We start from the raw sequence: 62,745 nt of genomic DNA on the forward strand, positions 1-62,745 counted from the left end.
TCTATAGGAAATACAGTCTCTGTTGGCCATTCTTTAAAAAAGTGCCAGTACACTGATCCCAGGACAGCTTGTTGTGAATGACTAGCCCAAGGTATTTGTACTCCTCAACTCTTTCAATGGGCTCACCTTTTATCAGTGATGGTGTGTGAATGGTAGTGTTCCTTACAAAGCTAATCACCATGTCCTTTGTTTTTGGTGTATTCAATTTTAGATGGGATGACTCACAGCATACAGTAAAGTCATTCAGAGCTGGTCCATGCTCCGTCTCAACCCTTTCGAGAAGACTGAACACAGCAGTATCGTCAGCATATTTGATCAGGTGGCACCCTGGGAACCGGCTCCGGTAGCTGTCTGTATACAGTATGTATAGTACTGGTGAAAGAACACTGCCCTGTGGCGTTCCAACTGAAGAAGTGTGTTGCCAACTCGTACCTGCTGAGACCTATCAGGAAGTGATAAGCATCTAGTCCGAAATCTCCTCTCAACCTGTCCGCGAGGACCACAGATCGATTGTGTTAAACGCTGAGGAGATATCTGCGAACATGATACCTACATGGGTTTTACTGCCGTCCAAATGCATGTACACCAGTTGTAAGAGCGAAAGGATGGCATCATCTGTCCCTCTTTCTGACCTGTATGTAAATTGGTGGGGGTCAGGAAGGTGTCTGATGGTGTTGATTATGTATGCCTTTTCTTGAGATTTCGTCAAGAGAGAGGTCAGAGCGACAGGTCTGTAATCATTTGATGCAGATGGATGAGAGGTTTTTCGGACAGGTAAAACAATACATGTTTTCCATAGAGATGGAATTTCCAATGTATCCAGGGACCGCTAGAAGAGAGAGCAGAAGACACCGCTCAGCTGAGTGGAACAGTGTTTCAAGACATGATCACTTATGTTATCAGGCCCCAGGCACTTTCGTGCTCCAGTGCTTTTGAACACTCGTTATACAACTTCCTCATTGATGACAAGCTCACTCTCGGTTGCCATGACACCTCCTTAAGACAGGCCGGGGGAGCAGGGGCCTCCCCTGTTTCAAAGCGGGTGAAAAACGTGTTTAGTTCATTGGCTGTAGAGAGGCACACCCTCTCCTCCAGGCAGGGATCGATAAGTTGCCTCCCTTTGAAGGGGGCGTTTGCCATATTCTTAATGCCCAACCAGGCAGACAGAGTCTCCTTGTGACATTATCTACTGGCATCTCACCTTTTTTATCTCTTTGTTCACCTCTCTCTGTACCTCTTTTCTCTCGAGTGGATTCCCGGAGGCAAATACTTGTTTCTTCTTGTTAAGCACCACTTTCAATTATTTGGTCACCCATGGTTTGTTGTTAAGAAATATCTTACATGTTTTTTGGGGGATCACCAAATCAACACAGAATTCAATATAGCCAGATATTATGTTAATCAACTCGTTCCGGTCAGCTGATGATTCTTCAAATACACTCCAGGTGGTACAATTTGTAAGTCGCTCTGGATAAGAGCGTCTGCTAAATGACTTAAATGTAAATGTAAATGTACAATCAAAGCATCCCTGCAATTAATCAATACTGTCATTGTCCCACACCTGTATTAGTTTTTTCACCACCTTCTCCCTTTTGAGCAACTGTTTATGTTGGTCGTAGAAATACAGTGTTATGTTCTGATCCACCCAGTGGAGGTCTGGCCAAGGATGAATACGCTTTGGGGAACGAGCCGTAACCTAAGTCAATTATCTTATTTTTCCTCGTTAGACAAGTCACATACTGGGTGTAAGTACTCAGTGTGCTTGAGAGTGCAGCAATTGAAATCCCCCATGATGAATTTGGGCGCATCAAGGGAAATCACATCAAGCTCTTGAGTGAGGTTAAAAATGATGTCAGCTGCATTGACACTGTTTGCTCTTGAATGGATATAAACAACAGTCAGAAAAAGCATGGTGGATTCCGGGGGAGGGAGAAGGGGTGCAGTGACACTAACAGTAGCTCTGTATCGGGAGTGCAGATTTATTTCCTGACAATTGTAGTTTTACACCATCTATCATTTATCAGAACACAGACTTCGCCTCCGTGCTCCGTACCAGTAGTTTCACTGTCTCTGTCCATCTGAGTAATAGTGAATCCGTCAGGGGTGACTTGAGATTCGGGGACCGCCTCCGACAGCCAAGTTTCAGAATAGGCCATCACACAGGCCTCCCTGTATTCATATAGATATCATGAGTGTGTCTGCAATGTGTCCATTTTCCCCTTAAGCGATTGGACATGAGAGAGCAGGATAGTTGGAAGCGGGATCTTTTTTTTGTTCCTCCTCAACCTCTGGCCACACATCTTTTCCATCTTAGTAGTCCTTCACCTGGGTTGTGTTGTCTCACCATCTCTGCAGGTCTTTATTTAACCTTTATTTAACTAGACAAGTTAGTTACCAACAAATTCTTATTTTACAATGACACCCTACCCCGGCCAAACCCTGCCCTAACCCGGATGACGCAATTGTGCGCCGCCCTATGGACTCCCGATCACGGCCGGTTGTGATACAGCCCGGGATCAAACCAGGGTCTGTAGTGACGCCTCTAGCACTGAGACGCAGTGCCTTAGACCACTGCGCCACTCGGGAGCCCCTTTGATCCATTCTCCCAAACGTGAGTTATGACAATGTAAAAGATAGTCTCTGCTATAGCGGATTTGTGGTGGCACCGACTTTCTCAGAAATTCGCACAATGTTTTAGGTTACCAGCAAAAGTAATCCAAGTAGGAGAATAATCCACTGTACACACTTCATGTCACTCTACGGTAATCCGATGCAACACTATTAAACTACTATAAACAAAGAAACAAAAACGGACTAGTTTAACGAACAAACGAACAAACACTGCAGGGCACCACTACGCAGCGCCCCGGTACAGTATGATAACAGTATTCTACAGTAAAGTGTGATAACAGTATAGTACAGTACAGTATGATAACAGTATATTGCAGTATGATAACACTATAGTAAAGCACAGTGCAGTATGATAACAGTATAGTACAGTACAGTATGATAACAGTATAGTACGGTATGATACCAGTATAATACAGTCAAGTGTGATAGCATTATAGTATAGTACAGTACAGTATGATAACAGTATATTGCAGTACAATACAGTATGATAACAGTATAGTATAGTACAGTACATTGTGATAACAGTATAGTACAGTATGATAACACTATAGTAAAGCACAGTGCAGTATGATAACAGTATAGTACGGTATGATACCAGTATAATACAGTCAAGTGTGATAGCATTATAGTATAGTACAGTACAGTATGATAACAGTATAGTACAGTACAGTATGATAACACTATAGTAAAGCACAGTGCAGTATGATAACAGTATAGTACAGTACAGTATGATAACAGTATAGTACGGTATGATACCAGTATAATACAGTCAAGTGTGATAGCATTATAGTATAGTACAGTACAGTATGATAACAGTATATTGCAGTACAATACAGTATGATAACAGTATAGTATAGTACAGTACAGTATGATAACAGTATATTGCAGTATGATAACACTATAGTAAAGCACAGTGCAGTATGATAACAGTATAGTACAGTACAGTATGATAACAGTATAGTACGGTATGATACCAGTATAATACAGTAAAGTATGATAGCATTATAGTATAGTACAGTATGATAACAGTATAGTACAGTATGATAACAGTATAGTACAGTACAGTATGATAACAGTATAGTTGATTGTAGCTTGCAGGGCGTGTTGTCCTCATCCTCTCCTGTTAGCTTGGAGGCTAATGGATTGATTGTATCTTGCAGGGCCTGTTGTCCTCCTCCTCCCCTGTTAGCTTGGAGGCTAATGGATTGATTGTATCTTGCAGGGCCTGTTGTCCTCCTCCTCCCCTGTTAGCTTGGAGGCTAATGGATTGATTGTAGTTGGCAGGGCCTGTTGTCCTCCTCCTCTCCTGTTAGCTTGGAGGCTAATGGATTGATTGTACCTTGCAGGGCCTGTTGTCCTCCTCCTCTCCTGTTAGCTTGGAGGCTAATGGATTGATTGTACCTTGCAGGGCCTGTTGTCCTCCTCCTCTCCTGTTAGCTTGGAGGCTAATGGATTGAATGTACCTTGCAGGGCCTGTTGTCCTCCTCCTCTCCTGTTAGCTTGGAGGCTAATGGATTGATTGTACCTTGCAGGGCCTGTTGTCCTCCTCCTCTCCTGTTAGCTTGGAGGCTAATGGATTGATTGTAGCATTCAGCACGTACATCTTTCTTGTTTGTTTATTGTCTATGTGGAGTTGACGAGAGACCTACAGGGCACAGCGTTGCGTCAATAAGGGGACCAATGACAGTGGTCCATTACAGTGCTACAGTAAACTGTCATTATTTTAGAATTTGTTTACATTAAACACAAGCATCCAAAATAGGCTGCACAACATGTTCCTATGGGTATGGGCTGGGGTCGATTTTGGACTTGCGGTCTGTCTTGACTTGCAGGCCTGGAGGTGAGTGTTGTTGAGGAGAGGCAGATCTACAATACTGCGTTGTGTGTGTGTGTGTCTGTTCTATGTGTCTGTGAAAGCTACAGGGACACCAGTGTTTACTCATCACTATGAAAGTGACAGTCCCGGATCCTCCTTACATAGGCAAGCATAACCCGGGAAGCTCTCTCCACACGCACGCACGCACGCACGCACGCACGCACGCACACACACACACACACACACAGAAACACTGATCCCCACACTTTTTAAGTATGTAGCACACTCCACCTGTTTATGTAAATGTTAGCATGTCTCTCTCTTTCGCTCTCTCTCTCTCTCTCTCTCTCTCTCTCTCTCTCTCTCTCTCTCTCTCTCTCTCTCTCTCTCTCTCTCTCTCTCTCTCTCTCTCTTTGTCTCTCTCTCTCTCTTTCTCTTTTTTAATATGGGAGAGTAGCACACTCCACCTGTTTATGTAAACGTGTCAGCCAGCTCTGGACCAGACCGACACTAGCACATGTCTATTAGCATTTCTCTCTTCTCTTCCCTCTCTTTTTCTCTCTTTCTTTCTTCTCTCTCTCTCTCTCTCTCTTCTCTCTCTCCCTCTCTGTTCCTCTCTCTTTCTCTCTCTTCTCTCTCTCTCCCCCTCTCTCTCTTTTCTCTCTCATGGGAAACATATGGTTACATTGCCAAAGCAAGTGAAATAGATCATTTTATTAACTGTAAACATTACACTCACAAAAGTTCCAAAAGAATAAAGACATTTCAAACATCATATTATGTATAGATACAGTGTTGTAATGATATGCAAAAAAGTTAAAGTACAAAAGGGACAATAAATAAACAAAAATATGAGTTGTATTTACAATGAACTTTGTTCTTCATTGGTTGCCCTTTTCTTGTAGCAACAGGTCACAAATCTTGCTGCTGTGATGGCGCACTGTGGTATATCACCCAGTAGATATGGGAGTTTATCAAAATTGGATTTGTTTTTGAATTCTTTGTGGGTCTGTGTAATCTGAGGGAAATATGTGTCTCTAATATGGTCATACATTTGACAGGAGGTTAGGAAGTGCAGCTCAGTTTCCACCTCATTTTGTGGGCAGTGTGCACATAGCCTGTCTTCTCTTGAGAGCTTGGTCTGCCTTCGGTAGCATTTCTCAATAGCAAGGCTATGCTCACTGAGTCTGTACATAGTCAAAGATTTCCTTAATTTTGGGTCAGTCGCTGTGTACTCTCTGTTTAGGGCCAAATAGCATTCTAGTTTGCTCTGTTTTTTTGTTAATTCTTTCCAATGTGTCAAGTGATTATCTTTTTGTTTTCTCATTATTTGGTTGGGTCTAATTGTGTTGCTGTCCTGGGGCTCTGTGGGGTCTGATTGTGTTTGTGAACAGAGCCCCAGAACCAGCTTGCTTAGGGGACTCTTCTCCATGTACATCTTTCTGTAGGTGATGGCTTTGTTATGGCTTGGGAATCGCTTCCTTTTAGGTGGCTGTAGAATTTAACATCTCTTTTCTGGATTTTGATTATTAGCGGGTATCGGCCTAATTCTGCTCTGCATGCATTATTTGGTGTTTTACGTTGTACACGGTGGATATTTTTGCAGAATTCTGCATGCAGTGTCTCAATTTGGTATTTGTCCCATTTTGTGAATTCTTGGTTGGTGAGAGGACCCCAGACCTCACAACCGTAAAGGGCAATGGGTTCTATAACTCAATCAAGTATTTTTAGCCAGATCCTTATTGGTAATATCGAATGTTATGTTCCTTTTGATGGTATAGAAGGCCCTTCTTGCCTTGTCTCAGCTCTTTCACAGCTTTGTGGAAGTTACCTGTGGCGCTGATGTTTAGGCCAAGGTATATATAGTTTTTTGTGTGCTCTAGGGCAACAGTGTCTAGATAGAATTTGTATTTGTGGTCCTGGCGACTGGACCTTTTTGGAACAGCATTATTCTCTCAATCTCTCTCTCTCTCTCTCTTCTCTCTCTTCTCTCTCTTCTCTCTCTTCTCTCATTTCAAGGGGCTTCATTTGCATGGGAAACATATGTTAACATTGCCAAAGCAAGTGAAGTAGATAATATACAAAAGTGAAATAAACAATAAAATGAACAGTAAACATTACACTCACAGAAGTTCCAAAAGAATAAAGACATTACAAATGTCATATTATGTATATATACAGTGTTGTAGCGATGTGCAAATGGTTAAAGTACAAAACGGAAAATAACTAAACATAAATATTGGTTGTATATACAATGGTGTTTGTTCTTCACTGGTTGACCTTTTCTTGTGGCAACAGGTCACAAATCTTGCTGCTGCGATGGCACACTGTGGTATTTCACCCAGTAGATATGAGAGGTTATGAAAATTGTGTTTGTTTTCAAATTCTTTGTGGATCTGTGTAATCTGAGGGAAATATGTGTCTCTAATATGGTCATACATTTGGCAGCAGGTTAGGAAGTGCAGCTCAGTTTCCACCTCATTTTGTGGGGAGTGTGCACATAGCCTGTCTTCTCTTGAGAGCCAGGTCTGCCTACGGCGGCCTTTCTCAACTGCAAGGCTATGCTCACTGAGTCTGTACATAGTCAAAGCTTTCCTTAATTCTGGGTCAGTCACAGTGGTCAGGTATTCTGCCACTGTGTACTCTCTGTTCAGGGCCAAATAGCATTCTAGTTTGCTCTGTTTTTTTGTTAATTCTTTCCAATATGTCAAGTAATTCTCTTTTTGTTTTCTCATGATTTGGTTGGATCTAATTGTGTTGCTGTCCTGGGGCTCTGTGGGGTCTGTTTGTGTTTGTGAACAGAGCCCCAGGACCAGCTTGCTTAGGAGGCTCTTCTCCAGGTACATCTCTCTGTAGGTGATGGCGTTGCTATGGTTTGGGAATCGCTTCCTTTTCGGTGGTTGTAGAATTTAACAGCTCTTTTCTGGATTTTGATAAATTAGCGTTTATCGGCTTAATTCTGCTCTGCATGCATTATTTGGTGTTTTACGTTGTACACGGGGGATATTTTTGCAGAATTCTGCATGAAGTGTCTCAATTTAGTGTTTGTCCCATTTTGTGAATTCTTGGTTGGTGAGCGGACCCCAGACCTCACAACCATAAAGGGCAATGGGTTCTATAACTGATTCAAGTATTTTTAGACAGATCCTAATTGGTATGTCAAATTTTATGTTCCTTTTGATGGTATAGAAGGCCCTTCTTGCCTTGTCTCTCAGATAGTTCACAGCTTTGTGGAAGTTACCTGTGGTGCTGATGTTTAGGCCGAGGTATGTCAAGTTTTTTGTGTGCTTTTGGGCAATGGTGTCTAGATGGAATTTGTATTTGTGGTCCTGGTGACTGGACCTTTTTTGGAACACCATTATTTTGGTCTTACTGAGATTTACTGTCAGGGCCCAGGTCTGGCAGAATCTGTGCAGAAGATCTAGGTGGTGCTGTACAGTGCCTTGCAAAAGTATTCATCCCCCTTGGCGCATTTCCTATTTGGTTGCATTACAACCTGTAATTTAAATTGAATTTTATTTGGATTTCATGTAATGGACATACACAAAATAGTTCAAATTGGTGAAGTGAAATGAAAAAAATTACTTGTTAATAAAAAATAAAAAATGAAACAAAAAATGTAAATGTATTATAAATGTAATGTATTCACCCTCTTTGCTATGAAGCCCCTAAATAAGATATGGTGCAACCAATTACCTTCAGAAGTTACATAATTAGTTAAATAAAGTCACCTGTGTGCAATCTAAGTGTCACATGATCTGTCACATGATCTCAGTATATATAAACCTGTTCTGAAAGGCCCCAGTCTGCAACACCACTAAACAAGGGGCACCACCAAGCAAGCGGCACCATATAGACCAAGGAGCTCCCCAAACAGGTCAGAGTTGGGTTCTAAAAAAATATCTGAAACTTTGAACATCCCACAGAGCACCATTAAATCCATTATAAAAAAATGGAAAGAATATGGCACCACAACAAACCTGCCAAGAGAGGGCCACCCACCAAAACTCACGGACCATGCAAGGAGGGCATTAATCAGAGAGGCAACAAAGAGCCCAAAGATAACCCTGAAGGAGCTGCAAAGCTCCACAGCGGAAATTGGAGTATGTGTCCATAGGACAGCTTTTAGCGGCACACTCCACAGAGCTGGGCTTTATGGAATAGTGACCAGAAAAATGCATTGCTTAAAGAAAAAAATAAGCAAACACGTTTGGTGTTCGCCAAAAGGCATGTGGGAGACTCCCTAAACATATGGAAGAAGGTACTCTGGTCAGATGAGACTAAAATGTTGCTTTTTGGCCATCAAGGAAAACGCTATATCTAGTGCAAACCCAAAACCTCTCATCACCCCTAGAACACCATCCTCACAGTGAAGCATGGTGGTGGCAGCATCATGCTATGGGAATGTTTTTCATCGGCAGGGACTGGGAAACTGGTCAGAATTGAAGGAATGATGGATGGCGCTAAATACAGGGAAATTCTTGAGGGAAACCTGTTTCAGTCTTCCAGAGATTTGAGACTTGGACAGAGGTTCACCTTCCAGCAGGACAATGACCCTAAGCATACTGCTAAAGCAACACTCAAGTGGTTTAAGGGAAAACATTTAAATGTCTTGGAATGACCTATTCAAAGCCCAGACCTCAACCCAATTGAGAATCTGTGGTATGACTTAAAGATTGCTGTACACCAGTGGAACCCATCCAACTTGAAGCAGTTTTTCCTTGAGAAATGGGCAAAAAACCCATTGGCTAAATATACCAAGCTTATAGAGACAAGCCCCAAGAGAATTGCAGCTGTAAGTGCTGCAAAAGGTGGCTCTACAAAGTATTGACTTTGGGGGGGGGGGTGAATAGTTATGCACGCTTACGTTCCCTGTTTTTTTGTCTTATTTCTTGTTTGTTTCACAAAATAAAATATTTTTCATCTTCAAAGTGTATTGTAAATCAAATGATACAAACCCCCCAAAAATCTATTTTTATTCCAGGTTGTAAGGCAACAAAATATGAAAAATGCTAAGGGGGGTAAAAACGTTCACATGCCACTGTAGGCCCTCCTGTCATCATATCATCATATGCACCATATCATCTGCAAACAGTCGACATTTGACTTCGAGTAGGGTGAGGCCGGGTGCTGCAGACTTTTCAACTGTAGTGCCCTCGCCAATTCTTCTCTTCAGAAGTTTACATACTCCTTAGGCAAATATATTTGAACTCAGTTTTTCACAATTCCTGACATTGAATCCTAGTAAAAATTCCCTGTCGTAGGTGAGTTAGGATCACCACTTTATTGTAAGAATGTGAAATGTCAGAATAATAGTAGAGATAATGATTTATTTCAGCTTTTATTTCTTTCATCACATTCCCAGTGGGTCAGAAGTTTACATACACTCAATTAGTATTTGGTAGCATTGCCTTTAAATTGTTTAACTTGGGTCAAACGTTTCGGGAAGCCTTCCACAAGCTTCCCACAATAAGTTGGGTGAATGTTGGCCCATTCCTCCTAACAGAGCTGGTGTAACTGAGTCAGATTTGTAGGCCTCCTTGCTCGCACATGATTTTTAAGTTCTGCCCCAAATGTTCTATAGGATTGAGGTCAGGGCTTTGTGATGGCCACTCCAATACCTTGACTTTGTTTTCCTTAAGCCATTTTGCCACAACTTTGGAAGTACGCTTGGGGTCATTGTCCATTTGGAAGACCCATTTGCGACCAAGCTTTAACTTTCTGACTGATGTCTTGAGATGTTGCTTCAATCTATCCACATAATTTCTTCCCTCATGATGCCATCTATTTTGAGAAGTGCACCAGTCCCTCCTGCAGCAAAGCACCCCCACAACATGATGCTGCCACCCCCGTGCTTCACGGTTGGGATGATGTTCTTTGGCTTGCAAGCCTGCCCCTTTTTCCTCCAAACTTAACGATGGTCATTATGGCCAAACAGTTCTATTTTTGTTTCATCAGACCAGAAGACATTTCTCCATAAAGTACGATCTTTGTCCCCATGTGCAGTTGCAAACCGTAGTCTGGCTTTTTATGGCGGTTTTGGAGCAGTGGCTTCTTCCTTGCTGAGCGGCCTTTCAAGTTTTGCCGATATAGGACTCGTTTTACTGTGGATATAGATACTTTTGTAGCTGTTTCCTCCAGCATCTTAACAAGGTCCTTTGCTGTTGTTTTGGGATTGATTTGCACTTGTCGCACCAAAGTACGTTCATCTCTAGGAGTCAGAACGCGTCCCCTTCCTGACCGGTATGACGGCAGCGTGCTCCCATGGTGTTTATACTTGCGTACTATTGTTTGTACAGATGAACGTGGTACCTTAAAGGCGTTTGGAAATTGCTCCCAAGGATGAACCAGACTTGTGGAGGTCTACAATTTTTTCTCTGAGGTCTTGGCTGATTTCTTTTGATTTTCCCATTATGTCAAGCAAAGAGGCACTGAGTTTGAAGTTAGGCCTTGAAATACATCCACAGGTACACCTCCAATTGACTCAAATGATGTAAATTAGCCTATCAGAAGCTTCTAAAGCCATGACATAATTTTCTGAAATGTTCCAAGCTGTTTAAATGCACAGTCCACTTAGTGTATGTAAACTTCTGACCCACTGGAATTGTGATACAGTGAATTATAAGTGAAATAATCTGTCTGTAAACAATTATTGGAAAAATGACTTTTGTCATGCACAAATTAGATGTCCTAACCGACTTGCCAAAACTATAGTTTGTTAACAAGAAATTTGTGGAGTGGTTGAAAAACAAGTTTTAATGACTCCAACCTAAGTGTTTGTAAACTTCCGAATTCAACTGTATGTTGAAGAGGGTGGGGCTTAAGCTGCATCCCTGTCTCACCCCACGGCCCTGTGGGAAGGAATGTGTCTGTTTTTGCCTATTTTAACCGCACCCTTTTTGTTAGTGTACATAGATTTTATAATATTGTATGTTTTTCCCCCATAGCAGACCCTCATGCCAAATTGAGTCGAAGGCTTTTTTTTTATCAACAAAGCATGAGAAGAATTTGCCTTTGTTTTGGTTTGTTTGTTTGTCAATTAAGGTGTACAGTGTGAATACGTGGTCTGTCGTACAATAATTTGGTAAAAAGCCAATTTGTCATTTGCTCAGTAGATTGTTTTCACTGAGGAAATGTACGAGTCTGCTGATAATGATAATGCTGCTGTTGACACATATCCCACGGTAGTTATTGGGGTTATATTTGTCTCCATTGGGGAGACAAATTTATTTGTCTCCCCTCTTATTGGGGAGAGTGTCTCGCTGGTCTGGGAGGGTGTCTCGCTGGTCTGGGAGAGTGTCTCGCTGGTCTGGGAGGGTGTCTCGTTGGTCTGGGAGAGTGTCTCGCTGGTCTGGGAGAGTGTCTCGCTGGTCTGGGAGAGTGTCTCGCCGGTCTGGGAGAGTGTCTCGCCGGTCTGGGAGAGTGTCTCACCGGTCTGGGAGAGTGTCTCGCTGGTCTGGGAGAGTGTCTTGCTGGTCTGGGAGAGTGTCTTGCTGGTCTGGGAGAGTGTCTCGCAGGTCTGGGTGGGGTGTCTATTGAACTGTTGCTCCTGTGTGAAGTGTTGGGGTTGCGTTTGAGAGCGATGTCCTTTAGAGTCCAGGCGAAGTATAGGTGGACCTGGTCATAAAGGCTGTTCAAGTCCAGGGTGGAGTGGTGGGCCAGGTAAACATTTGGTTTTGAGGCACATTCACGGGAAATACTTGGTTTACCCATTGTATGGTAGCAGGGTAGAAGTATTTTTGTGGTAGCAGGGTGGATATCTTCTTATGGCTGCAGCCCGACGTCGGTACACTTATGACAACAGCCAGCTCAAAGTGCAGGGCGCGAAATTCAAAAGATATTTTTTTTAAATATTTAACTTTCACACATTAACAAGTCCAAGACACCAGATGAAAGGTACACATCTTGTGAATCAAGCCAACATGTCCGATTTTTAAAATGTTTTACAGGGAAGACACAATATGTAAATCTATTAGCAAAAGACACCATTTTTCATTACTCCACCAGTTATTTACTCCATCAGTAGCTATCACAAATTCGACCAAATAAAGATATAAATAGCCACTAACCAAGAAACAAATTCATCAGATGACAGTCTGATAACATATTTATTGTATAGCATATGTTTTGTTCGAAGAATGTGCATATTTCAGGTATAAATCATAGTTTACATTGCAGCTACAGTCATAAATTGCACCGAAAGCAGACAGAAAAATTACAGACACCAACGCCAAATAACTAAATACTCATCATAAAACATTTCTGAAAAATACATAGTCTACAGCAATTGAAAGACAGGCATCTTGTGATTCCAGACAATATTTCCGATTTATCAAGTGTTTTACAGCGAAAACAAAATGTAGCGTTATATTAGCTTAGCACAATAGCCAGAAACACTTGGGCGCCGGCGACTACGGCAGATATATGAAATAACATCATAAAATGGGTCTTACTTTTGCTGATCTTTCATCAGAATGTTGGACAAGGTGTCCTTTGTCCAGAACAGTCGTTGTTTGGATTCAGAACGGACACTTTCCCTCTTCATTTAGCAAGCGCGCTAGCCGGGTGCCACGACACTCTCCATGTCAACAAACGGAAGAGAACGGAACACAGCAAAACAACCGAAAAAATTTCAATAATCTGATGAAACCATATTGAAAAAACATACTTTACGATGATATGGTGACATGTATCAAATAAAATCAAAGCCGGAGATTGTAGTCGCCTATAACGGAAGCTAAACAAAAGGCAATCACACTGTCCAGCTTGCGCTATTCAGAGTACCGAAAATGGTGGACACGAGATTCCAAGATGATGTGTTCCAACTCAGATCGAGATAATCACCTCATTTCTTCTCTCACAGCCTCTTGACAACCAGAGGAAGGTGTATGACGTGTATGTATACTAATAGGTCTTGTGCCCATTTATAGGCATGAAGAAGAACAGAGCATCGATTTCAGACGTTCCACTTCCTGGTCAGGAAAAGTGCTGCAGAATGAGTTCTGTTTCACTCAGAGAAATAATTCAAACGGTTTTAGAAACTAGAGAGTGTTTTCTATCCAATAGTAATAATAATATGCATATTGTACGAGCAAGAATTGAATACGAGGCCGTTTGAAATGGGCACATTTTATCAGGCTACTCAATACTGCCCCTTGCAGCCCAAACAGGATATAACCACTTGTGAGTTGGGGAACGTAGAATAAGCTTTTTCAATCACTCCCTTGAGTGCTGTGGCCACCCTTTCCTGCTGTGCTCTCACGTTGGTTGTGCCTGCGTGTATTATTATGTGGCTGGGTGAACCTAGTTGGTCCTCAGACAAAAGGTCTAGGGCGTGCTGGGTGTTTGGACACCAGAGTTTAGACACACTGTGTTTGAGAAAAATGTTTTTTTCTTGTATATATTTCCCATTTGAGTCCATAAGGAGTACAATCTGTGTCTTGTGTATGTCCTCAGTGGGTGTGGGGGGGTTGTCAGGCGGGCTATCAGAGTGGCTGACAGGGGGGTGCTCAGAGCGAGTGAGATCCCCTGGGCTTGGGGTTCTTCATTTGTCTGTCCCGCTGTGATGTCGAAGTGGTCAGGGTCTGGGGTGGACTGTTCTGCTGTGGTGTCGAGACTTTTGTCGGGAGCGGAGGTGGGCTGTTCTGCTGGCTTCTCTGTGGGGGTGGCCACCTCTCTAGTGGGTTGTTCTCTGTCACAAGCCATTCCCCTCACCCTCTCCTCCAGCAGTCTGATCCTCTCCTCTAGTGCACTGTTCTTTTCCTGCTCCTGCTTTTTCTCCTGGTGAAGTTATCTTACCACATTGCAGAGTGCAGATATGTCTCTCTCCACCTCCAGCTCTACGTGTCTGGTTAAGGGGGTGTTGTTGTGCTGGACCGTTGTCTGGGTCTGTGCTGACTGGAGTGTAATCACCGGCTGTTCCAGCTCCACCTGCCTTACCTCCAGCTGGGTAAATGTATCCTTCATTTCAATGAATGAGTAGTACTCTGTGCTGGGAGGTTGACTTTCCACTTGGGGTTGCTCGTCTGCGGGGTTATATAATGAAGAGGTCTGATCTGACCCGCTCGGGGTGGGGGTATCTTTCTCAAGGGAGAGCTTCTCTTGCTGAGCTAATTCTTTGATTAGGTGAAAGTCCAGCTGAAACTGTTTGGGGTTTCCCTGTACCAACACTGTTCCAGACTTATAGAGATTTATATTAGCTGACTCAGAGTCCTCGTTGTCTAGTATCCTGAGTTTCCACCCCTCTGTAACACCCCCCTCTTAATAGAGGGGTAGTGTGTTAATATAGCACTGTGCCATGCTAGTGGATGGTCTGTGTGGAAGATGAGGTTGCTTATGTTCCCATTTTTATAATAGTCAGCAAAAAGTGTCTCTTGATTTTCCATAAGGAGCTTCATTTTGTGCTCTTCTGTGTCTTTTTGCATACACAGGGTACTGTATTTTAATTACCTCTGAGCAGCAGGAGGCAGCTTCTAAGGCCTCTCCATTTGGTTGGAGTAGACTGTGTGACTCTCCTGCCATTGTTGGGATAAAGGGCTTTGACACCTCTCACTTGACATGTCAGTGCTAATTGAAGTTCTATCAAGCTTGTCAGCCTTAATTTAGCATTTAGTCCTTATAAAGTAATGTAATGTATTTTTCTTCTTGGCTTTTGGAAATAAAATATAGCTTCAGACTGAACATTACTCACTCAGTTCCAGGTTGTATGGTGTTTTCAGGTTTCTGTTGTTTTCCAGAGCATTTGCTGTATAGCAAATAATAATCTTTGGTAGTTGTAAGCCTTCCAGGTGATTCCGTAATTCCGTCCAAAATCAGGTTGTAGGTTTTGAGTTTTGATTTAGGGTTTTGAGTTTTGATTTAGAGTGATGATTATGTTGTAGAGGGTAGCATCCTGTATATGTCCCTGACAAAAAAATCCAAGTATATCTAATTCTAAATCTATCTTTTTTTAAGAACATGCTGAAAAAGGCAGGAGCTCATCTGCTCATGACCTCTCTCTCTCTCTCTCTTTCTCTCTTCTCTCCCTCTCTGACACACTTTCTTCTTTTTGATGTTTCTCCTTGGGTCTTTAGACTGTGTATATCCTGTCACTTTCTCATTGTCTGTATCTCTGTCTATGTTGTTGTTTCAGCCGGCTGCTGCTCTAGGATACCATCCTTAAAGTGCTGTTGTTTTAGATAGTGTTTGAGAAAGGGAGAGTACAGCTACTCCAGTGGCACTGCTCAGAGAGAGAGACACAGAGGGTGAAACAGGAAGAGCCCTATGCTGAGGAGGTCACGTGACCAGAGAGCTCGAGAGCTCATGTGACCAATAGGGCTCCATGGTTGTGTCCCAATCGCCTGGTGAAGCTTCCTCTCCTCATCTCCTTTCCTTCAGAGCTACCACTGAAACCTTGACAGATGATGGAGACCTTTTCTTACACATTTTGATCTTTGTCCCTCTGTGGATTAATACAATGAATTGTGTTTGCATGTTTTATGAATATCAATAAGGAGAAACAGCAGTAGAATATATAATGGCATAGTTAGATTTGATTTTTTTAAGATTACAAATGGTACAATTTGGACATTACAGTCATTGTGTGAAAAATAGAAAAGTTATGATAGACCATAGGAGCCACTTAATACAGTGAATTGAATATTGTGTATTGGCAGCCATGAAGGGAAGGAGATGAGGAAAGGACACCCTGTAACCAGTATGTAGACTCAGCTGATGTTTTCCTGGGTGTGGCAGTGTAATGATTTCTGAATGGCTTAGTAGGCAGCTCTGTGATGTCCCACTCTAGTTAAACTGTCATTAGCTGCTATAGCCCCGTCCAGGGTGAATAGTAACGAACACAGAGAAATCAGTGGAGGTTGTGTACTGATGACTCTTGAGATGATGAGGACAGCAGCAGCAGCAAGGTTAGATCAGCCGCCAGATCTTTTCCAGCTCACATGAGGACCAGCTGTGCAACCTGTCTACCTGGCAAGGCATCACCTGAAAATTACTCACTTTAGCTGGGCTTGTTTAGCACCCCACACCACCTGCCCTGAAGGCTCACACCATCTGCCCTGAAGGCTAACACCATCTGCCCTGAAGGCTAACACCACCTGCCCTGAAGGCTAACACCATCTGCCCTGAAGGCTCACACCATCTGCCCTGAAGGCTCACACCATCTGCCCTGAAGGCTAACACCATCTGCCCTGAAGGCTAACACCATCTGCCCTGAAGGCTCACACCATCTGCCCTGAAGGCTAACATCATATGCCCTGAAGGCTCACACCATCTGCCCTGAAGGCTAACACCATATGCCCTGAAGGCTCACACCATATGCCCTGAAGGCTCACACCATCTGCCCTGAAGGCTAACACCATCTGCCCTGAAGGCTCACACCATCTGCCCTGAAGGCTAACACCACCTGCCCTGAAGGCTAACACCATCTGCCCTGAAGGCTAACACCACCTGCCCTGAAGGCTAACACCATCTGCCCTGAAGGCTAACACCATCTGCCCTGAAGGCTCACACCATCTGCCCTGAAGGCTAACACCATCTGCCCTGAAGGCTCACACCATCTGCCCTGAAGGCTAACATCATATGTCCTGAAGGCTAACACCACCTGCCCTGAAGGCTCACACCATCTGCCCTGAAGGCTCACACCATCTGCCCTGAAGGCTCACACCATCTGCCCTGAAGGCTCACACCATCTGCCCTGAAGGCTAACATCATATGCCCTGAAGGCTCACACCATCTGCCCTGAAGGCTAACACCATCTGCCCTGAAGGCTAACACCATCTGCCCTGAAGGCTAACACCATTTGCCCTGAAGGCTAACACAATCTGCCCTGAACTTCCAAGACTGTGTGGTCCAGATGGCTGGTTAGATAACTGAGTGCTGGGCTGCCGGCCCAGACGGCATCCCTAGCCGCGTCTTCAGAGTATGCGCAGACCAGCTGGCTGGTGTGTTAACGGACATATTCAATCAATCCCTATCCCAGTCTGCTGTTCCCACATGCTTTAAGAGGGCCACCATTGCTCCTGTTCCCAAGAAAGCTAAGGTAACTGTGCTAAACGACTATCTTCCTGTAGCACTCACTTCCGTCATCATGAAGTGCTTTGAGAGACTAGTCAAGGATCATATCACCTCCACCCTACCTGACACCCTAGACCCACTCCAATTTGCTTACCGCCCCAATAGGTCCACAGACGACGCAATCGCAATCGCACTGCACACTGCCGTAACCCATCTGGACAAGAGGAATACCTATACAAGAATGCTGTTCATCGATTACAGCTCAGCATTCAACACCATAGTACCCTCCAAACTCGTCCTGGACTTTCTGGCGGGCCGCCCCCAGGTGGTGAGGGTAGGAAACAACATCTCCACCCCGCTGATCCTCAACACTGCGGCCCCACAAGGGTGCATTCTCAGCCCTCTCCTGTACTCTCTGTTCACCCATGACTGCGTGGCCATGCACGCTTCCAACTCAATCATCAAGTTTGCAGACGACACTACAGTGGTAGGCTTGATTGTCAACAATGACGAGACGGCCTACAGGGAGGAGGTGAGGGCCCTCAGAGTGTGGTGTCAGGAAAATAACTTCCCACTCAACGTCAACAAAACAAAGGAGATGATTGTGGACTTCAGGAAACAGCAGAGGGAGCACCCCCCTATCCACATCGACGGGACAGTAATGGAGAGGGTGGAAAGTTTTAAGTTCCTCGGCGTACACATCACGGACAAACTGAAATGGTCCACCCACACAGACAGCGTGGTGTAAAAGGCGCAACAGCGCCTCTTCAACCTCAGGAGGCTGAAGAAATTTGGCTTGTCACCAAAATAACTCACAAACTTTTACAGATGCACAATCGAGAGTATCCTGTCAGGCTGTATCACCACCTGGTACGGCAACTGCTCCGCCCACAACCGTAAGGCTCTCCAGAGGGTAGTGAGGTCTGCACAACGCATCACCAGGGGCAAACTACCTGCCCTCCAGGACACCTACACCACCCGATGTCACAGGAAGGCCAAAAAGATCATCAAGGACAACAACCACCCGAGCCACTGCCTGTTCACCCCGCTATCATCCAGAAGGCGAGGTCAGTACAGGTGCATCAAAGCTGGGACCGAGAGACTGAAAAACAGCTTCTATCTCAAGGCCATCCGACTGTTAAACAGCCGTCACTAACACTGAGTGGCTGCAGCCAACATACAGACTCAAATCTCTAGCCACTTTAATAATGAATAATTGGGATGTCATAAATGTATCACTAGTCACTTAAACTATGCCACTTTATATACTGTTTACATACCCTACATTACTCATCTCATATGTATATACTGTACTTTATACCATCTACTGCATCTTGCCTATGCCGTTCGGCCATCGCTCATCCATATATTTATTTGTACATATTCTTAATCATTCCTTTACACTTGTGTGTATAAGGTAGTTGTTGTGAAATTGTTAGATATTACTGCATGGTCGGAACTAGAAGAACAAGCATTTCTCTACACTCGCATTAACATCTGCTAACCATGTGTATGTGACCAATAACATTTGATTTGATTGATTTGATTTGTTGTCTTTGACTGTGATCCTCATTAGATCTCTCCCTCACTCACAAGGCCCAACCTCACACCCTGACACACAGGATGTGTTTGATTTTCACAGAGAGCTGTCCGTCCAGGCCTTGTTGTGCTTTCTCTGTGACCTGCTTCCACTGTCCTTCACATACCTGTGTTCACCATCTCACGTAGAGTGAGTGTTCTACATCCTTGACTCACATAGGGCTGAGACTGAAAGACTTGCTGTCATTGACTTGCTGTTGGTGACCTTTACAGAGGCATACTCTCACTAGAGATCACACACATGGTCCAAAGACAGTGATGCACTAGTATGACCCTACATGAACACCTGTGGTCCTATGTAAACTCAGCAAAAAAAGAAACGTCCCTTTTTCAGGACCCTGTCTTTCAAAGATATTTCGTAAATATACAAATAACTACACATATCTTCATTGTAAAGGGTTTAAACACTGTTCCTATGCTTGTTCAATGAAACATAAACAATTAATGAACATGCACCTGTGAAACGGTCGTTAAGACACTAACAGCTTACAGACGGAAGGCAATTAAGGTCACAGTTATGAAAACTTAGGACACTAAAGAGGCCTTTCTACTGACTCTGAAAAACACCAAAAGAAAAATGCCCAGGGTCCCTGCTCATCTGCGTGAACGTGCCTTAGGCATGCTGCAAGGAGGCATGAGGACTGCAGATGTGGCCAGGGCAATAAATTGCAATGTCCGTACTGTGAGACACCTAAGACAGTGCTACAGGGAGACAGGACGAATAGCTGATCGTCCTCGCAGTGACAGACCACATGTAACAACACCTGCACAGGATCGGTACATCCGAACATCACACCTGCAGGACAGATACAGGATGGCAACAACAACTGCCCGAGTTACAACAGGAACGCACAATCCCTCCATCAGTGCTCAGACTGTCCGCAATAGGCTGAGAGAGGCTGGACTGAGGGCTTGTAGGTCTGTTGTAAGGCAGGTCCTCACCAGACATCAACAACGTCGCCTATGGGCACACACCCACCGTCGCTGGACCAGACAGTACTAGCAAAAAGTGCTCTTCACTGACGACTCGCTGTTTAGTCTCACCAGGGGTGATGGTCGGATTCGCGTTTATCGTCGAAGGAATGAGCGTTACACGGAGGCCTGTATTCTGGAGCGGGATCAATTTGGAGGTAGAGGGTCCGTCATGGTCTGGGGCGGTGTGTCACAGCATCATCAGATTGAGCTTGTTGTCATTGGAGGCAATCTCAACGCTGTGCGTTACAGGGAAGACATCCTCCTCCCTCATGTGGTACCCTTCCTGCAGGCTCATCCTGACATGACCCTCCAGCATGACAATGCCACCAGCCAATACTGCTCGTTCTGTGTGTGATTTGCTGCAAGACAGGAATGTCAGTGTTCTGCCATGGCCAGCGAAGACCCGGATCTCAATCCCATTGAGCACATCTGGGACCTGTTGGACCAGAGGGTGAGGGCTAGGGCCATTCCCCCCAGAAATGTCTGGGAACTTGCAGGTGCCTTGGTGGAAGAGTGGGGTAACATCTCCCAGCAAGAACTGGCAAATCTGGTGCAGTCCATGAAGTGGAGATGCACTGCAGTACTTATTGCAGCTGGTGGCCACACCAGATACTGACTGTTACTTGTTCAGGGACACATTATTCAATTTCTGTTAGTCACATGTCTGTGGAACTTGTTCAGTTTATGTTTAGTTTTTGAATCTTGTTATGTTGATACAAATATTTACATATGTTAAGTTTGCTGAAAATAAACGCAGTTGACAGTGATAGGACGTTTCTTTTTTTGCTGAGTTTAGTTGTGTTGTTACACTGTGTGTAATATCTATATTATTGTGTGGGTGGTGTTATGCTGCGACTGGGCTGGGTCAAGTGTCTGTCTGTCTGCTGCCAGTGGGTTGTGATTCATGCAGCTTTAATTGGGCCAGTGGATGGCTCCTGTGTGGAGAGCTGTGGGCCTTGGGATGTGGAGTGGACCATATTGCCCACAAGGAGGACCAGGGAGTGCCTCTCATCCCTCCTCCTCTCCTCCTCCTCTTTCTCTCTCTCTTTACATACATAGTGTATTTTTGTCTCTGTGTGTTTGCATGCTCGATCATGTACATGTACATGCATTTACCTGTCTTTCCACTCGCTTGTGTACTCATGCATGAATGCAGTGCTCAATCTCAGTGATATGTAACTGGGATTGCTAGCAAGGTACGTCAATCACATTTCTGCATGCCTAATGCTGTGAGAACATGTTGTCTAATGCTGTGAGCACACGTTGTCTAATGCAGTGATTACGTGTTGTCTAATGCAGTGAACACATGTTGTCTAATGCAGTGAACACATGTTGTCTAATGCAGTGAACACATGTTGTCTAATGCAGTGAGCACATGTTGTCTAATGCAGTGAACACATGTTGTCTAATGGAGTGAGCACATGTTGTCTAATGCAGTGATCACATATTGTCTAATGCAGTGAGCACATGTTGTCTAATGCAGTGAACACATGTTGTCTAATGCAGTGAACACATGTTGTCTAATGGAGTGAACACATGCTGTCTAATATATGTTGTCTAATGCTGTGAACACATGTTGTCTAATATATGTTGTCTAATGCTGTGAGCACATCTTGTCTAATATATGTTGTTTAATGCAGTGAACACACATTGCCTAATGCTGTGAGCACATGTTGTCTAATATATGTTGTCTAATGCAGTGAACACATGTTGTCTAATATATGTTGTCTAATGCTGTGAGCACATGTTGTCTAATATATGTCTAATATATGTTGTCTAATGCAGTGAACACATGTTGTCTAATATATGTTGTCTAATGCTGTGAGCACATGTTGTCTAATATATGTTGTCTAATGCAGTGAACACATGTTGTCTAATATATGTTGTCTAATGCTGTGAGCACATGTTGTCTAATATATGTTGTCTAATGCAGTGAACACATGTTGTCTGATGCAGTGAACACATGTTGTCTAATATATGTTGTCTAATGCAGTGAACACATGTTGTCTAATGCAGTGAACACATGTTGTCTAATGCTGTGAGCACATGTTGTCTGATGCAGTGAACACATGTTGTCTGATGCAGTGAACACACGTTGCCATATGCAGTGAACACATGTTGTCTTGTGCAGTCAGCACACGTTGTCTAATGCAGTGAACACATGTCGCCTAATGCAGTGAACACAAATTGCCTAATGCAGTGAGCACATGTTGTCTAATGCAGTGAGCACATGTGGTGTAATGCAGTGAACACATATTGTCTAATGCAGTGAGCACATGTTGTCAAATGCAGTGAACACATGTTGTCTAATGCAGTGAACACATGTTGTCTAATGTAGTGAGCACATGTTGTCAAATGCAGTGAACACATGTTGTCTAATGCAGTAAACACATGTTGTCTAATGCAGTGAGTGCATGCTGTCTTATGCAGTGAGCACATGTTGTCAAATGAAATGAATGCACGTTGCCTGTTGCAGTGAACACATGTTGTTTAATGCAGTGAACACATCTTGTCTCTTGCAGTGAACACATCTTGTCTATTGCAGTGAGCACATGTTGTCTAATGCAGTAAACACACATTGCCTAATTCAGTGAACACATGTTGTCTAATGCAGTGAACACACATTGTCTAATGCAGTGAACACACATTGTCTAATCCAGTGAGCACATGTTGTCTAATGCAGTGAACGCATGTTGTTTAATGCATGTTGTCTAATGCATTGAACACCTGTTGTTTCATGCATGTTGTCTAATGCATTGAACACATGTTGTCTAATGCAGTGAACACACATTGCCTAATGCAGTGAACATATGTTTTCTGATGCAGTAAACACATGTTGTCTAATTATGTGAGCACATGTTGTCTAATGCAGTGAACACATGTTGTCTAATGCAGTGAACACGTTGTTTAATGCAGTGAACACATGTTTTCTAATGCAGTGAACACATGTTGTTTAATGCAGTGAACACATGTTGTCTAATGCAGTGAACACATGCTGTCTAATGATGTGAACACATGTTGTCTAATGTAGGGAACACGCTGTCTAATGCAGTTGTCTATTGCAGTGAACAGATGTTGTATAATGCAGTGAACACATGTTGTTTAATGCTGTGAGCACATTGTGTAATGCATTTAACACATTGTTTAATGCAGTGAACAAATGTTGTCTAATGCAGTGAACACACATTGTCTAATGCCATGAACAAATGGTGTCTAATGCAGTGAACGAATGTTGTCTAATGCTGTCATCACATTGTCTAATGCAGTTAACACATTGTTTAATGTGGTGAACACATGTTATCTAATGCTATGAGCACATGTTGTCTAATGCCGTGAAAATATGTTGTCTAGCACCCCTTGTGTAGAGAGATCCTCACCAAGAGGGATGGTCACATCGGTAACAGTGGACCGATGACCTCACACATGAGTAGCCATATCCCCTCCTACAGGGATATGGCTACAGCTGTTGCTAGGCAGCCAGTGCCAGTTGCTAGGCGATGGTGACGGCGTAGGGGCTGGAGGGGTATGACTGAGGACCCATTGGAGGTGATGGGTTTTGAGAAGGGGACAAGGAGAGAGGATGCGAGGAGAGAGGGCGCTAGGAGAGAGGTCAGAGGTCATGTGGAGTCTTCCCACAGAGTGCATGATGAAGAGGAAGGTCCAATGCATTGTGGGAACAGCCCTTATAGAATGGTCTAGTCTGTGTGGATTGTCACATCTCTCCATAGATGATGTGATATATTGTTAATTACCCCTCTGTATAAGGTGTGATGTCATCAATCCCTACCCGCTAACTCTCCACTAAGTCATCCCCTAAGTCATCCCCTAAGTCATCTACTAACTTATCCACTAAGTCCTCCCCAAAGTCATCCACTAAGTCATCCACTAAGTCATCCCCTAAGTCATCCACTAATTCTTCCTCTCCACAGCCTCCCTGGCCATCCTTCTGTCTGGCCAAGGGCTACAGATGGGACAACTGTCACAGATAGGCCGGGCTGGGTATTTATCAGGTCAACACACACAAACACACACACAGTCAGTGACACACACACAGTCCGTGACACACACACACACACACACACCACACACACACACACACACACACACATTCACACACTCACACACACATCCTGACACCCACGGTGACAGTGACACACACACACAGCCTGACACATGCCCACGGTGACGGTGACACACACACACACATACACACACTGAGTGACAGAAACACACAAGTACGTGCACGGTGACACAGATACACGCATGCACACACACAGGCAGACAAATTCACACCGTGGGGGTGAGAATGAGAGCAGGGATATGAGGTGCAATCAAATCAAATCAAATTGATTTATATAGCCCTTCGTACATCAGCTGATATCTCAAAGTGCTGTACAGAAACCCAGCCTAAAACCCCAAACAGCAAGCAATGCAGGTGTAGAAGCACGGTGGCTAGGAAAAACTCCCTAGAAAGGCCAAAACCTAGGAAGAAACCTAGAGAGGAACCAGGCTATGAGGGGTGGCCAGTCCTCTTCTGGCTGTGGAGATTATAACAGAACATGGCCAAGATGTTCAAATTGTATGTCAGTGTTCTGAAAGAAAAGTTTGGTATACCTCAACTGGTATGCCATCCAGCCCTGGAGTTTGCCCGGGACTTAAAGGCTTTAATTGCATCAATAAGTTCCTCCTATGTAATTTCACCTTCACATGAGGCTTTCTGTACAGCTGTTCATTTTACATTATTAATAAACAAAAATCCATACAAATACCTTCGGTTATTAGAGGAGATGGAGGAGACTAAAACGAAAACATATGTTTAAAGTACTTTGCTTCCTCTTTCAAAATATAATTTGGTGAATCATAGATGACTTTGTCATTTGTAACAAGTTTCAGTAAATTATTTTTGGTAACATTTCTCTGTTGAAGATTAACAAAAATTTGGTGCATTTTTACCCATATTCCATTAAGTTTGCTTTATTTTTATAATATATTCCCCCATTTCTTTTTGTTTTTCCTCTAACATATTCTGAGCCTCGATAGTACAGTTTTTATTGTGATCTATCTGTTCTGTTAGACCTTCTATTTCCTTTGATAAAATATGGACTCTTTTGACCTAAATTGCTTTTGTTTTAGAGCTAAGTACTGAATTGCAAGGCCTCTAAAGGCACATTTAAAAGTGTCCCATACAATAAGGGGATCTGCAGTACCTATATTATGTTGGAAAAAGTCAGTTATAAATTCCTCTGTCCTAGTTAAAAAAGTTATCATCCAATATGCTTTGATTCAATTTCCAATATCTTCGCCCACGTGGAAATTCAGTAAGAGTATTGTATATGCCAATTATCTGATGGTCCGACCGCATTCTGTCCTCTATCAACACTTTTTAAACTTTTGGTGCCAACGAGAATGACATAAGAAAGTAGTCAAGATGACTAGCTTGATTGAGCCTCCGCCATGTACAGTTGAAGTCGAAAGTTTACATACACTAGGTTGGAGTCATTAAAACTTGTTTCCCAACCACTCCACAAATTTCTTGTTAACAAACTATAGTTTTGGCAAGTCGGTTATGACATCAACTTTATGCATTATACAAGTAATTTTTCCAACAATTGATTACAGACATATTATTTCACTTATAATTGACTCTATCACAATTCCAGTGGGTCAGAAGTTTACATACACTAAGTTGACTGTGGCTTTAAACAGCTTGGAAAATTCCAGACAATTATGTCATGGCTTTAGAAGCTTCTACCTGTGGATGTATTTCAAGGCCTACCTTCAAACTCAGTGCCTCTTTGCTTGACATAATGGGAAAATCAAAAGAAATCAGCCAAGACCTCAGAAAAAAAATTGTAGACCTCCACAAGCCTGGTTCATCCTTGGGAGCAATTTCCAAACGCCTGAAGGTACTGCGTTCATCTGTTCAAATAATAGTACGCAAGTATAAACACCATGGGACCATGCAGCCGTCATACCGCTCAGGAAGGAGACGCTTTCTGTCTCCTAGAGATGAACGTACTTTGGTGCGAAAAGTGCAAATCAATCCCAGAATAACAGCAAAGGACCTTCTGAAGATGCTGGAGGAACCAGGTACAAAAGTATCTATATCCACAGTAAAACAAGTCTTATATCGACATAACCTGAACGGTCTCAGCAAGGAAGAAGCCACTGCTCCAAAACCGGAAGTGCTGGAAGTGCACATGGTGACAAAGATCATACATTTTGGAGAAATGTCCTCTGGTCTGATGAAACAAAAATATAACTGTTTGGCCATCGTTATGTTTGGAGGAAAAAGGGGCAGGCTTGCAAGCCGAAGAACACCATCCCAACCGTGAAGCACGGGGGTGGCAGCATCATGTTGTGGGGGTGCTTTGCTGCAGGAGGGACTGGTGCACTTCACAAAATAGATGGCATCACGAGGAGGAAAATTATGTGGATATATTGAAGCAACATCTCAAGACATCAGTCAGGAAGTTAAAGCTTGATCGCAAATGGGTCTACCAAATGGACAATGAGCCTAAGCATACTGCCAAAGTTGTGGCAAAATGTCTTAAGGACAACAAAGTTAAGGTATTGGAGTGGCCATCACAAAGCCCTGACCTCAAACCCATAGAAAATTTGTGGGCAGAACTGAAAAAGCGTGTGCGAGCAAGGAGGCCTACAAATCTGACTCAGTTACACCAGCTCTGTCAGGAGGAATGGGCCAAAATTCACCCAACTTATTGTGGGAAGCTTGTGGAAGGCTTCCCGAAACGTTTGACCCAAGTTAAACAATTTTAAGGCAATGCTACCGAATACTAATTGAGTGTATGTAAACTTCTGACCCACTGGGAATGTGATGAAAGAAATTAAAGCTAAAATAAATAATTCTCTCTGCTATTATTCTGACATTTCAAATTCTTAAAGTAAAGTGGTGATCCTAAATGACCTAAGACAGGGAATTATTTTCTAGGATTAAATGTCAGGAATTGTGAAAAACTGAGTTTAAATGTATTTGGTTAAGGTGTATGTAAACTGTATATCTCACTAGGTCAGGATATTTTAGCCTCCATATATCCACTAGTTCCAATATATCCATGATATTCGTGATTCTCTTACGTGCATGAGGGTGATAGTGTGTAGTCTGATTTCCTTGAGGTATTTAAAACAGTATTATAATCTCCCACCATAATAATAGAGGGTTGTATTGCTTGCAGGGTTGATCATTTATTAAATATATTTCCAAAGAAACGTGGATCATCATTATTTTGTCCGTAAAGGTTATTTCTGTTTATGGTCCAATAACATATTTAATATCATACATCTATCTTGGGGATCTGTTTGGACAATTTGCACATTCGGATCAAAATTACAGTTAATTAATGTCATCACCCCTTTTGAGTTTCTTTTCCCATGGGAGAAGTATATTTCACCCCCCAGTCCTTTTTCCACACAGCTTCTTCTAAAATTGTTGAATGAGTTTCCTGTAAAAAATATATATTATATTCCTTCTCTTTAAGCCAGGTAAATATTGTTGATATTTTCTTATTATCTGCTAAGCCATTACAATTACATCTGGCTATGCATATTTCATCAATTACCATAATGAGATACAAGTTTCAAATCTATTTATCATAATATATGTGTTTCAATTGTGCAGCTGTTGCTCCTGGTTACAGGTAAATTGCACACAGCCTTAGTTGACACCAGAAACCAAACTGTGTCAGTCAGTGTATTGTGTTGAGGCAGGAAGACAGGCAGGGACTTTACTACAGTGCAAGCACACCTGTGGTCTTACTCAACAGTAATACGGCCAGCACTGTGCTAATCAGGGGAGGCTGCTGAGGGGAGGACCGCTCATAATAATGTCTGGATCGGAGCAAATGGAATGGCATAGAACACATGGAAACCATGTTGAAACCATGTGTTTGATGTATTTGATACCGTTACACTGATTCCGCTCCAGCCATTACCACAACCCCATCCTCCCCAATTAAGGTGACACCAGCCTCCTGTGGTGCTAATACCTTGGGGGAACTGGAGTTGTGTCTGTCTACCTGTCTGTCTGAATCCCTCGTATAGACCTAGATCACATTGGCTAACCGGGCTATCTGCATTGTGTCCCGCCACCCACCACCCGCCAACCCCTATTTTACGCTAATGCTACTCTCTGTTCATTATATATGCATAGTCACTTTAACCATATCTACATGTACATACTATCTCAATCAGCCCGACTAACCGGTGTCTGTATGTAGCCTCGCTACTTTTATAGCCTCGCTACTGTATATAGCCTGTCTTTTTACTGTTGTTTTATTTCTTTACCTACCTATTGTTCACCTAACACCTTTTTTGCACTATTGGTTAGAGCCTGTAAGTAAGCATTTCACTCTAAGGTTGTATACCTGTTGTATTCGGCGCATGTGACAAATACACTTTGATTTGATTTGAGATCCCACCACTTCTACAGTTTGTCTCACACAAGTCAGTGAACCACTACACCATTTGGTGATCAGAAAATAGCAATGTGGCAGGAGGCTGTGACCTACCAGACCATGTGGCAGGAGGCTGTGAACTACCAGACCATGTGGCAGGAGGCTGTGAACTACCAGACCATGTGGCAGGAGACTGTGACCTACCAGACCATGTGGCAGGGGGCTGTGACCTACCAGACCATGTGGCAGGGGGCTGTGACCTACCAGACCATGTGGCAGGAGACTGTGACCTACCAGACCATGTGGCAGGAGGCTGTGACCTACCAGACCATGTGGCAGGGGGCTGTGACCTACCAGACCATGTGGCAGGAGGCTGTGAACTACCAGACCATGTGGCAGGGGGCTGTGACCTACCAGACCATGTGGCAGGGGGCTGTGACCTACCAGACCATGTGGCAGGGGGCTGTGACCTACCAGACCATGTGGCAGGGGGCTGTGACCTACCAGATCATGTGGCAGGGGGCTGTGAACTACCAGACCATGTGGCAGGAGGCTGTGAACTACCAGACCATGTGGCAGGGGGCTGTGACCTACCAGACTATGTGGCAGGGGGCTGTGACCTACCAGACCATGTGGCATGGGGCTGTGACCTACCAGACCATGTGGCAGGGGGCTGTGAACTACCAGACCACGTGGCAGGGGGCTGTGAACTACCAGACCATGTGGCAGGGGGCTGTGACCTACCAGACCATGTGGCAGGGGGCTGTGACCTACCAGACCTTGTGGCAGGGGGCTGTGACCTACCAGACCATGTGGCAGGGGGCTGTGACCTACCAGACCATGTGGCAGGGGGCTTTGACCTATCAGACCATGTGGCAGGAGGCTGTGACCTACCAGACCATGTGGCAGGGGGCTGTGACCTACCATACCATGTGGCAGGGGGCTGTGACCTACCAGACCATGTGGCAGGGGGCTGTGACCTACCAGACCATGTGGCAGGGGGCTGTGACCTACCAGACCATGTGGCAGGAGGCTGTGAACTACCAGACCATGTGGCAGGGGGCTGTGACCTACCAGACCATGTGGCAGGGGGCTCTGACCTACCAGACCATGTGGCAGGGGGCTGTGACCTACCAGACCATGTGGCAGGGGGCTGTGACCTACCAGACCATGTGGCAGGGGGCTGTCACCTACCAGTAACTCCCTCCCTCCCTCCCGCCCTACCTCCCTCCCTCCCGCCCCCCTGCGCTGACAGTATAATTAATAAAGTAGCAGAGTGTAATGTAAACCTAAGCTCTCCACATGGAATACTCTTCCATAATCACTCCAGGAGAGAAAGATTTCACATTTTATTTTCTGTACAGTGTATGTGTGTGTGTGTGTGTGTGTGTATGTGTGTATGCGTGTGTGTATGTGTGTGTTTATGTGTGTGTACATGCGTGCTTGCGTGAATGCATTCATGTACAAGTATGTGCTGTGTGCGTAAGTCTGTGAGGCTGTGATGCTGTGCATAAGTGTGTGAGGTTGTGCGTAAGTGTGTTAGGCTGTGAGGCTGTGCGTAAGTGTGTGAGGCTGTGCGTAAGTGTGTGAGGATGTGTGAGGCTGTGTGAGGCTGTGCGTAAGTGAGGATGTGTGAGAGAGAAATAGAGAGTGAGAGTGGGAGTGTGAGCAGTCCTGTGCAGCCCTGTGAGTTACCTTGTCTGCTACCCTGGTGAGTAGGGCTGACAGGTCCTCAGTCAGTTCATGATTCTCCGCCATTTATATTATTCAAGATCTTTTACTCTGCTGTTCCTGTTTCCCCTGCTGACAATGTTTATCCTCTCATTTCAGTTACCTCTCTGACTCCTGTTCCGGACATATCACCACCAACTACCTTGCTCTGGATGTACTCACCACCACTACCTTGGATTCCCATCAGGTCCTGTTAACCCTGTTCTACTCAGCCAACTCCAACCTCAGTCTCCACATCTGGTTTTTCTGCAACTCATCCAAGCTTCCCCAGATCTGCACTCCATATCTCCTTGTGTAACAAATGTTTTGCTTCATTCATCCCTGTTTCCTCCTCTGAGTCTGCTCTTGGGTTCCCATGTGTCGCTCCGATTAACAACCACCATCATCATTACTACTACTACCACCACCATCATTAAACTGCTATCATTACCATCACTCTACTACCATACCACTACTGTTTGGAATGATAAACTACAATAGAATTAACAATGATACTAATAAGTAAGTTACTATTTATTATGCAGATGTTATTATCCAGTGTCTCTCAGGCTATGGTAGGCAAATACATATTTGGCTGAAAGAGGACTAAAATCATTGCTCTTCGCCCATTGCTTATTTTTAGTTTTCCTCAAGGTTTATAAGTTAATTTGGAATAAAGGAGTCATTTCTGTGAATAATGAATCTCTTGTGAGGAATATTTCTCACAGTAAAGTAGAAAGTGCATCTCTATTCTACCTACCCTGTTGTGCAGTGACCAAGCATACACGCTCCTCTTTGGTTATCCATGTCTTTTTATGCTGCCGGTTTCTATTGCCAATTGGTTGTGTCACCAGCTGGTTACTTGGGTAAGGTCTGTCTCTGCTTCGTATCTCTGACATAGTAGAGATATTCAGCCTTCATATTCTCTGTTTTGGGTCAGATTAGAAATTTAGTCGGCATTGGGCTTTTTGTTAAATTTTCTAATTTGGAAATATCAGTCTTTTGATTGGTTCATGATTTTGTTTATTGAATTTCTTCTTTTTGAACAGTTTTTTCTCGTGCTCTCTCTCCTCTCTCTCCAGTTAATGTCCCTCACTTCTCCTCTTTCTCCATCTCTCTCTCCGTTTAATGTCACCTCCTTCTCTCTTTATCTCTCATCTCTCTCCAGTTAATGTCACTCACTTCTCTCTTTCTCCATCTCTTCTCCGTTAATGATCACCTCACTTCTCTCTTTCTCCATCTTGCTCTCCAGTTAATGTCACCTCACTTCTCTCTTTCTCTCTCTCTCTCTCTCTCCAGTTAATGTCAACTCACTTCTCTCTTTCTCCATCTGTCTCTCTCCAGTTAATGTCACCTCCCTCTCTCTTTTCTCTCTTCTCTCTTCCAGTTAATGTCACCTCACTTCTCTCTTTCTCTCTCTCTATCCAGTTAATGTCACCTCACTTCTCTCTTTCTCTCTCTCTCTCTCCAGTTAATGTCACCTCACTTCTCTCTTTTCTTTCCCCCCCCCACATTCCCCCTTTTGTCCCCCCCCCCCCCCCACCAAGAAACCCCGTCTCCCTCCCCCCCTCCCCGCCCCCCCCCCCCCCCACCCCGCACCTTCTTTCCCCCTCCCCCCCCCCCGCCCCTCCCTCTCTCCTGTTCCCCCTTTCCCCCCCGCCCCCTCCCTCGCCCCCTTCCTCCCCCCCCCGCTCCCCTCCCTTCCCCCCCCCCCCCCCCCTCCCTCCCCTCTCCCCCTTTCTCCCCTCTTCCCCTCCCCCCCCCTCCTCCCCCTCCCCCCCTCCCCTCCCCTCCTCCCCCCCCCCCCCCCCCCCCCCCACCCCCCCCTCCTCCGCCCCCTTCCCCCCTCCACCCCCCGCCCCCCCCCCCCCCCTCCCCCCCACCCACCCCCCCCCCCCCCCCCCCCCCCCCCCCCCCCCCCCCCCCCCCCCCCCTCCCCCCTCCCCCCCCCCCCCCTCCCCCCCCCCCCCCCCCCCCCCCCCCCCCCCCCCACCCCCCCCCCTCCCCCCCCCCCCACACCCCCACCCCCCCCCCCCCTCCCCCTCCCCCTCCCCCCCCGCCCCCCATCCCCCCCCCCCACCCCCCCCCCCAATTCCCTTCCCCCCTCTCCTCCCCCCCCCCCCCCCCCCCCTCCTCCCCCCTCCCCCGCGCCCACCCCCCCAACTCCACCCCCCCTCCCCCCTCTCCCCCCCCACCCCCCCCCCCCCCCCCCCCCCCCTACCCCCCCCACCCCCTTCCCCCCCCACCCCCCCCCCCACCCCTCCTCCCCCTCCCCCCTGCCTCCCCCTCACCCGCCCCCCCCCCCCCCCCCCCCCCCCCTCTTCCAAAAAAAGCGCCCCCCCCCCCCCCCCCCACCCCCCCCCCACTCCCCCCCCCCCTCCCCCTCCCCCCCCCCTCCCGCCCCCCCTTCCCCCCCCCCCCCCCCCCCCCCGCTACCCCCCCCCCCCCCCCCCCACCCCCCTCCCCCCCCCACCCCCACCCCCTCCCCCCCCCCCCCCCCTCCCCCACCCACACCCTCCCCCCGCCCCTCCCACTGCTCCCCCCCCCCCCCCCCACCTCTCCCCCAACCTCCCCCCACCCCCATCCCCCCTCCCCCACCCCCCCCCCCACCCCCCCTCCCCCTCCCCTCCCCCTCCCCTTCTCTTCCCCCCCCCCCCCCCCCCCCCCTCCCCCCCTTCCCACCCCCCTACCCCACCCACCCTCCCCCCCCCCCCCCGAGCAACCCGGCCCCCCCCCCCCCCCCCCCCCCCCATCCCCCCCCCCTTCCTCCCCCCCCACCCCCCTCCTCTCCTCTCACCCCTCCCCGCCCTCCCCCCCCTCCACCCCCCTCCCCTCCGCACCCCCCCCCTTCCCCCCCCCCCCTCCCCCTCCCCCTCCCCGCCCCCCCTTTTCCCCTTCCCCTCCCCCCCCCCTCCCCCCCCCCCCCCCCCCCCCTTACCCCCCCCCCCCCCCCCCCCTCATCCTCCCCCCTCACCCCCCCCCCCCCCACCCCGCCCCCCCCCCCACCCACCCTCCCCCCCCATTCCCCCACCCCCCTCCCCCCACCCCCCCTCCTTCCACCCTCCCCCACCCCCCCCCCCTCCCCCCCCTCCCCCAGCTCCCCTCTCCGACTCCCCCCCCCCATCTCCCCCACTCCCCTCCCCTTTCACCCCCCCCCCCCCCCTTCCCCACCCCCACCCCGACTCCCCCCCCCTCCCCCCCCCCCCCCCCCCCCCCCCCCCACCCCCTCCCCCCCTCCCCCTCCCCTTCCCCCCCCCCCCCATCCCCCCCACCCACCAACCCCCACCCTCCCCCACCCTTCCCCCCCCCCTCCTCCCCCCCCCGCCCCCCCCTCCCCCCCACCTCCCACCTCCCCCACCCCCCCCCCACCCTCCCACCCCCCCCCCCCCACCTCCCCCCTCACTCCCCCCCTCCGCCCCTTCTCCCCCCCCCCCTCCCCCCCCCCCCCCCCCCCCCCCCCCCACCCCCCCCCCCCACCCTCCCCCCCCCACCTTACCCCCCCCCCTTCCCCCCCCCCCCCCCCCTTCCCCCCCCCCTCCCCCCCCCCCCCGCACTCGACCCCGCCCCCCCCCCCCTCCCCCCCCCTCCCCCCGCCTTCCCCCCCCCCCCCCCCCACCCCTTCCCCCCCCCCCCCCCCCCCCCCCCCCTCCACCACACCCCCCCCCCCCCCCCCTCCAACCTCTCTCCCCCCCCCCCCCTCCCCCCTCCCCCCCCCCCTCATTCCCCCCCCCCCCCCCCCCCCACCCCCCCCCCCCCCCACCCCCCCCCCCCCCCCCCCCCCCCCCCCCCGCCCCCCCCCCCCCCCCCCCCCCCTCCCACCCCCCACCCCTCACCCCCCCGCCCCCCCCGCCCCCCCCCCCTTACCCTCCCCCCCCCTTCCCTTCCCCCCCCCCCCACCCCCCCCACTCCGCCCCCCCCCTCCCCCCCCACCCCCCCCCTTCCATTCCCCACCACCCCCCCCCCCCCATCCCGCCCCCCTCCATCCGTACCCCCCTTCTTCCCCCCCCCCCCCCCCCCCCCCCCCCCGCCACTCCCCCCCTTCCTCCCCCCTCCGCTCCCCCCATCCCCCGCCCCCCCCCCCCCCCCCCACCCCCCCCCCCCCCCCCCTCTCCTCCTCATCCCTTTCTCTCTCCACCCCCCACCCCCCCCCCCCCCCCTCCCTCTCCTTTCCCCCTTTCCCCTCCCACACCCCCCCCCCTCCCTCAGTTCCCCCCCGCCCCCCCCCCCCCCCCCACCCCTCCTTCCCCCCCCCCCCCCCCCCCTCTCCCCCCCCCCCCCCCGCCCCCACCCCCCACCCCGCCCCCCACCCCCCCCCCCACCCCCCCCCCCCACTTCCCCCCCCACCCCCCCCACCCCCCTCCCCCCCCCCCACTCCCCCCCCCCCCCCCCCCCCTTCCCCCCTCCTTCACCGCCCCCTCCCCACCCCCAACCCCCCCCCCCCTCCTCCCCCCCCCCCCCCCTTTCCCTCCCCCCCCCCCTCCACTCCCCCCTCCCCCCCCCCCCCCCCCCCTCCCCCGCACCACTCCCCCCCCCCCACCCGCCTCCCTCCCGTTCCCCCCCTTTCTCCCCCCCCCCCACTCCACCCCCCCGCCCCCCCCCCCGCCAACCCACCCCCCCCTCCCACCCCCCCCCCCCCCCCCTCCCCCCTTCCCCCAACCCTCACCCCCCTCCCGTCTCTCTTCCCCCCCCCCCCCCCCCCCCCCCCCCCTCCCACCCACCCCCCCCCCCCCTCCCCCCCCCACGCCCCACGCCTCCTCACCCCCCTTCACTCCCCCCCCCCCCCCCCCCCCCCCCCTCCCCTCGCACCCTCCCCCTCCCCCCTCCCCCCCCCCCTCCTCCCCCCCCTCCCTCCCCCCCCCACCTCCCCCCCTCCCCCAACTCCCCCCCCCCCCCCCTTCCCACCCACACCCCCCACCCCCCACCCCCCTCCCCCCAACCCCCCCCTCTCTCCCTCCCCTTCCCCCCCCCCCCCCACCCCCCCCCCTCCCCTCCCCCGCCACCCCCCCCTCCCGCCCCCCTCCCCTCCTTCCCCTCCCCCACCCCCCCCCCCCCCCCCCACCCACCCCCCCCCACCACCCCCTCCCCTCCCCCCCCTACCCCCCCTCTCCCCCGACCCCCCCCCCCCCTCCCCCCCCCCGCCCCCCTCTACCCCCCCCCTTCCCCCCCACTCCTCCTCCTTCCCCCCCCCCCCCCCCCTTCCCCCGCCCCCCCCGCCTCCCACCCCCCCACCCCCCACCCCCTCTACTTTCCCCCCCCCCCCCCCCCCCTCCCTTCCCCCCCCACCCCGCCACCACCTCTCCCTTTCCCCCCCGCCCTCCCACCCCCCCCCCCCCCCCCCACCCCCCCCCCACCTCCACCCCCCCCACCCCCCCCCCCACCCCCTCCCCCCCCCCCCCCCCCCCCCCCCCCCCCTCCTCCCCCACCCCCCCACCCCCCTCCCCCCCCCCCCCCCCCCCCCCCGCCCCCCCCCCCCCCCACCCTCCCCCCTTCTTTCCCCTCCACCCCCCACCCCCACCCCACCCCCCTCACCCCCCACCCCCCTCCTTCCCCCGATCCCTCCCTCCCTTTCCCCCCCCCCCCCTCCCCCCCCTCCCGCCCCCCCTCCCCCCCACCCCCCCCCCTCCTCCCCCTCCCTCTCCACCTCCCCCCCCTCCGCCCGTCCCCCCCCCACCCCCCGCCCTCCCCCCCCTTCCTCCCCCCCGTCCCTTCCCCCCTTAACCCACCCCCCCTCCTCGTCCCTCCCACACTCCAACGCCCCCCCCTCCCCCTCGCCCCCCCCCACTCCCCCCCCCCCACCCTCCCTTCCACATCCCCCCCCGCCCCCCCCACCCCTCCGCTCCTCCCCTTTCACCTCCTCTTACTCCCCTCCACCCTTCCCCCCTCCCCCCCCCCCCCCCCCCCCCCCCCATGTCCCCCCCCCCCCCCCTCCCCCCCCCTCACCCCCCATTCCCCCCCCCCCCCTCTTCCCCTCCACCCCATCCCCCCCCCCCGCCTCCCCCCCCCCCCCCCCCCACCTCCTACCCCCCCCCTCGCCCCCCCCCCCCCCCCCCCCCTACTCCCCCCCCCCCACCCCCCCACCCCCCCCCCACCCCCCCCCCTTCTCCCCCCCCCCTCACCCCCCCCACCCCCACCCCCCCCCCCCCACCCCCACCCCCCCCCCACCCCCCCCCTCCCCCCGCCCCCCCCACCCACCCCCCACCCCCCCTCCCCCCCCTTCTCCTCCCCCTCCCCCCCCCCCACCCCACCACCCCTACCCCACCCACTTCCCCCACCCTCCCTTCTCCCTACCTCCCACCCGCACCCCCCCCCCCACCTCCCCCCCTCACCCCCCCCCCCCTTCTTTCCGACCCCCCCCCCCCCCCCCCCCCACTCCACCCGCCCCCCCCCCCCCCCCCCCCCAACCCCCCCTCTCCCCCCCCCCCACCCCCTCCCACCGCTCCCTCCCCCCTTCCCCCCCCCCCCACCCCCCTCACCCCCCCCAACCACCCCCCCCCCCGTCTCTCCCTACCCCTCCTCCCCCCCACCACCCGCCTCCCCCCCCCCCCCCCCCCCCCCCCCCCTCCCCCCCCCCCCCCCCCACCCCCCCCCCCACCCCACCCCCCCCCCCCGCCCCCCCCCACCCCCCCACCCTCCCTCCCCCCTTCCTTACCACAACCCCCCACCCACCCTTCCCCCCCCCCCCCTCCCCCCACCCCACCCCCCCCCCCCCCCACCCCCTTACCCCACCCGCCCCCCCCTTCCCCCACCCACCCCACCTCCCCCCCCCCGCCCACCACCCCCCCCCCCCCCCTACCACCCTTCCACCCCCCCCTTCTCACCCCTCCCCCTTTCCCACTCCCCCCCCCCCCCATCCCCTCCCCCCCCCCCCCCCCACCACCCCTCTCCCCCCCCCCCCCCCCCCTTCCCCCCCCCCCCCCCCCGACCTCCTCTTCCCCCCCCCCCCCCACCCTTTCCCCCCCCCCCCGCCCCCTTCACCCCCTCCCACCCTCCCCCCCCCCCCCTCCCCCCGCCCCCCCCCCCCCCACCCCCTCCCCCAACCCCCCCTTCCCCCACACCCGCCCCCCCCCCCCTTTCCCCCCCCCCCCCCCCCCCCACCCCCCCCCCCCTTCCTCTTCCCCGCCGCCAGCCCTTCCCCCCTCCCCCCTCCCCCTCCCCCTCTCCCCCACCTCCCTTCCACCTCCTTCCCCTTCCCCCCCCCTTCCTTTCCACTTCCCCCGTATTCTCCCACCCCCTTCTTCCCCTCGTTCCCCCCCCCACCCCCCCACCACTCCCTCTCCCTTCCCCCCCTTTCTCTACCCCCCCCCTCCTCCCCCCTCCCCTTCTTCATTCCCCTTCCTTTTCCCCCCCCTCCCCTCACCCCCACCCCCCCCCCCTTCCCGCCACCCCCCCTCCCCCTCTTCCCCCCCTTCCCTTCTCTCCCACACCTCCCCCGCCCCCCCCCTCTCCACTTCCCACCAACCCCCCCCCCTCCCCTCTTTCCTCTTCCCTCCCTTCCCCCCCCCCCCCACCCGCCCCCTCCCCCCCCCCCCCTTCCCTTCCCCCCCTCCCCGCCCACTTCTCCCCCCCTCCCTCCCCCCCTCCCCCTCGGACCCCCCTCCTCCCTTTCCCCCCCCCCCCCCCCCAGACCCCCCCCTCTTTTTTTCACCACCCACAACTCTTTCCCCCCTCTCTCCCTCTTCTTCCCCCCCCCTTCACATCCCCCTCCTTCCCTTTCCCCACTACCCTCCCCCCCCCCCCCCCCCTTCCCCCCTCCCTCTTTCCCCCCCCTCCCCCCCTTCATCCACCTCCCTCCCCACCCCCTCCCCACCCCCCCCACCTTTCTCCCCCACCCCCCCCCTCCCCCCCCGCCCCCACCGCACCCCCCCCCCCTTCGCCCCCCCCCCCCCTTCCCCCCTCCCTTCCCCACCCCTTCCCCCCTCCCCCGGCCGCCCCCCCTCCCCCCCCCCCCCCCCGTTCCGCCCCCCTTCCCCTCCCCGTTCCGCCCGCCTCCTTCGCTCCCCCCCCCTTCCATTCCCTTTCACACCCCCCCCCTCCCCCCCCCCTCCCCCTTCCCCCCGCCCACCCCCTCCTTCCCCCCCGCCTCCTCCCCCTCCCCTCCCCTCCTTCCCCCCCCCCTTCCCCCGTCCCCTTCTGTCCCCCTCCCCAAAAAAGCCTCCCCGCCCCTCCCTTCCCCCCCCCACTTCTTTCCCCCCCCCCCCCCCTTCCCTCCCCCCCCTTCCCCCCTCCCCCCCCCTCCTCCCCCCCCCCCCCCCCCCCTTCCTTCCCCTCCCTTCCCCATTCCCCCTCCCCCCCCGCCCCCCCCCCCTTACGCCCCCCCCCCCCCTCCACCTCCCCCCCCCCTCCTCCCCCCCCTCACCCCCTTCCTCCCCCCCTACCCCCGTACGCTCTTTCTCGTTCCCCGCCCCTTCCCTCGCCCTTCTCCCCCCTCCCTCCCCTTCCCCCCTTCCCCCCATCCCCGCTCCCCGCCCCTTCCCCCCCCCCTCCCCCCTTCCCCCCTTCCCCTTCCCCATTTCCACCCTCGCTTCCCCCCCCCCAGCCCTCCCCCCTTCTTTCCCCCCTCCCCCTCTTTCCCCTCCCTTCCCCCCCCCCCCTCCCCCCCCCCTCCCCCCCTCTTCACTCCCCCTTTCCCGCCCCCTCCACCCTCGTCCCCCCCTTTTCCTTCCCCTTCCGTTTCTCCCCCCACCCGCCCCCCCCTCCTCCCTTCCCCCACCTCCTTCATTCCTCCCCCCCTTCTTTCCCCCTCCTCATCTTTCCCCTCCCCCCCCCCTTCCTCCTCCCACCCCCACCAGCCTCCCTTCAATTCTTCCCCCCCTCCCCCCTTCCCCCCCCCCCCCCCCCCACCCCCCCCCCCCCCCCTTCCCCATTCCCCTTCCCCCCTCTCCTCCTCCCCGCTTCCCCCTCCCCCTCCCTTCCCCCCCCCTTCCCCCCCACCCTCCTTTCCGCCCCCTGCCCCCCCACTCCCCCCCCCCCCCACCCGCCGCCCCCAGGCCCCGCCCCCCCCCCCCCCCCCTCTTTCCCCCCCACCCTCTGTCCCACTCCCCTTTCCTCCCCCTCCCCCTTCCTTTCCCCTCCTTCCCCCCATCCCCACCCCCCCTCCCTCCCCGCCCCCTCCCCTCCCCCCCCCACTCCCCCTCTCTCCCCCCCCCGCCCCCCCCCCCCCCCCCACCCCCCCCCCCCCCCCTTCCCCCCCCCCCCCTCCCCCCCCCTTCCCACCCCCCCCCCCCTTCCTCCTCCCCCCCCCCCCACCCCCCCCCCTATCCTTCCTTCCCCTTCTCCCCCCCCCTCACCCTTCCCCCCCCCCCCCTTCCTTCCACCCGCCTTTACCCCCCCCCTCCTTCCCCCCTTCTCGCCCCCCCCCCCCCCCCCCCCCCTCCCCCCCCCCCCCTTTCCCCCCCCCCCCCCCCGCCCCCCCCCCCCCCCCCCCTCCCCCCACCCTCTCCCCACCCCCCCCCCGCCCCCCTTCCCCCTTCCTCCTCCCCTTCCCCACCTCCCTTCCCCCCCCTTTCCCCCCCTTCCTTCTTCCCCTCCCCCCCCCCCCCCCCTTCGCCTCTCGTTTCCCCCTCCTCCCCACTCCCCCCCCCCCCCCCCGCCCCTCCGCCTCTTTCCCCTCTTCACCCCCCCTTCCCCCCTCCCCCCACCCCCACTCTCTCCCCCGCCCGCTCCCACCCCCCCCTTCTCCTCCCCCCCCCCCCCCCTCCCGCTTTCTTCCCTCTCCCCCCCCCCCCCCTTCCTCCTTCCCCTTTTCCTCCCTCCCCCCCCCCCATTCCCCCCCCACCCCTTCCACCGCTTCCCCCCCCCCCCCCCCCCCCCCCCCCCCTTCCCCTTCCCCCCCGCCCCTCCCCTTCCCCCCTCCTCTTCCCCCCCCCCCCCCCCCCCCCTTCCCCCCTCCCCCCCCCCCTCTCCTGACCTCCCTCCCCCCCCCCCTTCCCCCTACCCCCCCCCCCCCCCCCCCTCCTCCCTTCCCCCCGCGCCTTCCTCACCCCCCCCCCCGCCCCCCCCCCGCCAAATCAGAAAAACCCCCTCTCTCGACAACCAAAAGTTCCATACGCCCTTCTTCCTTCCTCCTCCCCCCATTCCCCCCCCCCCTTCCCCCCCCCCCCCGTCTTCCCCCCCCCCCCCTCCCTTCCCCCCCCTCCCCCTCCCTCCCCTCTCCCCCCCCCCCCCCCCCCCCCCCCTTCCCCCCCCCCCCCCCCCTCCCCCCCCCCTCCTTCCCCCTCCCCATCTTTCCCCCCCCTCCCCCCCACCCCCCCTTCCCCCCCCGCCCCCTTCCCCCCCCTCCCTTTCCCCCCTTTTCCCCCTCCCCCCCCTTCCCCCCTCTCCCCCCCCCCCCTCCTCTCGCTGTCCCCTCCCTCCCCCCTTCCCGTTCCCCCCCCCCCGTCCCCCCCACCCCCCCTTTCCCCCCCCCCTCCCCCCCCCCTCCCTTCCTCCCCCCTCCCCTCTCCCTTCCCCCCCCCCCCCTCCCCCCCCTCTTCCCCTCCCGTTCCCTTTCCCTTCCCCCCCCCCCCTTCCCCCCCCCTCCCCCCCCCTCCCTCCCCCCCTCCCCTTCCTCCCCCTCCCCCTCCCTTTTCCTCCCTTTTCCCTCCCCCCTTTCCCCCCCCCTTCCCCCCCCCCCCCCCCCTCCCCCCCCCTCCCCCCTCCCCCCCCCTCCCCCTTCCCCCCCTCTCCCTCCCTCCCTTTTCCTCCCCCTCCCCCCCCCTTCCTTCCCCCTCCCCCCTCCCCCCTCTTCCCCCCCCCTCCCCCTCCCCCCCCCCCCCCCCCCCCCCCCCCCGCCCCCCCCCCTCCTCCTTCCCCTTCTCTTCTTTCCCCCCCCCCCTCCCCCTCCCCCCCCCCCCCCTCCTCCCCCTTCCCCCCCCCCCCCCCCTCCCCCCCTTCCTCCCCCCCCTTTTCCCTCGCCCTCCCCCCCCTTCCCCCCCCCCCCCTCCCCCCCCCCCCCCCTCCCCCTTCCTTCCCCCCCCCTCTATCCCCCCTCCCCCCCTCCGCCCCCCTTCCCTCCCCCCCCCCGTTTCCCCCCCCCTCCCCCTCTCCCTTCCCCCCCCTCCCCCCCTTCCCCCCCCCCCCCCCTTCCCCCCTCCGTCCCTTCTCCTCTTCTCCCTCCCCCCTTCCCTTCCCCCCCTCCCCTTTCCCTCCTTCCTCCCCTCTTTCCCCCTCATCCCCCCCCCCCCCCCTCCCCTCCCTCCCCCCCCTCCCCCCCTTTCTCCCCTTCCCCTCCTCCCCCCCCCCTTCCTCTCCCCCTCCCCCCCCTCCCCCTCCCCCCCCTCTTCCCTCTTTCCCCCCTTCCTTCTCCTCTTCCCCCCCCCCTCCCTTCTCCTTTCCCCCCCCCCCCCCTCCCGCCACCCCCCCCTACCCCCCCCCCCCCCTCCTCCTTTCCCCCTTCCCTCTTTCCCCCTTCCCTCCCACCCCCTTCCTCCCTCCCCCCCCCCCCCCCTTCCCTTTCCCCCCCTTCCCCCCTCCTTCCCCTCCCTCCCCCCACCCCCCCCCCCCCCCTCCCCTTCCCCCCCCCCCTTCTTCCCCACTCCCTTTTCCTCTCCCCCTTCCCCCCCCCCCTCCCCCCCTCCCTCCCCCCCGTTCCACCCTCCCCTCCCCCCCCCCCATCCTTCCCTTCCTTTCCCCCCCTCCCCCTTCCCCCCCCCCCCCCCCCCCTTCCCCCCCCCCCCCTTCTCCTCCCCCCCCCCCGCTTCCTTTCCCCCCACCCCTCTCCCCTTCTTCTCTCCTTTCCCCCCCCCCCCTTCCCCTCCCCCCCTCCCCTCCCCTTCCATTTTTCCCCCCCCTTCCCCTCCCCCCCCTCCCTCTTCCCCCCCCCTCCCCTTCCCCCTTCTTCCCCCTTCCCCTCCCCCCCCCCCCCCCCCCCCCCCCTTTCCCTTCTTCTTCTTCTGCCCCCCTCTCTCTCCCCCCCCCCCCCTCTTCTCCTCCCCTCCTCCCCCCCTCTTCTCCCTTCCCCCTCCCCTTCTCCCCCCCCTTCTCCCCCTCCCCTTCTCCTCTCCTCCCCCCTCCCCCCCCCCCCTCCCCCCCCCCCCCTCCCCCTTTCTCCTCGCCCCCCCCCCTCCTCCCCCCTCTCCTCCCTCCCTTCCCCCCCTCCTCCTCCCCCGTTCTTCCCTCCCTCCCCCCCTTCCCCCCCCCCCTCCTCCCCCCCTCTCCCCCCTCCCCCCTCCCCCCCTCTTCCCCTCCCCTCCCCCCCCTCCCCCCCCCCCCCCCTCAACCTTCTCTCCCCCCTCCCCTTTCCCCCCCCCCATTTCCTCTCCCGCTCTCCCTCCTTTCCACCCCCTCCCCCTCCCCCCCTTCCCCCCCCCTTCCCCCCTCTCCCCCCTTTTCATTCCCTCTCACCCCCCTCCCCTTTCCCCCCCCCTCCACTCTCTTTCCCCCCCTTCCCCCCCCTCTCCCTCCCCCCCTCTCTTTCCCCCCCCTTCCCCCCTCTTCCTCTTCCCCCCCCCTCCCCCCCCTTCCTCTCCCCTCCCCTTCTCCCCCCCTTTTCCCCTCTCCCCCCCCCCCCCCCCCCCCCCCCTCCCCCTTTCCCCTTCTTCCTCCCCCCCTTTCCCCCTCTCTCCCCCTTCCCCCCCCCCCCCCCCCCCCCCCTTCCCACTTCCCCCTCTCCCCCCCCCCCTTCTCCCCCTCCCCTCCTCCCCCCCCCTTCCTTCCCTTTCCCCCCCCCCCTCCCCTCTCCCTCCCCCCCTTCCCCTTCCCCCCTCCCCCCCCGTCTTCTCCCCTTCCCTTCCTTCCCTCTTCCCCCGCCTCCTTCTCCCCCTCCCCCCCCCCCTTTTCTTCCCCCCCCCCCCCCCCCCCTCTCCCCTCCTCTCCCCCCCTCCCCCTCCCTCCCCCTCTCTCCTCCCCCCCCCTCTCCCCCCCCCCGCACTCTTCCCCCCCACCCCCTCCCCCCCCACCCCCCCTTTCCCCCCCCCCCCCGCCTTCCCCCCCTCTTTCCCTTTTCCCCCCCTTTCCCTTCCTCTCCCCCCTCCCCCCCCCCCTCTCTCCCCTTCTCCCCTCCCCCTCCTTCCCCCCCCCCCCTCTTCCCCCCTTTCTTCTTTTCTTTCCCCCCCCCCCCCCTTCCCCCCCCCCTTTTCCCCCTTCCCCGCCTTCCCCCCCCCCCCCCTCCTTCCCCTTTCTTCCCCCTCCTTCCCCCCCCCCCTCCCCTCCCTCCTCCCCTTTCCCCCCCCCCCCCTCACCTTCTCCCCCGCCTCCCCCCCCTTCCCTTCCCTCCCCCCTTCCCCTCCCCCCCTCTTCCCTTTCCTCCCCCTCCCCCCCCCTCCCCCCCCCCCTCCCCCCCCCCCCCCCCCTCCCCCCCCCCCCCCTCCCTCCCCCCCCCCCCCCTCCTCCCCCCCCCCCCCCCTCCCCCCTCCTCTTCCTCCCCCTCCCTCCCCCTCCCTCTTCCTCCCTCTCCTCCCTCCCCCCCCCTCCCCCCCTTCCTCCCCCCTTCCCCTCTCTCTCCCCCCCCCCCCCTTCCCTCTCTCCTTCTCCCCCCCCCCCTCCCCCCCCCCCCCCTTCCCCTCCCCCCTTCCCCCCTTCCCCCGCTCCTCCTCCCCCCGCCCTTCCCCCCCCCCCCCCTTTCCCCCGTTCCCCCCCCCCCCCCCTCTCCTTCCCTCTTCCTCCCCCCCCCCCCCCCCGCCCTCCTCTCCTCTGTCCCCCCCCCCGCCCTCCCCCCTCTCTTCCCCTTCCTGCCCCCTCCTTCCCCCCCCCTCTCCCCCCCCTTTCCCTCTCTCTCCCCCCCCCTTCCCCCCCCTCCTCCTCCCCCCCCCCCCCCCCCCCCCCCCCCTCTCTTCCCCCCCCCCCCCTTTCCCCCTCTTTCCTCCCCCCCCCCCCTCCCCCCCCCTTTTCCCCCCCCCCCCCCTTTCTCTTTCCTCTCCCTTTCCTTTCTTCCTTTCCCCCCCCCCCCCCTCCCCCCCCCCCCTCCCCTTCCTTCCCTCCCTTCCCTGCCCCTCCCTCCCTTTCTTTTCTTTCCACTTCCTTTTCTCCCCTCTTCCCCTCCGCTTCCTTTCCCCCCCTGCCCCTCCCCCCTCCTTCTCTCCTCTCCCCCCCCTTTCCCTCCCTCCCTTTCCCCTCTTCTCCCCCTCTCTTTCTCCTTTTCCTCCCCTCTCTTCCTCCCCCCCCCCCCTCCCCCCCCTGCCCCCCCTCTCCCCCCCCCCCCTCCTCCTCTCTGCTCCCCGCTCCTCCCCCTTCCCCCTTCCCCCCTCCCTCTCCCCCCCCCCCTTTCCCCTCCCTATCTCCTCCCCTCCCCTCCCCTCCCCCCTCCCCCCCTCTTTCCCTCCCCTCCTCCCCCCTCCCCCTCCCTACCCTTTTCCCCCCGCTCCTTCCCCCTCCTTTCTTCTCCCCTCTTTCCCCTCCCCCCCCCTTTTCCCCTCTCCCTCCTCCCCCGTCCTTCCCCTTCCCCCCTTCCCTTTCCTCCTTCCTCCCCCTCCCCCCCCTCCCTTCCCTCTTCCCTCTTTCCCTTCTCTTTCTCTCCCCCTCCCCCCCCCCTCCCTCCCCCCCCCTCTCCTCCCTCCCCCCCCCCCCCCCCCTCCTCGTTCTCCCCTCCCCCCCTTTTTCCCCCTTTCCCCCCCCTCCCTTTCCCCCCCTCCCCCCCCCCCTCCCCCCTCTCCTTGCCCCCTCCCCCCTCCCCCCTCCCCCCCCTTCCCTCCCCCCCCACCTCCCCTTCCCTCCCCCCTCCCCTCCCCCTCCTTTTCCTCCCCCGTCCCCCCCTTCCTTCCCTCCTTCCTTTCGCCTCCCCCCTTCCTCGCTCTCTCCCCCACCCTCCCCCTTTTCTCCCCCCCCCCCCCCCCCCTTTTTTCCCTTCCCCCCCTCCCTCCCCTTTCCCCCCCTCCCCCCACCTCCCTCCTTTTCCCTTTCCCTTCCCCCCCTTTTCCCCTTCCCCCCCCCTTCCTTCCCTTCCCCCTCCCCTCCTCCCCCCCTTCCTTCCTCTCCCCCCTCCCTCGTCCTGCCCCTCCCCTCCCGCTTCTCTTTTCCCCCTTCCCCCTTCCCCCCCCCCCCTCCCTCCCCCTCCTCCTTTTCCTCCTTCCCCCCTCCCTCCCTTCCCCCTTCCGCCCCCTCCCCTCCTCCACCCCCCCTCCTTCTTCCCCCCCCTCTCCCCCTTCCTTCTTCTCCTCCCCCCTCCTTCCTCCCTTTCCCTCTCTTCTTCCCTCCTCCCCCCCCCCCCCCTTTTCCCCCCCTCTCCCTCCCTTCCCTCCCCCCCTCCCCTTCCCCTCCCTCGTCCCTTCTCCTCTCCTCTCTCCCCCCCCCCTCCCTCCCCCTCCTCCCCTCTCCCTCCCTCCCCCCTCTTCCCCCCTCTCTTCCCCCCTCCCTTCCTCTCTCCCTCCCCTCCCCTCCCCCTCCCCCCCCTCTCTTCCCTCTCTCCCCCCCCCTCCCCCTCCTCCCCCCCCCCCTCCCCCCCCCCCTCCCCCTTTTCCTTCCCCCCTCTTCCCTTCCCTTCTTTCCCCCCCCTCCCCCCCCTCCCCTCGCTTCCGCCCCCCCTTCCTCCCCTTTCTCCCCCCCTCCCCCCCACCACCCCCTTCTTCCTCCCCTTTTTTCCCCCTCCTCCCCCCCCCCTTCCCTCCCTTTTCCCCCCCTTCCCCCTTCCCCCTCCTCTTCCCCCCCCCCCCCCCCCCCCCCCCCTCCCCCCTTCTCCCCCCCGTCTCTTCCTTTCTCCCCCCCCCTCCCCCCCCCCCCTTCCTCCCCCTTCTTCCTCTCTCCTCCCTCCCCTTCTTCCCCTTTCCTCTTTTCCCCCTCTTCTTCCTTTCCCCCTCCCCCCCCCGCCCCCCCCTTCTTCCCCCCTCCCCCCCCTCCTTTCCCCCCCTTCCTCCCCTTCTCCCCCTCCCCCTCTTTCCCTCCCCCCCTCCCTTCCCCCCCCCCTTTCCCTTCCTTCCTTCCCCCCCCTTCCTCTCCCCCCCCCCCCCCCCCCCCCTCCCCCCCTTCTTCCCCTCCCCCCCTTTCCCCCCCTTCTTTTCTCCCCCTCCCCCCCTCTCTCTCCTCCCCTTCGCCTCCCCCCCCCCACCTCCCCCCCCCCCCTCTCTCTCCCCTTCCCTCCTCCCCTTCCCCCCTTCCCTTCCCCCTCCCCCTCCTCCCCTTCTTTCCCCTTTTCTCTTCCTCTCCCCCCCTCTCCCCCCCCCTCCCTCCGCTCCGCCCCCCTCCTCCCTCCTCCTTCCCTCCCCCCTCTCCCTTTCCCTCCCCCTACCCCCCCCCCTCCCCTTATTCTTCTCCACCTCCCTTCCCCCTCCCCCTTCTCCTTTCCCTTCCCCCCCCCCCTCCCGCTCCCTTCCCCTCCCCCCCTTTCCTCCCCCTTCCCCCCCCCCCCCTCCTCTCCCCTCCCCCCTTCTTCCTCCCCCCCCCTTTCCTCCCCCCTCCTCTTTCCCCCCCCCCTCTCCCCTTCTTCCCCCCCCCCTCCTCCTCTTCTTCGCCCTCCCCCCCTTTCTTTCCCCCTTTCCCCCCCCCTGTTCTGCCTCCCCTCCTCCCCCCCCTTTTCCCCCCCCCTCCCCCCTTCCCCCCCCCCCTTCCCCCCTCCCCCCCCCCCCCCCCCCTTCCCCCCCACCCCGCACCCGCCCCTCCCCCTCCCCCCCCCCCCCTCCCCCCTCCCCCCCCCCCCCCACCCCCCCCCCCCCCTTCCCTCCCCCCCCCCCTTCCTCCCTCCCCCCCCTCTCGCTTCCCTTCCCCCCTCCTCCCCTCCCCCCTTTCCCCTCCCCCCCCCCCCCTCCCCCCCTTTCCCCCCCCCTTCCTTTCCCCCCTCCTTCCCCCCCTTCCCTTTCCTTCCCCCCTCTCGCCTTCCCTCCCCCCCCTCCCCTCCCTCTCCCCCCCCCCCCCTCCCCTCCCCCTCCCCCTCCCCCCCCCCCCCTTCTCCTTCCCTTCCCCCCCCCTCCCCCCCCCCCCCCCTTTCCCTTTCTTCCCCCTCCCCTTCCCCCTCCCCCCTCTTCCTCCCCCCCTCCCCCTTCCCCCCCCCCTCTCTCCCCTCCTCCCCCCCCCCCTTCTTTTCCCCCCCCCCTTCTCTTCCCCCCCCCTTCCCCCCTCCCCTCCCCCCCCCCCCCTCCCCCCCCTCCTTTCCCCCCCTCCCCTCCTCCCTTCCCCCCTCCCCCCCCTCCCTCCCCCCGTCTCCCCTCCCCCCCCCCCTTCCCCCTTTCCCCCCCCTCGCCCCGCTTCCCCTCTCCGCCCCTTCCCCCCCCTCCTCTCTCCCTCTCCCCCCCCTCCCCCTCCCCCTCCCCCCCCCTCCCCCCCCCCCCCCCTCCCCCTCCCTTCCCCCCCTCCCCACCCCCCTCCCCCCTCCCCCTCTCCCCCCCCTCCCCCTCCCCCCCCCCTCCCTCTTCCCCTCCACCCCCCCCCCTCTTCCCCCCCCCCTGTCTCCCCCTCCCCGCCCCTCCCCCCCCCTTTCCCCCCTCCCTTTCCCCCTCCCCCCCTTGCCCCCCCCCCCCCCCCCCCCCCCTCCCCCCTCCCCCCCTCACCCCCCCCCCCCCCCCCTCTTTCCCCTTCCCCCCCCCCCTCCTCCCCTTCCCCCCCCCTTCCCCCCCGCCCCGTTTTCCTCCCCCCCCCCCCCCCCCCCCCCCCCCCTTCCGCCCCCCCCGCCCCGTCTCCCACCCTCTCTCCATTCGTTCCCTCCTCCCTTCTGCCCCCCCTCTTCCCCCTCCCTCCCCCCCTCCCCCCCCCCCCCCCCTTCCCCCCTTCCCTTCCTCCCCCCCCCCCCCCCCTCCCCCCCCCACCCCTCCCCCCCCCCTCCCTCCCCCCCTCCCCCTCTCCGCTCCCGCGCCCCTTTCCTCCCCCCCCCTCTTTCCTTCTCCCCCTTTCCCCCCCCCTCTCGTTCTGTCCCCAGTTCCCCCTCCCCCTCTTCCCCCCCCCCGCCCGCCCCCCCTCTCCTTCTTTCCGCCCTCCCCACCCGCTTCCCCCCCCCCCCCCCCCCCCCCACTCCCCCCCCCTTCTCCCCCCCCCCCCCCCCTCCCCTCCCCCCCCCTTCCCCTCCCCCCCCCCTCCGTCCTCCTTCTTCCCTTCCTCCCTCCCCCCGCCTCCCCCCCCCCCCCCTAACCCCCCCTTCCCCCCCCGCCTCCTCCCCCCCCCTCCCCCCCCCTCCCTCCCCCCCGCCCTCCTTCCGCCCCCCCTTTCTCCCACCCCCTCCCCTTCCTTCCTTTTCACCCCCCACCCGCCTCCCTGCCCCCCCCCCCCCCCCTTTCCCGCCTCTCTTCCCCCCCCCTCTCACTCCCTGCTCCTCCTCTCTTTCCCCCCCTCCCCCCCTTCCCCCCTTCCCCCCCCCCCATTCTCCCCTTCCCCCTCCCCACTCCCCATCCCGCTCTTTTCCTCCCCTCCCACCCCCTCCTCAGTTCTTTCCCCCGCCCCCCCCTTCTCTCCCCCCTCCCCCACCCCCCCCCCCCCCCCTCCCCTCACCCCCCCCCCCCCCCCCCCCTTCGTCCTTTTCCCCCCCCCCCCCCACTCCCTTCCCCCCCCCCCCCCCCGCCCTCCCCCCCCCTTCCCCCCCCCCTCTTCCTTCCCCCCCCCTTTCCAATCCCACCCCCCCCACTCCCCCCCCCCTCCCCCCACCCCCCCCGACGCTCCCCCTCCACCCCCCCGCCTTTCCTCCCCCCCCGCGTCCCCCCCCCTCCCCCACCACCCCCCCTCCCCCCCCTTTTCCCCTTCCTTCCATTCCCCCCCCGGCCCCTCCCCCCAGATTTTCACGTCCCCCCCTTCCCTTTCCGCCCCCCCCTCCCCTCTCCCTCTTCCCCCCCACCCCCCCCTTTTCCCACCCTCCCCCCCCACCCCCCCCCGCCACCCCCCCACTCCCCCCCCCTCCCCCTCTCTTTCCCCCCCACCCATCCCCCGCCCCGATTCTCCCCTCGTCTTCCCCCCCCGCCCCCCCCTTCCCCTCTCTTCTTCCTTTCCCCCCCCCCTCCCCCCCCCTTCCCCCTTCCCCCCCCCCCTTCTTTCCCCCCCCCCCTCCCCGCTCTCCCCCCTTTCCCCCCCCCGTCCCCCCCCCCCCCCTTCCCCCCCCTCCACGTTCCCTCCTCCCCCCTCCGCTCCCTCCCCCCACTCCGTTCCCCCTCCTCTCAACCCTCCCTCTCTCTTTCCTTCCCCTCCCGTCCCCTTCCCCCCCCCCTCTCTCTCCCCCCCCTGTTCCCCCACCCCCCCCCCCCCCCTCCCCCCCCCCCCCTTCCCCCCCCCCTCCCTCCCCCACCCACCGACCCCACCCCACTTCCCCCCCCCTCCCCTTCCCCCTTTCCCTCCCCCCCGCCCCCCACCCTCCCCCCCTCCCTCCCACCCGCCTTCCTTTCCCCCCCCCCCCCCTCTTTCCCCCCCTTCGCACCCCCCACTCTTTCCTCCCCCCCCCTCCCCCCCCCCCTCCCATTCCCCCCCGCCCCACCTCCCCCCCCCCCTCTCCCCTTCCCCCCCCCCTCCCCCCCCCCCCCCCCGACCCCCCCCCCCCCCTTCCCCCCCCTATTCTCTCTTTCCCCCCCATCCTCCCTTCTCCCCCCCTCCCCCCGTCCCTTCTCTTTCACCCCGCCCCCCTCTCCTTCCCCCCCCCCTTCCCCCCCCCCCCCCCCTCGTCGCCACCCTCCCCCCTTTCCCTTCCCCCCCCCCCCCTTCCCCGTTCCCCCCCACTTTCGCTCCCCCCTTCCTCCCCCATTCCTCTTCCCCTCCCCCACCCCCCCTCCCCCCCCCCCCTCCCTCCTTCTCCTCCCCTTCCCCCTCCCCCCTCCCCCCAACCCCCCCCTTCCCCCCCCCCCCCCCTTCCCCCCCCCCCCCCCCCCCCCTCCCCCCCGCCCCCCCCCCCACCCCCCCGCACACCCGTTCTCTCTTTCCCCCCTCCCCACCCCCCCTATCCCCCCCTTTTCCCCTCCCTTTCCCCGTCCCCTTTCCTCCCCCCCCCCCCCCCCTCCTCCGCCCCCCCCCACCCCCCCCCCCCCCTTCCCCTCACCTCCCTCTCCCCCCCGTTCGCTTTCCTTCTCCCCCCCGCTCCTCCCCCATCACCCCCTTTAGAGAGGGGTCTTTCCTCCCCCCCACCTTCCTCCTCCTCCCCCCCCCCTTCCATTCCCATCCCCCCCCCTCCCCCCTCTTTCCCTTTCCTCCTCCCTCCCCCCCCCCCCCTCCCCCCGCTTCCCTTCCCCCCCGCCCCCCTCTCCCCCCCCCCCCCATCTTCCTCCCCCCCCACTTCCCCTCCTCCCCCTTCCCCCCCCCTTCCCCCGCCCCCCTTCCCCCCTCCCTTCCCCCCCCTTCCTCTCTTTCTTCCTCCCCCCCCCCTCCTCTTCCCCCCCCTTCTTCCCCCCCCCTCTTCCCCCCCCCTTCCCCCCCTTCCCCCCCCCCGCATCCCCTCGTCCCCCCCCTCCCTTCCCCTTCCCTTCTTCTTCTCTTTCTCCCCTTTTCTTCCTCTTTCCCCCCCCCCTTCCCCCTCCCCCCTTCCCCTTTCCCTCCTCTTCCTCCTCCGCCCCCCTTTCCTCCCCCCCCTTCTTCCTTCCCCACCCTTTCCCCCCCCCCCTCCCCCCCCCCCCCCCCCCCCCACCCCCCCCCCCCCCCGGGTCCCGCCCCCCCCCCCCCCTCTTCACCCCCCCCCCCCCCCCCTTCCCCCCCCCCCCCCCCCCCCCTCCCACCCCCCCCCCCCCCCCCCCACCCCCCCCCCCCCCCCCATCCCCCCTCCCCACCGCCCCCCTCTCCCCCCCGCTCCCCCCCCCCCCCCCCCCCCCCCCCCCCCCCCCCCCTTCCCCTCACCTTTCCCCCTTTCCCACACCCCCCCCACTTCCCCCCCCTCCCCCCCCGCCTGCGCATTCCCCTTCCACCCTCTTCTTCCCACTCCCCTTCCCCTTTCCCCCGCCCCCACTCTTACGCCCCCCCCCCCTCCCCCCCCCTCACCCCCCCCGCCTCCACACCCCCCCCCCATCCCTCTTTCTCCCCTCACTCCCTCTTTCCCCCCCCCCCACCCCCCATCCCCCCCCCTTCCTCCTCCGCCCCCCCTCCCCCCCCTTTCCCCCCTCCCCTTCCTTCCAACTCCCCCCCCCCACCTCCATCTCCCCATCCCCCCCTTTTTCCCTTCCCCCCCGCCCCCCTTTCCTCCTCCCTTCCCCCCCCCCCCCCCCCCTTCCGACCACCCCCCTTCTCTTCCTTCCCTGCCCCCCCACTCCTCACCCTCACTTCTTCTCCCCCCCCTCCCCCTCCCCCCCCCCTTCCACCCCCCTCCCCACTTCCCCCACCCCCCGTTCCCCCCCCACTCCCCCTTTCCTCCCGCCCCCTTTCCCCCTCGCCCCCGCCCCCTATCCCCTCCTTCCCCTCCCCCGTTCCTCCCCCCAACTTCCTTCCCCCCCCTTTTCCCCTCCCCCCACCATCCCCCGTCCCTCCTTTCCCCCCCCCCCTTCCCCCCCCCCTCCCCCACCTTCTCATTCCATCCCCCTCCCTTCCTTCCCCCATCCCCCCCACCTCTTTCCTCCCCCTTCCCCCCCCCCCCCCTTTCCCCCCGCCCCCATCTTTTCCCACCCCTTCCCCCCCCTTCCCTCTCTTCCTTCGCCCCCCCCCCTCTCCCCCCCCCCCCTCCTTCGCCCTCCCCCCCCCATCTTCAAACCCCCCCCTTTCCCCCTTCCCCCGACCCCTCCCCCCCTCCCCCCCCCCCCCCCCCCCTCCCCCCCCATCCCCCCCCCCCCCTCCTTCCCACCCCTCCTCTCCCCCCTCCCCCCTCCCACCCCCCCTCTTCCCCCCCCACCCTTTCCCCCCTTCCCCCCTTCCCCCCCTTCCGCCCCCCCCCCCCCTTTCTTTCCCCCTCCCCCCTTCCCTTCGCCCTTCCCCCCTCCCCATTTCCCCCCCCACACTACCCCCCCCAGAACATCCCCGCCCCCCCCTCCCCCCCTTCCCCCCCCCCCTCCTCTCCCCCTTCTTCCCTTCCCCTTCCCCGCACCCCACTCCTTCTCCCCACCCCCCCCCCCCATATCCCCCCCCCCCCCCCCCCCCTCCCTCTCCCCCCCCCCCCCCCCATTTGTCCCTTCCCCCCCCCCTCCCCCCTCCCCCACCTCCCCCCCCCCCCCCCCTCCCCCCTTCCGCTCCCCCCCGCCCTTCCCCCCCCTTCCCCTTTTCCTCCCCCCCCCCCCTCCCCCCTTCCCCCCTCCTCTCTTTCAATTCCCCCCCCCCTTCCCCCCCCCAGCCCCTTCCTTCCCCACTCTCACCCCCCCCCCCCCAACCCCTCATCTCCCCGCCCTCCCCCACCTCCCTTCTTTCTTCCCCCCCTCTCTTTCCCCCCCCCTCCTCCCCCCGTTCCCACCTCCTCCCCCCCTCCCCCCCCCCCCCCCCCCCCCCCCTCTTTTTTCCCCCCCCCTTTTCTTTTCCTCCATCCTCCCCCCCTTTCCCCCCCTCCATCCCCCCCCCCCAGCTCCCCCCTCCTCCCCCCCCCTTTCCCCCCCACTCCCCCTCCCTTCCCCCCACCCCCCCCCTTATCCCCCCTTCCACCCCCCCCCCCCCCCCTTCCCTCCCACCGCTTCACCCCTCCCCCGCCTTCTCATTCCCCCCCCTTCCCCCCCCTTCCCCTTCCCCCCCCCTTCCCCCTTCCCCCCCTCCCCCCCCCCCCCCCCCCCCGCCCTCCCCTCCCTTCCCCTCCCGCCCCCCCTCCGCCCCCCCTTTCCCCCCTTTCTCCCCCCCACACTTCCCACCCTCCCCCCCTTCCTCCCCCCCCCCCCGCTTCCCCCCCCAACTTCCCCCCCCCCCCCCCCATCCTCTCCCCCACCCCCCCCTCCCCTCCCTCCCTTCCCTCCTCTTCGCCCCCCTACCACTCTCCCCCCCCTTCCTTCCCATTCCCTTCCCCCCACTTTTCCCCCCCCCCAGCCCCCCCCCCCTCTCCCTCCCCCCCCCCCCCTTCTCTCTTTCCCTTCTCTCCTTCCCCCCTTCCCCACTTCCTTTCCCCCCCCCCCTCCCCCCCCCCCCCCCCCCTTCCCCCCCCGCACCCCCCTCCGCCCTCCCCCCTCCCCCTCCCCCCCTCCCTTTTCCCCCTTCCCCCCCCCCCCCCCCCCCCCCCCCCCCTCCTTTCCCTCCCCCTCCCTCCTTCCCCTTCCCCCCCCCTTCCCCCTCTCCCCCCCCCCCACCCTTCCCCTCCCCCCTCCCTCTTCTCCGCTCTCCCCCTCCCCCCCCCCTCCCCCTCCCCCTTCCACTTCCCCCCCCCCTTCCCCTTCCCCCCCCTCCCCCCCCCCATTTCCCCGCCCCCCTGTCTTCCCTTCCCCCGTTCTCCCCCCCCCCCTTCCCCCCTTTTCCCCTCCCCCCCCCCCCCCCCGCGCCTTTCCCCCCTCTCCCCCCTCCCCCCCTTCCCCGCCCCTCCTCCCCCCCTTCTCCCACCCCCCCCCCCCCCCCCCCGCCCCTCCCCCCTTCCCCCCTTCTCCCCGCCCCCCCCTCCTTCCCTTTTCCGCCCCTCCCCCCCCCCCTTCCCCCCCCCTCCCCCCCCTCCCTCGCCCTCCCCAGCTGCCCCCCCCTCCCCCCACCACATCTCGTTCCCCCCTTCCTTCCCCTTCCCTCTTTCCCCTTCCTTCCCGTTCCCCCCACCCCCCCTTCCACCCCCCCCCCCTTCTCCCCCCCCCCCTCCCCCTCCACCCACCCTCCCTTCCCCCCCCCCCCCCCCCCCCCCCCCCCCACCCTTCCCCCCGCCCCCCCCCCCCCTTCATTCCCCTCCCCCTCCTCCCCCACCCCCCCTTCCCCTATTCCCCCCCCTCTTTCTCTTTTCCCACTCTCCCCCCCCCCTCCCACACCCCCACCCCCCTTCCATCCCCCCCCTCCCCCCCCCCCCCCCCCCCCCCCCCTTCGCCCACCTCCCCCCCCCCCCCCCCCCCTCCCTCCCCCTCCCCCCCCCTCCCCCCCCCTCCCTTCCCCCCCTTTCCCACCCCCCCCCCCCCTCCTTCCGCCGGCCGCCCCCCCCTCCTCCCCCCCCCCCCCCCGCCCCCCTCCCCCTTCCTTCCCCCCCTCCCCCCCTCCCCCCTTTCCCCGCCCTCCCTCTTCCTTCGCCCCCCGTCCCCCCCCCCCCTCTCTCCCCTTCCTCCCCCTTCCACCCCACCCCCCCTCCCCCTCGCCTCCCCCTATCCCACCGTCAAAAAAAAAAACTCTCTTCCTCCACCTCTTTCCCCCCCCCCACCTTCCCCCACCCCCCCCTTTTCCCTCCCCCCATATGTCTCTCTCCAGTTAATGTCAACTCACTTCTCTCTTTCTCTCTCTCTCTCTCTACAGTTAATGTCACCTCACTTCTCTCTTTCTCCATCTCTCTCTCTCCAGTAAATGTCACCTCACTTCTCTCTTTCTCCATCTCTCTCTCCAGTTAATGTCACCTCACTTCTCTCTTTCTCCATCTCTCTCTCTCTCTCCAGTTTAATGTCACCTCACTTCTCTCTCTTTCTCCATCTCTCTCTCTCCAGTTAATGTCACCTCACTTCTCTCTTTCTCCATCTCTCTCTCCAGTTAATGTCACCTCACTTCTCTCTTTCTCCATCTCTCTCTCTCCAGTTAATGTCACCTCACTTCTCTCTTTCTCCATCTCTCTCTCCAGTTAATGTCACCTCACTTCTCTCTTTCTCATCCTCTCTCCAGTAATGCATTCACTTCTCTCTTTCTCCATCTCTCTCTCCAGTTAATGTATGTCACCTCACTCTCTCTTTCTCCATCTCTCTCTCTCCAGTTAATGTCACCTCACTTCTCTCTTTCTCCATCTCTCTCTCCAGTTAATGTCACCTCACTTCTCTCTTTCTCTCTCTCTCTCTCCAGTTAATGTCACCTCACTTCTCTCTTTCTCTCTCTCTCTCTCCAGTTAATGTCACCTCACTTCTCTCTTTCTCTCTCTCCAGTTAATGTCACCTCACTTCTCTCTTTCTCTCTCTCTCTCTCCAGTTAATGTCACCTCACTTCTCTCTTTCTCCTCTCTCTCCCGGTTAATGTCACCTCACTTCTCTCTTTCTCCATCTCTCTCTCCAGTTAATGTCACCTCACTTCTCTCTTTCTCCATCTCTCTCTCCAGTTAATGTCACCTCACTTCTCTCTTTCTCCATCTCTCTCTCCAGTTAATGTCACCTCTCTCTCTCTCTCTCTGTCTCTTCTCTCTCTCTCTCTGTCCAGTTAATGTCACCTCTCAATTCAATTCAATTCAAGGGCCTTTATTGGCATGGGAAACATGTTAACATTGCCAAAGCAAGTGAGGTAGATAATATACAAAAGTGAAATAAACAAAAATGCTCTCTCTCTCTATCTTTCTCGCAGTGTATGCTGGGAGTTTTTGGAGTTCGAGTGTTTGGTGCTGAGGTCTCTGTCCCTCTAACTTTCATGATTCTGTCTTGGTCTTTTCTTTCAATTACATTTTCTATGGTGGAGGGTTAATGCACTATTTGTTTTAGTGGTATCCACAGGTTTTTTCGGAGTTAGGGTGGAAGAGGACAGAGTTAGTTTCCTGGGTTTGGAATGTGAGGTGTGCACGATGGCTTCTCAGCCGGGCGCGGAGGAGACGCTGTCGATACGGCACTGATTCAGGTGTGTTCCTGAGAGCGGAGTTAAAGTGGAGGAGGTTCTGCTCGCGGTCGGTGAACAGGTAGGAGCTGAATTTATACACTCTGCTTCTAGAATGAACAAAGTTGTGGTTGTGTTCATGAAAAGAGCAAATTTGGTTGGTAGGCTAATTGCTAGTGGAATATTTGTAAGGGGTGTGTTTGTGACAATTTCGCCTCTTTCTACCCCTTCGACAAGGGTAGTAGTTGGAAATTTACCTCCGTATATTACGGTTGATCAAATCAGGAAAGCGCTGAGTCATTTTGGTAAGTCTGCTAGCGGGTTTCGTGTCCTGTCAGCAGGTTTTCAGGCAGATGCCGTTAAGAACGTTGTTTCGTTCCGGAGGCAAGTGTTTATGTTTCTGAATAACAATGAGCAACAGTTAAATGTGCAATTTAAAATGAGGCATGGGGAGGGGCTCTATGCAGGGTTTGCCAGCACAGATAGTCTACAGTGTTTTGAATGTGGGGATTTGGGGCATAAGAGCTTTGCTTGCCCACATAAAGGCCGTAGACAAGGTGAGGGCACAAGCGCCAGTGGGGGAAATTGAGGTGAACATGCAGGGGGCAATGAGATGCAGAAGCTGGGCCTAGTCAGGTTATGGATGGTGGTGTTGTTGAGGCTGGGTCTAGTCATGCTATGGATGGTGGTGTAGCTGAGGCTGGGCCTAGTCATGCTAGAGATGGTGGGGTAGTTGAGGCTGGGCCTAGTCATGCTAGAGATGGTGGGGTAGCTGAGGCTGGGCCTAGTCATGCTATGGATGGTGGTGTAGATGAGGCTGGGTCTAGTCATGCTATGGATGGTGGGGTAGCTGAGGCTGGGTCTAGTCATGCTATGGATGGTGGTGTAGATGAGGCTGGGTCTAGTCATGCTATGGATGGTGGGGTAGCTGAGGCTGGGCCTAGTCATGCTATGGATGGTGGGGTAGCTGAGGCTGGGCCTAGTCATGCTAGAGATGGTGGGGTAGCTGAGGCTGGGCCTAGTCATGCTAGAGATGGTGGGGTAGCTGAGGCTGGGTCTAGTCATGCTAGAGATGGTGGGGTAGCTGAGGCTGGGTCTAGTCATGCTATGGATGGTGGGGTAGCTGAGGCTGGGCCTAGTCTTGCTATGGATGGTGGTGTAGATGAGGCTGGGACTAGTCAGGCTAGAGATGGTGGGGTAGCTGAGGCTGGGTCTAGTCAGGCTAGAGATGGTGGTGTAGATGAGGCTGGGTCTAGTCATGCTATGGATGGTGGTGTAGCTGAGGCTGGGTCTAGTCATGCTATGGATGGTGGTGTAGTTGAGACTGGGTCTAGTCATGCTAGAGATGGTGTAGCTGAGGCTGGGCCTAGTCTTGCTATGGATGGTGGTGTAGTTGAGACTGGGTCTAGTCATGCTATGGATGGTGTAGCTGAGGCTGGGCCTAGTCTTGCTATGGATGGTGGTGTAGATGAGGCTGGGCCTAGTCATGCTATGGATGGTGGTATAGCTGAGGCTGGGCCTAGTCATGCTAGAGATGGTGGGGTAGCTGAGGCTGGGCCTAGTCATGCTAGAGATGGTGGGGTAGCTGAGGCTGGGCCTAGTCATGCTATGGATGGTGGTGTAGTTGAGACTGGGCCTAGTCTTGCTATGGATGGTGGTGTAGATGAGGCTGGGCCTAGTCATGCTATGGATGGTGGTATAGCTGAGGCTGGGCCTGGTCATGCTAGAGATGGTGGGGTAGCTGAGGCTGGGCCTAGTCATGCTATGGATGGTGGTGTAGTTGAGACTGGGCCTAGTCTTGCTATGGATGGTGGTGTAGATGAGGCTGGGCCTAGTCATGCTATGGATGGTGGGGTAGCTGAGGCTGGGCCTAGTCATGCTATGGATGGTGGGGTAGCTGAGGCTGGGCCTAGTCATGCTAGAGATGGTGGGGTAGCTGAGGCTGGGCCTAGTCATGCTGTGGATGGTGGTGTAGCTGAGGCTGGGCCTAGTCATGCTATGAATGGTGGAGTAGCTGAGGCTGGGCCTAGTCATGCTATGGATGGTGGTGTAGCTGAGGCTGGGTCTAGTCATGCTATGGATGGTGGGGTAGCTGAGGCTGGGCCTAGTCATGCTATGGATGGTGTAGCTGAGGCTGGGCCTAGTCATGCTATGGATGGTGGTATAGATGAGGCTGGGCCTAGTCATGCTATGGATGGTGGTGTAGATGAGGCTGGGTCTAGTCATGCTATGGATGGTGGTGTAGCTGAGGCTGGGTCTAGTCATGCTATAGATGGTGGTGTAGATGAGACTGGGCCTAGTCATGCTAGAGATGGTGGGGTAGCTGAGGCTGGGCCTAGTCATGCTATGGATGGTGGTGTTGTTGAGGCTGGGTCTAGTCATGCTAGAGATGGTGGGGTAGCTGAGGCTGGGTCTAGTCATGCTATGGATGGTGGAGTAGCTGAGGCTGGGTCTAGTCATGCTGTGGATGGTGGAGTAGCTGAGGCTGGGCCTAGTCATGCTATGGATGGTGGAGTAGCTGAGGCTGGGCCTAGTCATGCTATGGATGGTGGTGTAGCTGAGGCTGGGTCTAGTCATGCTATGGATGGTGGGGTAGCTGAGGCTGGGCCTAGTCATGCTATGGATGGTGTAGCTGAGGCTGGGCCTAGTCATGCTATGGATGGTGGTATAGATGAGGCTGGGCCTAGTCATGCTATGGATGGTGGTGTAGATGAGGCTGGGTCAGTCATGCTATGGTGTGGTGTAGCTGAGGCTGGCCCTAGTCTTGCTATGGATGGGTGTAGAGTAGGCTGGGTCTAGTCATGCTATAATGGTGGTGTAGATGAGACTGGGCCTAGTCATGCTATGGATGGTGGTGTAGATGAGGCTGGGCCTAGTCATGCTAGAGATGGTGGTGTAGATGAGGCTGGGTCTAGTCATGCTATAGATGGTGGTGTAGATGAGACTGGGCCTAGTCATGCTATGGATGGTGGAGTAGCTGAGGCTGGGTCTAGTCATGCGGTGGTGGTGGAGTACTGAGGCTGGGTCTAGTCATGCTATGGATGGGGGGTAGCTGAGGCTGGGCCTAGTCATGCTATGGATGGTGTAGCTGAGGCTGGGCCTAGTCATGCTATGGATGGTGGTGTAGCTGAGGCTGGGCCTAGTCATGCTATGGATGGTGGTGTAGATGAGGCTGGGTCTAGTCATGCTATGGATGGTGGTGTAGATGAGGCTGGGTCTAGTCATGCTATGGATGGTGGTGTAGATGAGGCTGGGCCTAGTCATGCTATAGATGGTGGTGTAGATGAGACTGGGCCTAGTCATGCTATGGATGGTGGAGTAGCTGAGGCTGGGTCTAGTCATGCTGTGGATGGTGGAGTAGCTGAGGCTGGGTCTAGTCATGCTATGGATGGTGGGGTAGCTGAGGCTGGGCCTAGTCATGCTAGAGATGGTGGTGTAGCTGAGGCTGGGCCTAGTCATGCTGTGGATGGTGGTGTAGATGAGACTGGGCCTAGTCATGCTATGGATGGTGGAGTAGCTGAGGCTGGGTCTAGTCATGCTGTGGATGGTGGAGTAGCTGAGGCTGGGTCTAGTCATGCTGTGGATGGTGGGGTAGCTGAGGCTGGGCCTAGTCATGCTATGGATGGTGGTGTAGATGAGACTGGGCCTAGTCATGCTATGGATGGTGGAGTAGCTGAGGCTGGGTCTAGTCATGCTGTGGATGGTGGAGTAGCTGAGGCTGGGTCTAGTCATGCTATGGATGGTGGAGTAGCTGAGGCTGGGTCTAGTCATGCTAGAGATGGTGGGGTAGCTGAGGCTGGGCCTAGTCATGCTAGAGATGGTGGTGTAGTTGAGACTGGGCCTAGTCTTGCTATGGATGGTGGTGTAGATGAGGCTGGGCCTAGTCTGCTAGAGATGGTGGGGTAGCTGAGGCTGGGCCTAGTCATGCTAGAGATGGTGGTGTAGTTGAGACTGGGCCTAGTCTTGCTATGGATGGTGGTGTAGATGAGGCTGGGCCTAGTCATGCTAGAGATGGTGGGGTAGCTGAGGCTGGGCCTAGTCATGCTAGAGATGGTGGTGTAGTTGAGACTGGGCCTAGTCTTGCTATGGATGGTGGTGTAGATGAGGCTGGGCCTAGTCATGCTATGGATGGTGGAGTAGCTGAGGCTGGGTCTAGTCATGCTAGAGATGGTGGGGTAGCTGAGGCTGGGCTTAGCCATGCTATGGAGGGTGGTGTAGATGAGGCTGGGTCTAGTCATGCTATGGAGGGTGGTGTAGATGAGGCTGGGTCTAGTCAGGTTATGGAGGGTGGTGTAGATGAGGCTGGGTCTAGTCAGGTTATAGAGGGTGGTGTAGATGAGGCTGGGTCTAGTCATGCTATGGAGGGTGGTGTAGATGAGGCTGGGTCTAGTCATGTATGGAGGTGGTGTAGATGAGGCTGGGTCTAGTCATGCTATGGAGGGTGGTGTAGATGAGGCTGGGTCTAGTCAGGTTATGGAGGGTGGTGTAGATGAGGCTGGGTCTAGTCAGGTTATGGAGGGTGGTGTAGATGAGGCTGGGTCTAGTCAGGTTATGCTAGTGGATGAGGAGAGTATAGTGGGGAAGTGTATGAGACTAGGGGGGATTAGCAGGGTATCAAACGGAAAAGGAAAACGAGGGAGAAGAAAGGAGGTGGAAGGGGGGAGGCTGGTGTGGTCAAAGGCACCATGGAACCTTTGCCTGGTGCTGGGGGGAGGCCCTGACCAGAGAGGAAGGGCAGGTGGTCAGGATGGGAGATGAGGAGGAAAGTGAGTCTGAGAAAGAGGATGATGAGTTTTTTTTTTCAGACTCCTCTTCAATGGGTCCGGAGCTGACAGCCAGTCAAGCAGAGGGGTCAAAGTACACGTAGAGGGAACTGACAAGGTTCCTGAATGAGACCAAGGAGAAAAAAGTTAATCTTGAGACTTTTTTTTCTGATCCGTGAAAGTTTGTATGATCACTACAACATGCTATGAAAAATGAGGGGCATGGTGTCCTCTCACCCAGGAAACGGTTTAGGTTGAGGAAGTGGGTCACAACAGTGCGTTAGGGTCTACCTTCAGACACTGTTTAGATGTATAGTTTCTGGCACTGGGGCTTTTTGAGCTTTGCTATTGGTCTCTTTCTTTCCTGGCTTTTCTCCCACTTCTTACGGAGACTCTTTGGGTAGGTTCGCTCAATATACATGGTGCCGGAGATGCGGGAAAGAGGAGTGTGTTGGGTGAATATGTAAAACAAAAAAAAGTACTGTTTTTTTTCTGCAGGAGACACATAGTGATGTTGAGAATGAAGTCGATCGGGGGCTCTGGTGGAAAGGGGCAAGTGTGTTGAGCCATGGGACACATTTTAGTGCAGGGGTGGCAGTCCTTTTTGTACTGGGTCTGTCTGTAAAAATGTGCTCCTCAGAGGAGGTGTGTAAGGGTAGGCTGCTTGTTGTAAAAGCAGAAATGAACAACATGGGTTTTGTCTTTTATAGATGTGTTTGCACCTAACACAGGGAGAGAAAGAGGGGTTCTATTTGGGTCTTAGACAGGAACTCTCACAGGAAGCACCTGAGGAGACGCTGGTGGTCGGCGGGGACTGGAACTGTACAATGGATTTTACGAAAGACAGAAATGGGGAAGAGCCTCATTCAGTGTCAGTGGCGGTGTTAAGGGACATCATTAATCAGTTTGACCTAGTGGATGTTAGGAGAACTAAACATCCCAACACAAGACAGTATACATGGTGAAGGTTTTGTGGGCTGGGTGAGTGCAGCCCGACTTGATCGTTTTTAAATGTCCAGGAATCAGAGCAATAGGCTGCTGGGCGCTACCATTCTCCCAGTGGGGTTTTCGGATCACCACATAACCATGGCTCAGCTGTCTATTTCACCAGGGCCCTGGCAGGCATCCTATAGGAAGTTTAATGTAAAGCTCTTACAAGATGCCACTTTTTGCTCAGGTTTCCAGACCTTTTGGGAAAGGTTGGGGCAGCGAAGAGAGGAGTATGAGTGTCTGAGTCAATGGTGGGATGTGGGGAAAGTCCAAATTCGGCTTTTCTGTCAACAGTATAGAACTCTCTCATCCTCAGAGGCTAGGAGAGTATTGGGGGAACTAGAGCGTAGTATTAGTGAGATGGAGGTAGAGATGGTGGGGCAAGGCAATGTAGGCCTCCAGGCTAATTTAGCTGAATTACGTAGGGACCTGGGTAGTTGTTTCCAGTTTAAAGCAGGGAGCACTTGAAGAGCTAGGTTCTCCATGCTCAAGGAGATGGATGCTCCCAGCTCCTTCTTCTTTGGTTTGGAAAGACAGAGCGGTGAAGCCAAGGGTATGCATTGTCTACGGCTGTCTGATGGGCGGGTGACCTCTGTGGTGGGGGAGATGCGGGAGCGAACTGTGGAGTTTTATACTGAGTTGTATAGGGCAGAAATGTGTGATCCTATGTGTGCTCAGGTCTTGTTCGCAGGACTCCCTAAGCGCTCTCTGGCACAGAGGGATGAAATGGACATTCCTCTGTTGTCCCAGTTAATGTCACCTCTCTCTCTTTCTCCCTCTCTCTCTTTCTCTCTCGCTCTCTCACTCTCTCTCCCTTTCTCAGTTAATGTCACCTCTCTCTCACCAGTTAAATCACATCTCTCTCTCTCTCTCCTGTTAATGTCACCTCTCTCTTCTCTCTTTCTCTCTCTCTCTCCAGATAATGTCACCTGTCTCTGTCTCTCTCTCTCAAATGTTGTTTTTTGCCATCATTGGAAGCCTGCCACACACACAATATACAATACATTTATTAAACATAAGAATGAGTGTGAGTTTTTGTCACAACCCAGCTCGTGGGAAGTGACAAAGAGCTCTTATAGGACCAGGGCACAAATAATAATATAATAATAATCAAAAATGTTGTTCTTTATTTAACCAACTTACATATAAAACCTTATTTGTTAATTGAAAATTGTGAATAACTCACCACAGGTTAATGAGAAGGGTGTGCTTGAAAGGATGCACATAACCTGCAATGTTGGGTTGTATTGGAGAGAGTCCGGTCTTAAATCATTTCCCACAAGTCTGTGCCTGTATTTAGTTTTCATGCTAGTGAGGGATGAGAATCCACTCTCACATAGGTACGTGGTTGCAAAGGGCATCAGTGTCTTAACAGCGCAATTTGCCAAGGCAAGAAACTCTGAGGGCAGCCCAATCCAGAATCTGGCAGTGGCTTCTGATTAAATAACATTTTCACAGAACCGCT

At 56.9% G+C, this 62,745-nt stretch overlaps 3 protein-coding genes across 3 annotated transcripts; all 3 read left to right on the top strand.

Moving 5' to 3' along the window:
• Nucleotides 1–31,909: 31,909 nt before the first annotated feature.
• On the top strand, nt 31,910–37,893 carry LOC120046869 (basic proline-rich protein-like; the record flags this gene model as incomplete). Its single annotated transcript, XM_038992444.1, has 5 exons — nt 31,910–32,221; nt 33,526–34,033; nt 35,508–35,633; nt 36,044–36,332; nt 37,878–37,893. Coding segments are annotated over 5 exons (1,251 nt in total), but the record flags the coding sequence as incomplete, so codon positions are not given.
• A 94-nt stretch (nt 37,894–37,987) lies between these two features.
• LOC120046870 (basic proline-rich protein-like) lies at nt 37,988–44,266 on the top strand (the record flags this gene model as incomplete). Its single annotated transcript, XM_038992446.1, has 8 exons — nt 37,988–38,108; nt 38,308–38,488; nt 39,502–39,582; nt 40,216–40,433; nt 40,762–41,089; nt 41,761–41,826; nt 43,386–43,550; nt 44,224–44,266. Coding segments are annotated over 8 exons (1,203 nt in total), but the record flags the coding sequence as incomplete, so codon positions are not given.
• Nucleotides 44,267–47,293: 3,027 nt separating this feature from the next.
• LOC120046871 (leucine-rich repeat extensin-like protein 3) lies at nt 47,294–53,735 on the top strand (the record flags this gene model as incomplete). Its single annotated transcript, XM_038992447.1, has 3 exons — nt 47,294–47,655; nt 50,476–50,772; nt 53,576–53,735. Coding segments are annotated over 3 exons (819 nt in total), but the record flags the coding sequence as incomplete, so codon positions are not given.
• Between the last annotated feature and the right edge of the window lie 9,010 nt (nt 53,736–62,745).

The sequence above is a fragment of the Salvelinus namaycush genome, chromosome 4 (genome assembly GCF_016432855.1).
Source record: "Salvelinus namaycush isolate Seneca chromosome 4, SaNama_1.0, whole genome shotgun sequence".
Classification (NCBI taxonomy): domain Eukaryota; kingdom Metazoa; phylum Chordata; class Actinopteri; order Salmoniformes; family Salmonidae; genus Salvelinus; species Salvelinus namaycush.